The sequence below is a fragment of the Scyliorhinus canicula genome, unplaced genomic scaffold (genome assembly GCF_902713615.1).
Source record: "Scyliorhinus canicula unplaced genomic scaffold, sScyCan1.1, whole genome shotgun sequence".
Taxonomy (NCBI): Eukaryota; Metazoa; Chordata; class Chondrichthyes; order Carcharhiniformes; family Scyliorhinidae; genus Scyliorhinus; species Scyliorhinus canicula.
This window is the reverse complement of record NW_024055744.1, coordinates 3,078,573-3,147,199: the sequence shown is the minus strand read 5'-3', so window position 1 is coordinate 3,147,199 and position 68,627 is coordinate 3,078,573. Positions and strand designations below refer to the sequence as shown.

Genomic DNA, 68,627 nt, shown 5'->3' with positions numbered 1-68,627 from the left:
TTTTTGGACACAGGTGCAATTTAGCAGAGGCAATCCACCAGACCTGCTCAACTTTGGATGGTGTAAAACAAACTGGAGCACCTGGAAGGAACCTACACAGACAGGGAGAGAATGTTCAAACTTCACACAGTCACCCAAGTCGCAGTGCTGTGATGCAGCTGTGCTAACCACTGTGCCACATCTGTGGCGAAAGAAACAGAGTTAACGTTTGTAGTTCCTTGTTGTAACAGTTCTGTAGAAGGGTGAATGGACTCTTAAAAACGTCCATGGAAGTGAAAAGAAAGTGTTTGACTCAGAGGTTTGACTCAGGAAGAAGTTTCCGTCTGTGTGAAGCTCAATCTTCATTCACACAAAGCTCGCAGTCTTGGCTGGGGGACCAGATTCCATCCCGTCCTTCAAATCCTCTCATTGGTCAACACCTCTCAGACAGGAAAGAGGTTGTGGTAGCACTGCTGACTCACAGCACCGAGGTCCCAGGTTTGATCCCGGCACTGGGTCACTGTTCGTGTGGAGTTTGCATGTTCTCCCCGTGATTGTGTGGGTTTCGCCCCCACAACCCAAAGATGTGCAGGGTTGGTGGATTGGCCACTCTAAATTGCCCCTTAATTGGAAAAAATGAATTGGGTACTCTAAATTTATTTTTAAAAAGGAGAGAGGTTGTGGAACCCGTGGCCACATGGCCAATGGAAAGAACTTTAAATGGTACAGTCTCAGCCAATGATGGAGATCTGGGCTCAGCCCTGCCCCTAATTAACTCCGATTGGTTGGAGGACCAGCTGCTCCCACTCGGTCCTCCAGTCCCGCCCCCTCTTCCTATTGGACTGGAACTGCCGTCAATCACTCCCCGGGCATTGTGATGTGGAGCATGCGCAGTGCGGCTCATGTCCAGGGACATAAGGTTGTTTGTCTCATCTTCAGGCAGGAAGGAGGCGGCGTTAGGGGCAGTGGGTGGGAGGGGAGGCTTCACACACACCCAGTGGAGGCCTCAAAGTTAAAACAAGAAATTACCGCTCCCAAGTTTGGACCGAGCAGGAAGGTTTTCCTGCAGAGCCTTTCCCCAGTTAACCTCCCCCCCCCCCGCCCCCATCCTCATAGGGGGCTGTGTGCAGCAGGGCGCATGCATGGTGAGCCCTGTCCACTCAGCAGGACTGACAGTGATGGATTCTGGAAACTCCTTTTACAGGGGGTTACAAGGGGAGGATTTACACACAGCAAAGTGAAATCAAACAAGAAATTCAAACCTGAGAGTCACTTAATTAATCAGAACCTGGATATTATTGGTCTTTAATTGTAAGCATTGAGTTCCAGGTCTGTACCACTCTCCATGGGGGTTGACTGTACCAGCAATCACAGACACAGGCTCTAGACTAAGACATAGGAGCAGAATTAGGCCACTCAGCCCATCGAGTCTGCCCCGCCATTCAATCGTGGCTGCTATTTTCTCATCCCCATTCTCCTGCCTTCTCCCCAGAACCCCTGATCCCCTTATTAATCAAGAACCTACCTCACTGTCTTGAAGACACTCTGTGATTTGGCCTCCACAGCCTTCTGTGGCAAAAACTTCCACAGATTCACTACCCTCTAGCTGAAGAAAGTCATCCTTATCTCTTTTAAAGAATCGCCCCTTTAGTCTGAGATGGTGTCCTCTGCTTCTAGTTTTTCCCACAAGTGGAAACATCCTCTCCATGTCCACTCTATCCAGGCTTTGCAATATCCTGTAAGTTTCAATAAGATCCCCCCTCATCCTTCTAAACTCCACGAGTACAGACCCAGAGTCCTCCACCGTTCCTCATACAACAAGTTCTTCATTCCAGGGTCAGTCTTGTGAACCGCCTCTGGACCCTTTCCAAGGCCAGCACAACCTTCCTTAGATACGGGGTCCAAAACAGCTCACAATACTCCAAATGGGGTCTGACCAGAGCCTAAGACAGCCACAGAAGTGCATCCCTGGGGACAGCACGGTGGCATAGTGGTTAGCACTGATGCCTCACAGCGCCGAGGTCCCAGGTTCAATCCCGGCTCTGGGTTACTGTCCGTGTGGAGTTTGCACATTCTCCCCGTGTTTGCGTGGGTTTTACCCCCACAACCCAAAGATGTGCAGGGTAGGTGGATTGGCCAAGCTAAATTACCCCTTAATTGGAAAAAATGAATTGGGTATTCTAAATTAATATATTTTTTAAAAGAAGTACATTCCTGGTCTTGTATTCTTGCCCCCTTGACATGAATGCTAACATTGCCTTTGCCTTCTTAACTGCTGACTGAACCTGTACATTAACCTTAAGAGAATCGTGAACAAGGACTCCCAAGTCCCTTTGTGCTTCTGATTTCCTAAGCATTTCCCCATTTAGAAAATAGTCTATGCCTAAATTCCTCCTTCCAAAGTGCATAACCTCACGCTTTTCCACATTGTATTTCATTTGCCACTTCATTGCCCACTCTCCTAGCTTGTCCAAGTCCTTCTGCAGCCCCCTGCTTCCTCAATACTACCTGTCCCTCTAAAGATCTTTGTATCATCTGCAAACTTAGCAACGGTGTCTTCAGTTCCTTCTTCCAAATCATTAATGGATATTGTGAAAAGTTGTGGTCCCAGCACAGACCCCTGAGGCACACCACTAGTCACTGGCTGCCATCCTGAAAAAGACCCCTTTATCCCTGCTCTCTGCCTTCTGCCAGTCAGCCAATCCTCTATCCATGCCAGGATCTTACCTTTAACACCATGGGCTTTTAACTTATTTAACAGTCTCCTCTGTGGCATCTTGTCAAAGGCCTTCTCAAAATCTAAATAAATCATGTCCACTGGTTCTCCTTTGTCTAACTTCCTTGTTACTTCCTTAAAGAACTCGAACAGATTTGTCAGACACAACCTCCCTTTGACAAAGCCGTGCTGACTCAGTCCTATTTTACCATGCTGTAGAATCTGGGATGGCCACTTGGAACAAGAAAATGGACACTTGCAAAGCGTAATGGGAAATATGGACAATATAAGATTCAGGCAGGAACGGAGCCTGAATGTATATTTGTGGACAAAGTATCCAGACAGCATCGAAACACCCAGCCGATTTACATGTTAATGTCCCATCTCTGAAAGACTCGGGTATCCGATACAGTTCCAGACATTTTGGCGCCACTCCCCTTACTAAGGAAACACAAACAAGCGAGGTCAATGACCGCCTAGGACACGCCCCGCCATCAAGGCACCTGCCCTTTATTGGCTCAGATCGAAGGCAGTGATCGAGAACTGCCCAATTAATTGGAACCAAGCTCAAGGACCGCCCAAACGCGTGCGAAGCCCCCAAGGATAAAGGGGAACACCACCATGTGTTCGGCCTCTCTTGGACCCGGCACTCAAAGATCGAGGCTTCCATTTGCAGCACTACAACCAGAAGCAAGGTCAAGTTCAACACTCGCTACCAGAAGGATGATCCTAGCTGTACCTCTGTTATCCCTCCTGACCCAATAGATCCAGATTCGAACAAAGGCCACTGTTATTCTGACCTCAGCCGGGTACCCAAAGTTAAGTACAGGTTGTGATAGCAATAGGAGTAATTTAGCTTGCAGTATTTATCTTGCATGAGTAAGTTAAACTTGTGTGTAAATAAAATATCATTGACTTTGAACTAACTGATTGTTTGGCTCTTTGATCGATATCCGGTTGAACCTTGTGGCGGTATCAATTGATACCTGGTGTCTCTGAAACCACATCATATAGATAATTATATTAAGAAAGGCAACCTTATTGACTGCCATATTCATAGCTAGTAAAAGATAGCAACAATGCACTTCCAAGTACTTCGCAATCTCATCTTTTAAAAAAAATAAATTTAGAGTACCCAATTCATTTTTTTCCAATTAAGGAGCAATTTAGCAGGTTCAATCCACTTACCTTGCACATCTTTGGGCTGTGGGGGCGAAACCCTCGCAAACACGGGGAGAATGTGTAAACTCCACACGGACAGTGGCCCAGAGCCGGGATCGAACCTGGGACCTCGGCGCCGTGAGGTAACAGGGCTAACCCACTACGCCACCGTGCTGCCCCGCAATCTCATCTTTAATAACAGAACCTAAAATCTTACCAATGACCGAAGTCAGGCTAACCGGTCTATAATTTCCCGTCTTCTGCCTCCCCCCCCTTCTTAAACAGTAGTGTTACATTAGCCACTTTCCAGTCCTCTGGGACCCTTCCTGCCTCCAGTGATTCCTGAAAGATCATCACCAATGCCTTCACAATTTCCTCAGCTATCTCTTTTAGAACCCTGGGATGTAGTCCAACCGGTCCAGGTGACTTATCCACCTTCAGATTTTCAGTTTCCCCAGAACATGCTCCTTAGTAATTAGTGTTCTTGGGACAAGGTTCAAATCCCATCATGGCATTTGATGGAGTGTAAATTCAATTAATAATCTGAAATTCAATGTTCATCTCAGTATTGGTGACTGTGAAATCATTGTGGTGAGTTTGTGGGAAGGGGAAGAATGTGTGGGTCTGGGATTTGCAGCTTTGGAAAACAAGAGAGCAATAATTATGCTCCAGGAACTAGAATTATCTGTTCTAAGTTTCTGTCCTGGGATAACCTGTGCAAATTGGTTTTATAGGGTTACAAGGAGTGGATTGACAGACAGGAAACTCAAATCAAACATCACATAAATATCTGCCAGTCACTCAATTCATCAGGACATGAATATCATTGGTTATTGAATGTGGATGGAGACATGTTTGTCTCTTGAAATGAAAATCGCTTATTGTCACGAGTAGGCTTCAATTGTTACTGTGAAAAGCCCCTAGTCGCCACATTCCGGCGCCTGTCCGGGGAGGCTGGTACGGGAATCGAACCGTGCTGCTGGCCTGCTTGGTCTGCTATAAAAGCCAGCGATTTAGCCCAGTGAGCTAAACCAGTCCCAGCTAAACCAGCCCCTCTTCAACCAGTCTCTTCTGTCTATGGGAAAGATTTCAAACATTGGTGTGCCTGGGAAAGCCTGACACACACACACACACACCTGAGTGAGAGTGATCCAGTAAACTGACTGCAGAAAGAGCTTTAACCAGTTACACAGCCTGAAAATCAATCACACCATTCACAGTGAGGAGAATCTGCAGACATGTTCTGTGTGTGGACGAGGTTTCAATCGATTGTCCAACCTGGAGAGACACAAGGACATCGGCACCATGGACAAACCGTGGAAATGAGGGGACTGTGGGAACAGATTCATATCCCCATCTGCGCTGGAAATTCATCGGCGCAGTCACACCGGGGAAAGACCATTCACCTGTTCCGAGTGTGGGAAGAGCTTCTCTTACCTAACCCACCTCACTACACACCAACTTGTTCACTCTGACACCAAACCTTTTAAATGTTCTGCCTGTGAGAAGAGCAAAAGTAAAGAAAATCTGCTGACACACCAGCGGGTTCACACCGGGGAGAGGCCGTACCCCTGCTCTGAGTGTTGGAAGGGATTTACTCAGTTATCCAGCTTTCTGTTACACCAGCGAGTTCACACTGGGGAGAAACCAGTTGCCTGCCCCAGGCTGAGTTATTCCAATTCCTATTTGATCGTGTAGCTTTTCTCTTTTATTCTAAGTGGGACATCCCATTAATGATCATTCTATCTTATTCCGGAGCCCGGGAGAAACTTAATTTCATTCAATATTCACATAATCTGTTGTGTTTGGGTCAGAGGCACAAGTCCACGTATTTCCAATCAGCTCGGAGTAGCTCCCACATTTCCCATTCCCAAGAATTTTATCTTGAAAGGTAACAGGTGGGATTTTCCGATCATGCCCCCCCCCCCCCCCCCCCCCCCAACCCGTCACTGGAAATTCCCGCCCACAGTCAATGGACCTTTAAAGTTTCTATCCAACCCGCATTGATTCCCATGGACTGAAATATGACCCCAACAAATGGGATGAAGCCAAATCTTTGAAAGTCAAAATCTTTCTTTCAAATTGTTGCAGTGCTGTCAGGGGAAAGGATTAACTTCTCTGCTTGTTTACAAAAGGGAAGAGGAAACATTCACAAAGCTTCCCACAGCTTGTGAACTCCGAAACATAACTTCAAGGCTGAAGTTTATCTTCAGAGATTGAAACGTTTTGGTGCCTTTTCCAATTGTCCCAGTAAATTGTGATTCACACTGAAAGGCTTACTTTCACTCAGTAATTAGAACATTTCACTTTCTCAGCACTCACACTTTAGATCAAATCCCAATTGTTCTCTTCTCTTGTAGCTGGTGTGTGAAGAAGATCATGTTGACTGTAGATCTGTCAGCACAGAAAAAGAGGAGATCATGAAGGTGGAACAGTCGATGGGACTTTCTGTGTGTGAGCAGTTCAGCTGGAATTTAATCCTTTCCATGTGTCTTTCTGCTTGCTCAGCAATCAATGGCCTTTTCCAGTTCAAATGATGAGGGTTCCTCGTCCAAGTCAACCATGACAGGAAGCTGCAGGAGAGTCAAACAGAGACTGGGAGATGCCCATCTCACAGGGGTACAGCTCACTGTTGTGTTCAATCGAGCGGGACATCTGTTTACTTCTGTCAGTAGGAACTTAACAATCTGATGATTTCAGGACACCAACTTTTGTGAAAGCAGAACCAAGTGTCCTATTAATCACATCATACACAAAACACAGAGATTTACAATGTCATAGGCAGTGTGGAATTTTTGATGCCGGCTGATCCCTTGTTCATTTACACTGTATTTGCCTGTCTTTTTCTAATTTCTTGGCTATTTTCTAGTGAGGCAGTGCTCTAGCTGTTGGGTCTATGTTGTACATTAGGTCGGCTTTGCTTTTTGCTTCAATGACAGGTTCATCTCTGCTGAGTGGCTCTCAAACCAGGCTGTGTTGTGGGTTCCACCTTTACCAAATGTTGCTGCTGCTGTGTCAGAAATAATTCAAGTCAGTGACTTCCATACTTCATACATATCAATGTTGATTGATGAAGCTTTATTGATGTCATAGATTATCATAGAATTTACAGTGCAGAAGGAGGCCATTCGGCCCATCAAGACTGCACCGGATCTTGGAAAGAGCACCCTACCCAAGGTCAACACCTCCACCCTATCTCCATATCCCAGCAACCCCACCCAACACTAAGGGCAATTTTGGACACTAAGGGCAATTTATCATGTCCAATCCACATAACCAGCACATCTTTGGACTGTGGGAGGAAACCAGAGCACCCGGAGGAAACCCACGCACACACGGGGAGGATGTGCAGACTCCGCACAGACAGTGACCCAAGCCGGAATCGAACCTGGGACCCTGGAGCTGTGAAGCAATTGTGCTATCCACAATGCTACCGTGCTGCCCTGTCTGTGAAATACTTTCCTGTTTTGTTCAATGTGCCGTGATAATATATTGGAGCTCCCAATGTGAAGAATATGTGAGTCAGAGAGAATTGTCAGCAAGGATTAATCAGCACGTTACAGTTGGCGATGTTCATCAGTGCAGCCTTTCAGACACTGAATTGTAGATTTTACATCAAAGAGCAATTTATGATTCAAGTAGAAGTTAATAATTTAATTGTAAAGTAGTTTCTGTTGAGAGTTCTTGAATGAAGGGGAAAGATCCCAGATGGTGTTTTAAACAGGGACATTACAGCCCGAAAATCAGGGTGATATCCAGAACATTACAGTTCCATGTTATTGTGTTGTTAATTTCACCAGAAACAAACCAATTATTATCAGACTAACAATGCTGGATGTGAGTAACAGCAACATTAACAACATAATCCACTCCCTGCAGTCACTTGTGAGCTCTCTGGTCTGTCCGCAGATTGGATGACCGAGTGAATCCCTTCCCATACACAGAGCAGATGAACAGCCTCTCCCCAGTGTGAACACGCTTGTGTACGTTGAGATCAGATGAAGATTTGAAACTCTTTCCACAGACCAAGCAGCTGAATGGCTTCTCCTCAGTGTGGACATGTTGGTGTGCAGTGAGGCAGAAGATTGCCTGAATCACTTTCCACAGTGAGTGCAGCTGAACGGCCTCTCCTCAGTGTGAATTCGCTGGTGTAACATGAGGCTGGCTGACTGCATGAATCCCTTCCCACACACAGAGCAGGTGAAAGGTCTCTCTCCAGTGTGAGTGCGTTGGTGTGCAGTGAGTGCAGATAACTGCCCGAAGCTTTTCCCACAGGTGGTCTTAGTGACAGTACAGACATGAGTCTAAAGATGGGCAGATCAGGTGGACTGGCCACGCTAAATTGCCTTAGTGTCCAAAAAGGTTAGGTAGGGATACGGGGATAGGGTGGGGGTGTGGGCTTAGGTAGGGTGCTCTTTCCAAGGGCCAGTGCAGTTCGAAGGGCCGAATGGCCTCCTTCTGCACTGTAAATTCTATGAGGTCAGAAGCTCATATTGGGATCAAATGTGAAACCAAGTTTACAAAGAGACTTGCGAAGTCTCAGACTGTTGCCAGGGAGAGGGATAGAGTCGGTATGTCAGGAATGGAGATTGGAGCACGGACCGAACAGTGGATTCAGTCTTCTCCATATTTGATTGAAGTTATTTATTAAACAGGAAGAGAACCAGAATGGGCCCTGAGTCTGATATCCGGTATAACGTAGTTCAAGAGGGAGAGGAAGAACGAAGGAAACCCTGGAAGATTTGGAGAAACGACCTTTGCGATTGCTCATCAAATCTCCACACAGTCAGTTCTGGACACAAGGTTAACATCTGTTATTCTGTCTGCTCTGTCAGGGTGATTCAGATTAAAGTCTGTCACAAGTCATGAATGGAATGAAATGAAAATGAAAATTGCTTATTGTCACAAGTAGGCTTCAAATGAAGTTACTGTGAAAAGTCCCTAGTCGCCACATTCCAGCACCTGTTCGGGGAGGCTGTTACGGGAATGAAGTGACTTATAAAGCTTCTTAACTCTAATTATATAACTTTGGTAAAAAGGTACAAAAATAATGATCTAATACTTTATTTGGTTTTCAGCCCAGGCAGGAGGGAGAGTGTGTGGGACGGGGAGTTACAGCTTTGGCGAAAGAAGAGAGAAAAAATGTTCCCCAGAAACTGGAATTGTCTGTTCTGAATTTCTATCCTGTACTGATAGTGTGGCCTTTGTAAACTCCTTTTACAGGGCATTAGGAGAGCATTTTCAGACAGGAAACACAAACCAAATATCGCATTAAGATCCGACAGTGTCACTTAATTGATCAGGACCTGAATATCCTCAGACTATGAATGTGGAATGAAAAATGTTTGTTTTGTTTGTGGGAAAATATTTCAAACATCAGTGTGACTGGAAAAACCCCGAGACACACACGCACCCGAGTGAGTGTGTTCCAGTGAACTGACGTGGAAAGAGCTTTAACCAGTTACAGCCTGAAGAAACACCACACCATTCACTAAGTGAGGGAAACCATACACGTGTTCTGTGTGAGGATGAAGCTTCCCTTGATTGTCTAAAGAGGAAATGCACAAAGACACTGACTCCATGGAGACACCGTGGAAACATGTGGAAGTTGGATGTTCAACAGTATAATGAGAATCGAGACAAAGGAGCAAAGGATAAGTATCAGAGACAAGATGAGCTCTGAGAGAGCATGATGGGAGACAGCAGGAAGAGGGGAAAGATGTGAGTTCAGAATTTGGACAAAAAAGGACTTTCGAGGCAGTTTTACTGAGTGGTTTTGTGGAAGAGGAGCAGCAGAATCAGCTGATCGGATTGTTTCAATGGGTCGGGTTTTCCAGTCCTTCCTGTTGGCTGGCTCTTCCAATCCCACAGATCTCTCGGTCTGCTGTTCCGGTTCACTGGTTGTCTCATTGGGTCTCAAGTGGGGGGCCCGGTGGAGGCCCCGCTGCAGGGGAACCACCAGTTTGTCCCAGGGAACATGGAGGGCAGGTTCCTGGGGTGGCACAGGGCGGGCATTAGGAAGTTGGGAGACCTGTTTATTGACGGGAGGTTCGCAAGCCTTGGTGAACTGGAGGAGAAGTGTGAGCTCCCCCCGGGGAACATGTTCAGGTACCTTCAGGTCAAGGCGTTTGCTAGGCGACAGGTGGAGGGGTTCCCTTTGCTGCCCCCGCGGGAGGTAAGGGATAGGGTGCTTTCGGGGGTGTGGGTTGGGGATGGGAAAGTGTCTGACATCTCCCAGGTAATGCAGGAGGTGGGGGAGGCGTTGGTAGAGGAGCTGAAGGCTAAGTGGGAGGTGGAGCTGGGGGAGCAGATTGAGGAGGGGACATGGGCGGACGCCCTGGAGAGGGTGAACTCCTCCTCTTCATGTGCGAGGCTTAGTCTCATCCAGTTCAAGGTGCTGCACCGGGCCCACATGTCCGGATCTAGTATGAGTAGGTTCTTTGGGGACAAAGATAGGTGCGTCAGGTGTTTGGGGAGTCCAGCGATCCATGCCCATATGTTCTGGGCATGCCCGGCACTGGAGGAGTTCTGGAACGGGGTGGCGAGGACGGTGTCGAGGGTGGTGGGATCCAGGGTTAAGCCAGGCTGGGGACTCACGATATTTGGGGTTGGGGTGGAGCCGGGAGTGCAGGAGGCGAAAGAGGCCGATGTTTTGGCCTTTGTGTCCCTAGTAGCCCGGCGGAGGATCTTGCTGCAGTGGAAAGATGCGAGACCTCCGAGCGTGGAGACCTGGATCAATGACATGGCGGGATTCATTCAGCTGGAGAGGGTCAAATTCGCCCTGAGGGGGTAGGTACAAGGGTTCTTTAGGAGTTAATTTGCTTATTGTTAATTTATTTTGTTGTTTATTGGGTTTGGGGGGGATGGGGGGGTTTGTTATATGCGTTGTGACGGATGCCGGGGGGTGTTTATTATTATTATTATTGTTTTGTTGATATATATTTTTCAAAAAATTCCAATGAAAATTATTTTTTTTTAAAAGAGTATCATCTCGCATCATTGAATTTTTCTACATATGTGTTTGTGGAACCCACCTCTTCATTTACCTGTGGAAGGAGCTGCGCTCCGAAAGCTAGTGATTCGAAACAAACCTGTTGGAGTTTAACCTGGTGTTGGAAGACACGTTACCGTGCCCGCCCCAGTCCAACACCGGCATCGCCACATCATAAATGGGAAGCATTTAGGGTGGCATGTGGCACAGTGGTTAGCATTGCAGCCTACAGCGCTGAGGACCTGGGTTCGAATCCCGGCCCTGGGTCACTGTCAGTGTGGAGTTTGCACATTCTCCCCGTGTCTGTGTGGGTTTCACCCACACAACTCAAAGATGTGTGAGTTAGGTGGATTGGCCACGCTAAATTGACCCCCCCCCCCCCAGATTTTGAACAAAGTCAAATATAGTCAAATGGAAGAGAAATGAGAATTATGCCGCCGATATGTGACCCCTGTATTTTGGTGTGAAACATTCTGCAGCCTAAATACCGTTCATGTATAAGAAAGGAGGGGTGACAGCAAATCCGCACTGAGCCTGGATTTCCTCATCTCCCCGAGTGGCTTTTCCTGTTTCTCCATCATTAAGGCCGAATCTTTCAAAAAGGTGGTCCAGTTAAATCTCTGCTATTTCCTCCAATTCATTTCTGTCTATGTGAGTACACATTACCATTCAATATGCTTTGGCGGTGATTAAAATATTAATCTGCGTCTACAAAGCCATTAAATTCTTTTGTGAACTGGAGCAAACTGCCAAGACCCGCACTTTTTTTTCATGTATGGAACGGTCTAGACTGTATGCAGAACCATACATTTCACTGTACCTCGGTACACGTGACAATAAATCAAATCCAATCAAAGAGACAGTTTCTTACTAGTCTTCAGATTGAACAAAGAGCCACCTTAAAAAGTATTCATTCATGGGAGGTGGGGGCCACTGGCTGGACCAGCATTTACTGCTCATTCCAATTGCTCTTGAACTGTGTGTCTTGTGAGGCTATTTCAGGGGACACGTTCAAGTCAACCACAACATTGCTGTGGATCTGGAGTCACATGTAGGCCAGGCCACATCAGGAGAGCAGATTTCCGAAAGGAATTTGTGACCCAGACAGGTTTTTCCAACAATCATGAGACTTTTAATTTGAGACTTTTATTCAATTTCAGTATCTGTCGTAGCCAGATTCGATCCCAGATACCCAGAGCATTTACCTGGGTCTCTGGATTACTAGCCCAGTAACAATACCATTACACAACTGCCTAGCCAACATAGTCTTGGCAGAATATGATGTCTTGTAACTTCACGAAATGATAAACAAATTTATTTTTTCAAACAAATTCGGATAGCTCTGCAGTTTCAGGTTGATAATGTTTTTTTAAAAACAAAGATCTAGTGTTTCTAATATAATTACCGAATACACCAATTCACTAATGATAATCAAGGTACACTGCAGAATAATCATTATTTAATCGTTGTTTTTTGCTATGAAATCAATACATAGTTAATATAGAAAAGGTACAGAAGGTGAAATAGCTGCAGGAAGCCACATGTTTGAGGTATAAAAGGGCTTCCTTAACCTTGTTACTAATGACAGTGAATACACTATGAAAATAACAATTTTAAAACTAAATGTGATTATTCATGTGTACTTACAGCTTTCTACATTACAACAGTGAATATGTTTCAAAAGTACTCCATTGGCTTTAGAACACTTTAGAAGGTCAAGTGGGTGTGAGGTTTTATAAAAATGTACATTTGTTCTAATTGTTCGCAAATTAGGATATATTACACTCAGGGACCTCACCAGAATCATTGATAAAGTTTGGAGTCTTAATTTTGTGTAATAACCACGGTGTTAACACCATTTTTAATACTCTGTGAAACTACGACACACCATATGCAATTATTTGTTGTAAAACACAGCGAGTTCATAGAATTTACACTGCAGAAGGAGGCCATTCGGCCCATGAAGTCTGCACCAGCTCTTGGAAAGAGCATCCCTACCCAAGGTCAACACCTCCACCCTATCTCCATAACCCAGTAACCCCACCCAACACCAAGGGCAATTTTGGACACTAAGGGCAATTTAGCATGGCCAATCCACCTAACCCACACATCTTTGGACTGTGGAAGGAAACCTGAGCTCCCGGAGGAAACCCACGGACACACGGGGAGGATGTGCAGACTCCACACAGACAGTGACCCAAGCCAGAATCGAACCTGGGACCCTGGAGCTGTGAAGCAATTGTGCTATCCACAATGCTACTGTTGTTGTGATTTGGAATGCACTGTCTATAAATGGTCCTGGAATCTCATTGCACTGTAACTTCCAAAAGGGAATTTGATACATTGTGAAAAATAAAACAAAATAGTAGAACTCGGATTAAATGGGTCGCTGTACAAAGAGCTGGCACGGGGAAAATGGGCCAAATAGACTCCTCTGTGCTCTAGCAGCCTTGTGTACATTGAAAGCGAGTGGTAACGACCTGGAACCTACTGCCTATGAGAGTAGGAGATGCAGAGATGACGGAAGGATTTCAATAGGAAATTGGACGGGCACTGAGAGAAATAAACCCACAGGGATTCGGGGATAGAACAGAGCAATGGACAGACTGACTTCCTCCACAGGGAGCCGACATGGTCTCAAAGGGCTGAATGGCCCCATTCCCGACCCTCCAGATGCTGTGATCTCAGGAGAGAAATTCAGCTGCTCCAGTCACTCCAACTAACTGGAGTCCCTCATCTCTGGTGCCATTCTCGTAAATGTCCTCTACACCCTAACTTAGAATTTCACATATTTCCTAAAATGTGGGGCCCATATCTAGGGTTCCATTCTAAAGGGGTAGAATTGAAAAGCACGGAGGAAATTTTCAACTTGTTTAGAACCAGGGTTAGACTACACTGGGAGCACTGACAACATTGGTGATCTCCATTTAGAAAAAGAAAATAGAGGCACTGGATAAGGTCCAACAAAGATTCATAATATACAGAGCTGAGAGCATTTAAGTAGGATTAATTAGGTAGGATCAAGGAAAACCCAAAAGCTTTCTATAGGTATGTCAGGAATAAAAGAATGACTAGGGTAAGAGTAGGGCCAGTCAAGGACAGTGGTGGGAAGTTGTGTGTGGAGGCTGAGGAGATAAGCGAGATACTAAATGAATACTTTTCGTCAGTATTCACTCAAGAAAAAGATAATATTGAGGAGGAGAATGCTGAGACCCAGGCTATTAGAATAGATGGCATTGAGGTGTGTAGGGAAGAAGTGTTGGCAATTCTGGACAAGGTGAAAATAGATAAGTCCCCGGGGCCGGATGGGATTTATCCTAGGATTCTCTGGGAAGCCAGGGAAGAGATTGCTGAGCCTTTGGCTTTGATTTTTAGGTCATCATTGGCTACAGGAATAGTGCCAGAGGACTGGAGGATAGCAAATGTGGTCCCTTTGTTCAAGAAGGGGAGTAGAGATAACCCCGGTAACTATAGGCCGGTGAGCCTAACGTCTGTGGTGGGTAAAGTCTTGGAGAGGATTATAAAAGATACGATTTATAATCATCTAGATAGGAATAATATGATTAGGGATAGTCAGCATGGTTTTGTGAAGGGTAGGTCATGCCTCACAAACCTTATCGAGTTCTTTGAGAAGGTGACTGAACAGGTAGACGAGGGTAGAGCAGTTGATGTGGTGTATATGGATTTCAGTAAAGCGTTTGATAAGGTTCCCCACGGTCGGCTATTGCAGAAAATACGGAGGCTGGGGATTGAGGGTGATTTAGAGATGTGGATCAGAAATTGGCTAGTTGAAAGAAGACAGAGAGTGGTAGTTGATGGGAAATGTTCAGAATGGAGTTCAGTTACGAGTGGCGTACCACAAGGATCTGTTCTGGGGCCGTTGCTGTTTGTCATTTTTATAAATGACCTAGAGGAGGGCGCAGAAGGATGGGTGAGTAAATTTGCAGACGACACTAAAGTCGGTGGAGTTGTAGACAGTGCGGAAGGATGTTGCAGGTTACAGAGGGACATAGATAAGCTGCAGAGCTGGGCTGAGAGGTGGCAAATGGAGTTTAATGTGGAGAAGTGTGAGGTGATTCACTTTGGAAAGAATAACAGGAATGCGGAATATTTGGCTAATGGTAAAATTCTTGGTAGTGTGGATGAGCAGAGGGATCTCGGTGTCCATGTACATAGATCCCTGAAAGTTGCCACCCAGGTTGATAGGGTTGTGAAGAAGGCCTATGGTGTGTTGGCCTTTATTGGTAGAGGGATTGAGTTCGGAGCCATGAGGTCATGATGCAGCTGTACCAAACTCTGGTACGGCCGCATTTGGAGTATTGCGTACAGTTCTGGTCGCCTCATTATAGGAAGGACGTGGAAGCTTTGGAACGGGTGCAGAGGAGATTTACCAGGATGTTGCCTGGTATGGAGGGAAAATCTTATGAGGAAAGGCTGATGGACTTGAGGTTGTTTTCGTTAGAGAGAAGAAGGTTAAGAGGTGACTTAATAGAGGCATACAAAATGATCAGAGGGTTAGATAGGGTGGACAGCGAGAGCCTTCTCCCGCGGATGGAGGTGGCTAGCACGAGGGGACATAGCCTTAAATTGAGGGGTAATAGATATAGGACAGAGGTCAGAGGTGGGTTTTTTACGCAAAGAGTGGTGAGGCCGTGGAATGCCCTACCTGCAACAGTAGTGAACTCGCCAACATTGAGGGCATTTAAAAATTTATTGGATAAGCATATGGATGATAAGGGCATAGTGTAGGTTAGATGGCCTTTAGTTTTTTTTTTCCATGTCGGTGCAACATCGAGGGCCGAAGGGCCTGTACTGCGCTGTATCGTTCTATGTTCTATGTTAACACTCATGATGTGGAGATGCTGACCATCAGGAGCATCGAGACACAGAGAGACCTGGGCGTGCAGGTCCACAGATACTTAAAAGTGGCAGCACAGGTGGAAATGGTGGTGAAGAAAGCAGACAGCATGCTTGCCTTCATAGGACGGGGTATTGAGGATAAAAACTCAAAAATTATGTTACAATTACATAGAATGTTGGATAGGCCACATTTGGAATACTGTGTCCCAATTCTGGTCACTGCACTACCAGAAGGACGTGGAGGCTTTGGACAGAGTACAGAAAAGGTTTACCAGGATGTTGCCTGGTATGGAGGGGATTAGCTACGAGGAGAGATTGAATAAACAGAATTGTTTTCCCGAGAGAGATGGAGGCGGAGGGGTGACCTGATAAAAGTTTATAAAATTATTAGGGGTACAGAGTGAACAGTGCAGAAATGGCAATTACAAGGGGGCACAAATTCAAGGTGAGGGTGGAAAGGTTCAGTGGAGATGTGCGGGGAAGAGTATTTTACACAAGGGGTGGTGGTGGCCTGGAATGCACTGCCAAGTGAGGTGGTTGAGGCAGATACGTTAGCGACCTTTAAGACTTATCTGGATAGGCACATGAACACACGGGGTATAGAAGGATACAGGCGGTTGGTCCAGATAGAACACGTGATCGGCGCAGGTTTGGAGGGCCGAAGGGCCTGTTCCTGTGCTGTATTATTCTTTGTTCTATACAGGGCCTTGGCGAGGCCATAGCTGGAATATTGTGAGCAGTTTTGGTCTCCTTATCTGAGGAAGGATGTTCTTGCTCTAGAGGGAGTGCAGCGAAGGTTTACCAGACTGATTCCTGGGATGGTGGGACTGACGTATGAGAGATTGAATCAGTTAGGATTGTATTCACTGGAGTTCAGAAGAATGGGGCATCTTATAGAAACCTACAATATTCTAACAGGATTTGATTGGGTAGATGCAGGAAAGATTTTCCCGATGGTGGGAGTGTACAGAACCAGAGGTCACAGTCTGAGGATACGGGGTGGACCATTTAGACAGAGATGAGGAAACATTTCTTCACCCAGAGAGTGGTGAGTCTGTGGGATTTGTTACCACAGGAAATAGTTGAGGCCAATACCTTGCATATTTTCAAGAAGCAGTTAGATACAGCACTGAGGGCAAAGGGGATCAAAGGATATGGAGGGGAAATCGGGATTAGGCTGTGGAGTTGGATGATAAACTATGATCATAATGAATGGCAGAGCAGGTGCAAAGGGCCAAATTATCTCTTCCTGCTCCTATTTTCTATGTAATCCCTTCCCACACTAAGAGCAGGTGAATGGCTTTTCCCCAGTGTGAACTCGCTGGTGTGTCTGCAGACTGGATAACTGTGTGAATCCATTCCCACAGAGGGAGCAGGTGAATGGCTTCTCCCCAGTGTGAACTCGCTGATGTCTCTGCAGGATGGATGGATCAATAAATCCCTTCCCACACTGAGAGCAGGTGAACGGCCTCTCCTCGGTGTGAACTCGCTGATGTGTCTTCAGGTGAGACAACTGAGTGAATCCCTTCTCACACTGAGAGCAGGTGAACGGCCTCTCCCCATTGTGACTGCGTCGATGATACTCCAGCTTCGATGGGGTTCTGAATCCCTTCCCACAGTCAGCACATTCCATTGTTTCTCCATGTTTTGGGTCTCGCCGTGTCTCTCCAGATTGGACAGTCAGTGGAAGCCTTGTCTACACACAGAACATGTGCACTGTCTCTCCCAACAGAGAATGGTGTGATGTTTTTTCAGGCTGTGTAACTGGTTGAAGCTATTTCCAGTCAGTTCACTGGAACTCTCTCACTCGGGTGTGTGTTGTGTGGGTCTCGGTGCTTTTCCCGTCACACTGATGTTTGAAACCTTTAGAAGCCGACAGATCGGACAAACATTTCTCCTTCTCACAATAGTATTCAGATCAGAAGGAATTGAGTGTGTTTGTCACAACAAGATGTGCAGTTTGAGATTTCTGTCCATAATTCCTCCTCTTCCAATTTCCTTTAAAAACAATTTGCAAAAGTCATCATTGTTAGTACACGATGAAATTTCAGAACAGCCAATTCTAGTTCCTCTGGAACATTATTTCCTCTCTTGTTCTCCAAAAGCTGTAAATCTCCGTCCCACACAATCTCCCTCCATTCTCACTATGCTGTATCTAATATTCACCCTCCCAATTCTCCTGAAGGTGCTGGTTCATGTTGATCGACAGATGCAAGCTCAGCTCACTGCTTCCTGACCAGGACACAGAGATTAGAATGCGAGTAAGAGTAGGCCATTCAGCCCACTGAGTCTGCACAACCATTTAATGAGATCCTTGGCCGATCTACCTCAGCACCATTCTCCCACACGATCCCCATATCCTTCAATATCTAGAAACCTGTCAATATTTGTCTTGAACATACCTGATGACTGAGGCTGCACATTCCTCTGGGGTAGAGAATTCCAAAGCTTCACCACATGCTCGAGTGAAGAGATCCCTCCTCATCTCATCTTTATCTCTATTTTCCTACCTGTTCCCCATAACCCTTAACTCCATTGCTAATAAAACATCTGTCTAACTTGTGCTTCAATATATTCAATGACCCCCAGATACAACTGGTCCCTGTGGAAGAGAAGTCTAAAGACTATCAACCCTCTGAGGGAAGAGATGACTGGAAATCTATAATGTAGCTACAGTCTTATATTGCAAGGCGAGAAATAATAATAAATATAACTTATTACAGAACCGTAAATAATATATCTAATCTGTACCATGTAACATATCTCTGTCCATTATTCATTTAATTGCCCTGAAATGTCAGCCATCTCTTGGGGAACCTACACATTTAATTGTGAACATTAGGAAAGAGACCATCCTTTTCTCCAGACAAATAAATATGTCAAGCTGAGGGAGAGACCTGGACCACAAGGGAGAACAATAAATCAGAGGTCTCTCCGATGGCAAGGAAGGAAACCCTGGCAGGTGGGCGGGGAGGATTCACAAAAACCCGCTGGAGGTCCCAAACCCTCAATTAGGCCCATTGATTTTATTGTCAGTCTGCAGACAGGAACTGGAGAACTGAACCCAGGCAGAGGAGAGGGAGGGAGAAAACTGGGAGTAGAGGAAAGAAATGGTGCAGAAGGGCAGCATGGTGGCACAGTAGTTAGCACTATTGCCTCATGGCGCCGAGGTCCCAGGTTCCATCCCGGCTCTGGGTCACTGTCCGTGTGCAGTTTGCTCATTTTCCCCGTGTTTGCGAGGGTTTCTTCCCACAACCTAAAGATGTGCAGGGTAGGTGGATTGGCCACACTAAATTGCCCCTGAATTGGAAAAAATGAATTGGGTACTCTAAATTTTAAAAAAAAGAAACGGTAGATGGGTTTGGATTTCAGCCGAGGGAGGAGGGAGAGTGTGTGGGACGGGGATTTACAGCTTTGGGGAACAAGAGAGGAAAACATTTTCCAGAGAAACTGGAATTGCCTGTTCAGAATTTCTATCCTGGACTGACAGTGATGGCTTTTGTAAACTCCTTTTATAGGGGGTTAGAAGGGGAGGATTTACAGATGGAGACTCAAATCAAACTTCACATCAAGATTTAACAGAGTCACTCCATCCAACAGGACGCGAATATCATTGACCTGTGAATGTGGAAGAAGAAATGTTTGTCTGGTCTGTCCGTAGGGAAAGATTTTCCAAGATCAGTGTGACTGTAAGAAAACCCGATACACACACACTCGACTTGAATGAGTGTTCCAGTGAACTGACTGTGGAAAGAGCTTTAACCAGTTACGCAGTCTGAAAAACACCACTCCATTCAGAGCGGGGAGAGACCGTACACATGCTCTCTGTGGAGACAAGGTTGCCACGATAGCACAGTGGGTAACATTGTTGATTCTCAGCGCCAGGGAGTCGGGTTCGATTCCCGGTTTGGGTCACTGTCTGTGCGGAGTCTGCACGTTCTCCCCGTGTCTGTGTGGGTTTCCTCCGGGTGTTCCTGTTTCCTCCCACAAGTCCCAAAAATCGTGCTTGTTTGGTGATTTGGACATTCTGAATTCTCCCTCCAAGTACCCGAACAGGCGCCGGAGTGCAGTGACTAAGGGATTTTCTCAGTAACCATTGCAGTGTTAATGTAAGCCTTTTTGTGACACTAATAATGTTTATTATTTATTATTCAACTGATCGTCAAACGTGGAGAGGGACAAGGACACCAGCAGCATGCTGAAACCGTGTAAATAGGGGCTGGTTTAGCACAGGGCTAAATAACTGGCTTTTAAAGCAAGACCGTGGCCAATAACTGGCTTTTAAAGCAAGAACAAGGCCAGCAGCGCGGGTTCAATTCCGGTACCAGCCTCCCCGAACAGGTGCCAGTATGTGGCAACTAGGGGCTTTTCACAGTAACTTCATTTGAAGCCTGCTTGTGACAATAAACGATTTTCATTTCATTTTTCATGTGAGCTGGGGACTCGTCACACGGTGGAAATGGCTGATTCCGTGATGGGGGCTGGTACAGAGACCATTGATTCAACTGCTCACCTGGAACGCAAGGGGATTGGGTGGACCAGTGAAGGTCAAGGGTTGTCACTCACCTAAAGAATCTAAATGCTGGTGTAGTGTTCTTGCAGGAGATTCATTGTGGGTTAGAGATCAGACCAGACTGCGGAAGGATGAGCCAACTGTTTCATTCGGGCTTTGACATAGGGTTCGAGGTGCTGCAATTCTAATCAATAAACAGTCACTCTTTCAGTCTTCAGTCACCAGGATCATTGCGGACACTAATGGGAGATACGTGGTGGTCAGTGGGTCATTGGCAGGTGCATTAGTGGTGCTGGTGAATGGCTAAGTCCCTAACTGGGACAATATGGCATTTGTAAAAAAATATTGTTGGGATCCATCCCAGACCTGGATACACATCAATCAATGCTTGGCGGAGACTTCACTTGTGTACTGGATCTGGAAATGGACTGGTCCAAGCCCCTTCAACCGCTATAAATACACAATAACGGAGTGGAATCTGGACGGACCATCTGGCATGACCCAGGCACCGGAAACGACAACAGCAAACCCGGAAAAAAGATAAATCAATCTGTTCCCATCAGTAGATTGTAAAAGAATTATGGGACATACATTTAAGATTGTGAGTAAGATCTACAGGGAGGATATGAGGAAGAAATTTTACACAGTGAGTGATAATGATATGGAACTCAATGCTTACACACAAAGGTCGATAATCTCCAGGTCCTGATAATCCGAATGGTGCTGTCAGAATTTGATGTGAGGATTGGTTGTGAATTTCCTGCCTCCGAATCCCTTTCTAAGTGCCTGTGAAAGAAGTTTGCAAAGGCATCACTGTAAGTCCAGAAATAAACTTCAGGAAAGATAAATATTTCTCCAGGTTTGAATTTGCTGTGTGTAAATCCTCCCCTAATAACCCCCTGTAAAAGGAGTTTCCAAAATTAATCACTGTCAGTCCAGGATAGAAATTCACAACATTCTCCCCTCCTGCTCCCTGGTCCAGGATGACAGCTCTGCCCCCCCCCCCCCCCCCTCCCTTCCTCCGCTGCACACTGACCCTCTTGTCATCAGCAGTCCCCTAATTTGAGGGTGATGTTGACTCAGGGTTGTGAATTTCTACCCGGGGGTTTCATGTGGCTGAACAGAGTCACAGAGCTTTGTGGGGCAGGATGTCCAATGAGACAGTGAAATCCGGAGAGCTGGATTGGCTTCCTTTTCTTTCCATCTCTGCCACCGCTTTGCATTATCAATAAGACATTGGGACTCAAAGACTAATCCAGTTTGATGGACAAGTTGTCTCCAATCTGAACAATGGGGAACAAGCTCCTCCCACTCATTGAAACATCACCCCGACAAAGAGTACAACAGCAACTTATTTATCTTCCCCAATGTGATCGGTGTAATTAGTCTCAAATTTAACCTGGAATGGTCATTAAAAGTTTCCCAGTCACTCTGATATCTGAAATCTTTGTCCAGACAGAACAAACCATTTTACCTCCCAATGATATTCAGGTCCTGATGAATCGAGTAACTCAGTCAGAGGATGATGTGATGTTTGGTTTGAAGTTCCCGTCAGTGAATCCTCCTCTTTCTAAAGGAGTTTCCGAAAGAATTTCACTCTCAGTCCAGGACAGAAATTCAGGAGATTCTCTCTTCTGGCTTCCGGTTCCTGGATGATGCGCATGCGCCCTGCTGCACATTTCTGGTCAGAAAGATGACGGCCGCGCATGCGCCCTGCTGCCTATCGCCCCTCAACAGATGACAGTCGTTAACAGGGGCCGACCAGACAGAAAAACATCGATGCCGCCGCCCCATTCGGTACAAACACCGAACTGGATCAAAATTGCCGGAACCAATTTATCACACTGAGGAACTGAGTGGAATAATGGCGGATAAGGCTACCCGGAATGCCGGGCATGGCTGAATACGCCCTATCTCCAACACAGGAGTCAGAACGCGCTAGCGCTAGTATGCCCCGCCTCCGGAAGTCGCCTCTCTGTGCGGAGCAGGCGCGGTGCTGCTCCGGGCTCAGCGCAGCCGCAGTGAGAGTGTGTGCGGCTCCCAGAGGCTGAATGAGAGCCGCCGCGAGCGGGGACAATGGTGAGACCCAAACCCCCCAATAAGACCCATTGGTTTTATTGTCAGTTTGCAGACAGGAGCTGGAGAACTGAACCCAGGCAGAGGAGAGGGAGGGAGAAAACTGGGAGTGGAGAAAAGAGATGGTGAGATGGGTTTGGATTTCAGCCCAGGGAGAGGGAGAGTGTGTGGGACGGGGATTTACAACTTTGGGGGAACAAGAACATAGAACATAGAACAGTACAGCACAGAACAGGCCCTTCGGCCCTCAATGTTGTGCCGAGCCATGATCACCCTACTCAAACTCACGTATCCACCCTATACCCGTAACCCAACAACCCCCCCTTAACCTTACTTTTATTAGGACACTACGGGCAATTTAGCATGGCCAATCCTGCACATCTTTGGTCTGTGGGAGGAAACCGGAGCACCCGGAGGAAACCCACGCACACAGGGGGAGGACGTGCAGACTCCACACAGACAGTGACCCAGCCGGGAATCGAACCTGGGACCCTGGAGCTGTGAAGCATTTATGCTAACCACCATGCTACCCTGCTGCCCCTGAGAGAGGAAAAAATGTTCCAGAGAAACTAGAATTGTCTGTTCAGAACTTCTATCCTGGACTGACAGTGATGGCTTTTGTAAACTCCTTTTACAGGATATTAGAAGTGGAGGATTGGCCGACAGAAAACTCAAAACAAACAACACATCGAAATTTGACAGCCACTCTTTTCATTAGGAGCTGCATATGATCAGTCTTTGAATTTGGAAGGAGAAATGTTTGTCTCTTCCGTTTAAGGAAAAAAATTGCAAAGATCAGTGTGACTGGAAAAGCACCGAGACACACACACACACCCGAATGAGAGTGTTTCATTGCACTGACTGTGAAAAGAGCTTCAACTAGTTACACAGCCTGAAAGAAAATCACACCATTCACAGCCGGGAGAAACTATACTTCTGTTGCGTGTGTCGACAAGGCACAGGCAGGAGAGACATAAAGACCCCTCACCATGGAGAAACCGTGGAAATGGGTGGACTGTGGGAAGGGATTCAGTTACCATCACAACTGGAGGTTCATCGGCGCAGTCACACTGGGGAGAGACCGTTCATCTGCTCCATTTGTGGGAAGGGATTCACCCATTCACACAACCTTCGAACACACCTGCGAGTTCACACTTAGGAGAGACCATTCACCTGCCCGGTGTGTGGGAAGGGATTCACTTGGTCATACTGATAAGGGACCATTTACATGTCCTGACTGTGAAAAGAGTTTTAAATGTAAAAAGGATCTGCTGACACATCAATGTATTCACACTGGAAAGAGACCATTTACTTGCTCTGTGTGTGGGGAAGGATTCATTCAGTCATCCCACCTGCAGGCACATCAACTTGTTCACTCTGATAACAAAAATTTTAACTGTCCTGACTGTGAGAAGAGCTTTAAAAACAACAAGGATTTAGTAACACGCCAATATGATCACATTGGGGAGAGACCATTCACCTGCTCTGTGTGTGGGAAAGGATTCATTAATTCATCCAACCTTCTGACACTCCAGCAACTTCATACAGGGGACAGATCGTTCACCTGCTCTGAATGTGGGAAGTGATTCACACGTTCATACAACATTCTGACACATCAGTAGGTTCACAGTGAGGAGAGGCCATTCACTTGCTCAGTGTGTGGGAAGGGATTCAGTCAGTCATCCAACCTATTGAATCACCAGCGAGTTCACACTGGGGAGAGACCGTTCACTTGCTCCATATGTGGGAAGGAATTTTCTCATTTATCTTATCTTCTGAAACACCATCGAGTTCACACTGGGAGTGGCCATTCAACTGCAATGTCTGTGGAAAGGGGTTTACTCACTCATCCCACAAGCTAACACCAACAAGTTCACAAGCGACTACAAGGATTAGATTATGCCCTTATTGATTTTCATAGAATTTACAGTGCAGAAGGAGGCCATTCGGCCCATCAAGTCTGCATCGGCTCTTGGAAAGATGCTGTTAATCATGTCCAGGACTGAATAATGTTCACTCTGATTGTCTTAATCTGCTGATGAGGTTTATTATTCTGAATAAATGTGAAATAAATCAACTTTGTTTGCAATGCTGTTGCAGATTTTTGTCTTTCCCACCTGAGTGTTGAACATGACCTGTCTGGAGCTCAGGTAGGACAATCTGGGGGAGGATCACACGGCATGAACAGAACTTCAGCCTGGACACAATCCTTCAGGGTCACACTGAGAGGGACAAATGACACTTTGCTCTTTCTCATCTCTCTTCACTGACAGCAAAGTCCCCGTGTGGGTTAATCCTGAGGTGTGTAAGAAATATGTTCCAGCCGCTCTCTTCCACATCTCAGAACCCCGAGACACGGAACAGAAGTCTTCTTTACAACTGTGTTCAGAGTCGGGAAGAACAATGGTGAATGCTGGAAACGTAATAATAATAATTGCTTATACATGTAGGCTTCAATGAAGTTACTGTGAAAAGCCCCTAGTCGCCACATTCCGGCGCCTGTTCGGGGAGGCTGGTATGGGAATCCGCGCTGCTAGCTTTGATCTGCATTACAAGCCAGTGGTTTAGCCCACTGTGCTGTCAAATCAGCGATTGGTGTAAAACTGTGAGGTTCCTGATTGAATGTCAAGCAGCTGGTTTCAGTTTCCAGGCTGAAAATGCATCGGAATCTGTGTGACGGTGACAATGAATTCCTTGAATTGAAACCTACTTAAATAGATTGCTTGAAATTTGCATTAAAATAGCAGCAGGAGGGTATCACAGGAACCTGGTAACAGCAGGGAGAATTAGACAATAGTTTCATTACCAGTTAAAGAAGGAGCTGCAGCTTGTGTCCAAGAATTCCCACTTTTATTGATTTTATTGTGCTTCCCACATTCCATCCTTTTAAATAAACCTCACCCCTACCAGCCTTAAACAATCATAAACATAACAGGGAAAAGGCGGAGCTGTGCCTGCCTCTTTAACTGGGAGCTGAGCAGTGTCAGAGCCCCGGCTGTCCCTTTAAGAATGAGTGATGTGTTCAGCTGAAAATTCCTATTGGCTGTTTTCTGGGTGGTCTCCTTATTCTGATCATTCTCAGTGATCCTCGGGTATGTGAACCTGCTCTCCTGTCTCTCATTCAGATCTCTGTTCTCTCTCAGATTCTCACTTCACCTCTCTCCGCTCTCACTCACTCATTTCACAGACCTCCCACCTCTCTATCTTTCTTTCTGACACTCTCTCTGTTAACCTTTCTATTTCACAGAGCGCCTAAATTCACTAAACATTTCTCTCTCATTATCTCTTCTGAAGAAGCACAGAACACACTGAACCTCTCCGCATTCTGAGTGAACATCTAATTTATGGAGACTCAATCCTTTCTCTCTCTACCTCTCACTTTCTCTCTCTCTGATTGGTCCTGACTCACTTTTAATCTGTTTTCTAATAACCCTCTTTGAGGAAAATGTAAGTTTCTATAATGTCCCATCATTTCTCCCAGTGATATCCTCAGTCCATCTTCCAATTCAGTGAATATGTTAATAAATTAAATAACCTCATATTTTAATGTTTAAAATGAGAATGGATGTGAATGTAATGCTGAGGCCGGCAGCAATCTGTGTGGGTGTTCTTGATGCTGTCAGAGTGAGTTCACCCTCACAGGCAGGAAGACTGTTCACAGTGATAACATGAAACTGACACCTGCTGTTTCATTCTCAGGCAACACAACTTCCTGTTTCTCTGCTGCTGGTTCCAAACCACACATCTCACTTCTGAGCAGAAAATAAATGCAGGGACCACAATCTGGTGGGACCATCTGTCAGTGCGGCCTATATCTGCCCACAGAGTCAGGGCAGAGTCACACAGATCACATTGTGGTGATAGTTACAAATGAGCCGGTTATTTCTGTTCAGAGTCTCCATTCCTGGACAGAACCGGCTGTGTCTGTGAATCAGTCACTGAGTTCCCTCTGCTCTCTGTAGCTGGGAACTGATAACCTGCTCCCTTATATTGTACATCATTCTTTCTGTGTTACTTGTTTCCTCTATTTCTCAGCTTTTATCTCTCGCCACCTCGTCTTTCTTTTTTTAAAATCTCTCAGTCTCTCCTTTCCTCTGTATCTCTCTCAATCTCTGTCTGTTCCTAATCAATTGAGGTGTTCAAATCATACAGTGTTTGTGATAGATTGAAGAAGGAAAAAGAGGGAGAAAAACAGAAAATGTTGGAAAACTTCACTAGTTCTGGCAGCATCGGTACTGAGAGAAACAGAGTTAACGTTTCGAGTCCCTGTGACTCAGAGCAGGAGAAACCGGGATTGTCCCTCTGAGATCAGGGAAGGTGAAGGGGAGATTTAATAGAGGTGTTTAAAATGAGGAAGGATTTATGATAGTGTCAATGGGGAGAAACTATTTCCCAAGAGCAGGAAGGTTTGTAACCAGAGGACACAGAGATTTAAGAGATTTGACAACAGAATCCAAGGGGATGATGAGAATTATGTTTACACAGTGATGTGATGTGATCTGAAATTCACACTGACAGGCTGCTGGAAGCAGATTTACAGTAACTTTTAAAGTGAGTTACATTTGTAGAGGGTAAATTGGCAGTATTATGGTGAATCAGATGAATTCGACAGTTCGCTGATAGAATCTCTACAGTGCAAAAGGAGGCCGTTCGGCCCATTGCATTTGCACTATACCTAGGCCCAATCCCCCATCCTATCCCTGTAACCTCAGCTAACCAGCACATTTTTGCACACTAAGGGGAAGTTGATCATGGCTCATCCACCTAAGTTGCAAATCTTTGACTGGTGGTAGGAAACCCATGCAGACACTGGGAGAAAGTGCAAACTCCACACAGACAGTCACCCAAGGCTGGAATTGAACCAGGGTCCATGGTGCTGTGAGGTAGCAATGATGCCCTTTGCGACAATCTGAATTTTCCTCTTCTGATGATTTAACATTTGATCTTTTCAATCACAATGTGTCTCAAAGAGAAGATATATTTCCTGTATAAATCGAGAACCACTAGAATGATTTCAGTTCCTCTACGGATGCACCTCAGATACCAGAAATCTCTGGACTTCCCCATGTACTCATTGCTCTCACCTTGGGTAGAACAGCTCTGAATCAGGTGGAGTCAGTCACACGTGCCTCTGTCATGATGTTTCCATTCCTATTTTATCTCACATCTCCCAGTGACACTGACTATAACACAGAAACATCAAATTATCATTGCTACCTTGCATCTTGCCCTCCTATTATTGTCTAATGATAATAGTAACAGAGTAATACACACCAGCATTGGAATAACAGGCATTCCCGTCCCAGCCCCCCCCCCCCCCCCCCCCGAACAGGCGCCGGAATGTGGCGACTCGGAGCTTTTCACAGTAACTTCATTTGAAGCCTGCTTGTGACAATAAGCGATTTTCATTTCAGGCAGGTTATTGTCTAATAATAACAGTGACAGAATTATTATCTCGGACCCTGGATCTGGGAAGCAACAGTGTTACCCACTGTGCTACCATGCTGCCCTAGATTGGCCCAGATAGGGTGATATTTCATAGGGTCGGTGCAGATTCAATGGGCCGAATGGCCCCCTTCTGCACTGTAGGGACTCTTATCATAGATCATAGAATTTACAGTGCAGAAGGAGGCCATTCGGCCCATCGAGTCTGCACCGGCTCCTGGAAAGAGCACCCTACCCAAGGTTAACACCGCCACCCTATCCCCTTAACCCAGTAACCCCACCCAACACTAAGGGACACTAAGGGCAATTTATCATGGCCAATCCACCTAACCTGCACATCTGTGGACTGTGGGGGGAAACCGGAGCACCCAGAGGAAACCCACGCACACACGGGGAGGACGTGCAGACTCCGCACAGACAGTGACCCAAGCCGGAATCGAACCTGGGACCCTGGAGCCGTGAAGCGATTGTGCTATCCACAATGCTACCATGCTGCTACATGATTCTACATTCGATCTAATGATATGAAAATGAAAATGAAATTAAATGAAAATCACTTATTATCACGAGTAGGCTTCAATGAAGTTACTGTGAAAAGCCCCTAGTTGCCACATTCCGGCGCCTGTCCGGGGAGGCAGGTACAGAAATCGAACCGTGCTGCTGGCCTGCTTGAAAAGCCAGCGATTTAGCTGAGTAAGCTAAACCAGCCCCTGATATGTTCACTCACACACTACAGTCTGACTTATTACTGGAAAGATACTGTGTTTGTCACTCTCAAAGTGAGTGAATCCTTTGCTGTTTCTCCTCTGGGTCCCATCTCCACTATTATTGTCTGATTGTCCCACTGAGACTCTCACTGTTATTATTGGACAATCAGCCAGTCAGCCTGAGCCTGTGGCCGCTCTCACCTTCACAATGTCCGGGTGATTGACGGCAGCTCCGGACCAATAGGAAGAGGAGGGGCGGGACTGGAGGACCGACCGGGAGCGGCTTTCCACCAACCAATCGGAGTGAATGGGGGGCGGGGCCTGCTGTGGTTGAAGCATGCGCAGTGTGGGTAATGGCGGAGGAGAAAGTCTGTGTCTTCAGATCCGGAATTCGTAAGGGGCGTTTAGCAATATGGAGGGAGCGAGAGATCGCGGGGATGGGCGGAAACGTTGTGTTAAGTTATTGTAAGCTGTAAACCTCGGAAAAGTTACCGGACCCAGTTTGTACCGAGCGGAGCTGCAGCTCCTCATATTCGGCTCGGATTGACGGCCGCCATCTTTATTGGATGTGCTCAGGGCGCATGCGCGTTTCTCATCTTTGTCGAGGTGATGTTTCAATGAGTGGGAGGGGCTTGTTCCCCATTGTTCAGAATGGAGACAACTTGTCCATCAAACTGGATTAGTCTGAGCCCCAATGTCTTATTGATGATGCAAAGCGGTGGAAGAGATGGAAAGAAAAGGAAGCCAATCATAGTGAATGAAAGAGGGACAAGTGTATTGATTAGAATTACAACACCTCGAGCCCTTTGTCAAAGATCGAGTGAAACACTTGGCTCACCCTTCCGCAGTCTGGTCTGGAATCATAGAATTTACAGTGCAGAAGGAGGCCATTCAGCCCATCGGGTCTCCACCGGCTCTTGGAAAGAGCACCCTACCCAAGCCCACATTCCCACCCTATCCCCAAAACACAGTAACCCCACCCAACACTGAGGGCAATTTTGCACACTAAGCGCAATTTAGCTTGGCCTTAACCTCTTCACTGGTCCACCCAAACCCCTTACGTTCCAGGTGACCAGCCCCGAATCAGGGGTCTCCCGCCTCCCCTTCCCCATCACGGAATCAGCCTTAAGGAACTATCCAGTAATTCTTCAAAAAGTACGGGCCAAGGGTCCACAAAGGTGACAGCCACACACACCTATACCCTCAGAGTAAAACAAAAACAGTTTGATAGTCATCAGCTAGCAAACCCATCCAACCACCACCCCCCTCCCATTTCCCATCAGCGCCCGACCGAGGCACACAAATTGAATCCAAACCCAACCTTCCAGATTCCGACCGAGAAGCTCAGCTTGTCAAACCAGCCAAAACTGGTTCAACCGCTGCAGCTTCACCCCCTTCTCACTCCCATTCACCAGCCTATCTGGTGAAAATCGTTTCCTGTCGGCGGCATGGTGGTGCAGTGGTTAGCACTGCTGCCTCATGGCACCGAGGACCTAGGTTCGATCCCTGCCCAGGTCACTGTCCATGTGGAGTTTGCACATTCTCCCCGTGTCTGCGTGATCTCACCTCCACAACCCAAAGATGTGCAGGGTAAGTGGATTGGCCATGCTAAATTGCACATTAATTGGAAAAAAAAATTGCTTACTCTAAATTTATTTTAAAAAAGAATTGTCTCTTTCCTAATGTTCTCAATTAAAGGGGTGAGTTCCCCAGGGGATGGCTGACATTTCAAGGGACATTATAATAGACAGAGATATGTCTCGTGTTCCTATATGGAACAGATTTGATATATTATTTGCGGTTCTGTAATAAAGTAAACATATAATTACTTCTCGTCTTGTAATATCAGACTAGCTACATTATAGATTTCCAGTCATCTCTTCCCTCAGAGGGTTGTTAGTTTTTGGATTTCCCTTCCACAGGGACCAGTTGTATCTGGGGGTCATTGAATATATTGAAGCACAAGTTTGACAGATATTTTATTGTCAATGGAGTTAAGGGTTATGGGGAACAGATAGGAAAATAGAGTAAAAGCTGAGAATAAGCGGGATTTCTTCATTTGAGGATGTGGTGAAGCTTCTGAGTTCCCTACCCCAGAGGAATATGGAGCCTCAGTCACCAAGTATGTTCAAGACAAATATTGATAGGTTTCCAGATATTCAAGATATTGACAGATATGGGGATTGTGTGGGAAAATGGTGCTGAGGTAGATCGTCCAAGGGTCTTATTGTCTCGTTGAGCAGACTCGGCGGGCCGAATGGCCTACTTTTGCTCGTATTATAATCTCTGTGTCCTGTTCAGGAAGCAGTGAGCTGACCTTGAATGTGTCAATCAGCATGAATCAGCATCTTCAGGAGAATTGGGAGAGTGAACAGTACATACAGCAGAGTGAGAATGGAGGGAGATTGTGTGGGATGGAGATTTACAGCTTTTGGAGAATGAGAGAGGAAGTGGAGTTGTCTGTTCTGCATTACTATCCTGAACTAACAATGAAGACTTTTGTAAATTGTTTTTAAAGGATACTGGAAGAGGAGGAATTATAGACAGAAATCTCAAACATCACGTCTCGATGTGACAAACTCGCTCAATTCCTTCTCATCTGAAAACAACGGGCTCTGAATATCATTGGTGAGAAGGAGAAATGTTTGTCCGATCTGTCGGGTTCAAAAGATTTTAAACATGAGTGTGACTGGAAAAGCACCGAGACCACCACAACACACACCCGAGTGAGAGAGTTCCAGTGAACTGATTGTGGAAAGAGCTTCAACTGGTTACACAGCCTGAAAAACCATCACGCTATTCACAGTGAGGAGAGACAGTGCACATGTTCCGTGTACAGATAAGGCTTCCGCTGATTTTCCAATCTGGAGAGACACGAGGAGACCCAAGACATGGAGAAACCGTGGAAATGCGGGGACTGTGGAAAGAGATACAGAGTCCCATCTAAGCTGGAGATTCATCGACGCAGTCACACTGGGGAGAGGCCGTTCACCTGCTCTCAGTGTGGGAAGGGATTCACTCAGTTATCTCACCTGCAGACACACCAGCAAGTTCATACTGCGGAGAAACCATTCATCTGCTCTCAATGTGGGAAGGGATTCACTCAGTTATCTTACCTGCAGTCACACCAGCGGGTTCATACTGGGGAGAGGCCATTCACCTGCTCTCAATGTGGGAAGGGATTCCGTGCTCTATTCATCCTGCGGAGACATCAGCGGGTTCACACTGGGGAGAGGCCATTCACCTGCTCTCAGTGTGGGAAGGGATTCATTGATTCATCCAGCCTACGGAAACATCAGCGAATTCACACGGGGGTGAGGCCATTCAACTGCCCTCAGTGTGGGAAGGGATTTATTGATTCATCCACCCTGCAGTCACACCAGCGAGTTCACACTGGGGAGAAGCCATTCACCTGCTCTCAGTGTGGGCAGAAATTCCGTGCTTCATTCACCCTGCAGAAACATCAGCGAGTTCACACTCGGGAGAGGCCATTCACCTGTTCGCAATGTGGGAAAGGATTCATTGATTCATCCGCCCTGCGGAGACATCAGTGAGTTCACACTGGGGAGAGGCCATTCACCTGCGCACAGTGTGGGAAGGGATTCATTGATTCATCCATCCTGCGGAAACATCAACGAATTCACACTGGCGAGAGGCCATTCATCTGCTTTCAGTGTGGGAAGGGATTCAGCGATTCATCCACCCTGCAGAGACACCAACGACTTCACACTGGGGAAAGGCCATTCACCTGCTCTCAGTGTGGGAAGGGATTTATTGATGCATCCACCGTTTCATCCACCCTGCAGAGACACCAACGACTTCACACTGGGGAGAGGCCATTCACCTGCTCTCAATGTGGGAAGGGATTCACTCAGTTATCCACCCTGCAGACACACCAGCGAATTCACACTGGGGAGAAGCCATTCACCTGCCCTCAGTGTGGGAAGGGATTTATTGATTCATCCATCCTGCAGAGACATCAGCGAGTTCACACTGGGGAGAAGCCATTCACCTGCTCCCTCTGTGGGAATGGATTCACACAGTTATCCAGTCTGCAGACACACCAGCGAGTTCACACTGGGGAGAGACCATTCACCTGCTCTTAGTGTGGGAAGGATTACATAGAAAATAGGCGCAGGAAAAGGCCATTTGGCCCTTTGCGCCTGTTATGCCATTCATTATGATCATGGTTTATCATCCCACTCAATATCTAAATCCCGCTTTCCCCTCCATATCCTTAAATCCCCTTCGCCCTCAGCGCTATATCTAATTGCTTGTTGAAAACATACAATGTATTGGCCTCAACTATTTCCCGTGTTAAAAAATTCCACAGGGTCACCACTCTGACGGTGAAGAAATTTCTCCTCATCTGTGTCTAAATGGTCTCCCCGTATCCTCAGATTGCGACTTCTTATTCTGTACACACCCACCATCAGGAAAATCAAGTCCTGTTAGAATATTATGAGCGATCATAACATGATAATTCTTATCACGATGGAGAGTGAAGTTGTTGATTCGGAGACTTGGGTGCTGAATCTTAATAAAGGGAACTATGAAGATATGAGGCATGAGTTGGCCTTGATAGATTATGGAGAGTTACTTAAAGGGATGACAGTGGATAGGCAACGGCAAACATTCAAGGACCGTATGGGGGAACTACACCAACTGTTGATTCCTGTCTGGCACAAAAGCAAAATGGGTAAGAGGGCCAATCCATGGCTTACAAAGGAAATTAGAAATAGTATGCGATCCAAGGAAGAAGCATACAGATTGGCCAAGAAAAATAATAGGTCTGAGGATTGGGTGCAGTTTAGAATTCAGCAAAGTAGGACAACAGGATTGATTCAGAAGGGGAAAGTACAGTATGAAAGTAAGCTTGCAAGGAACATAAAGACTGACACTCAGAGTTTCTATATGTGAAGAGAAAGAGATTGGTAAAGAGAAATGTAGGCCCTCTACAGACAGAAACAGGGGAATGCAAAATAGGGGCAAAGAAATGGCTGAGCAATTGAATACATACTTTGGTTCTGTAGAGAGAAAGCAGGGAATTATGGACCAGTAAGCCTAACATCGGTAATGGGGAAAATTCTTGAATCCATTATCAAGGGCTTTATAGCGGAACATTTGGAAAGTAGTGGCAGGATCAGTCAGAGTCGGCATGGATTTATGAAGGGGACATCATGCTTGACAAATCTATTGGAATTCTGTGAAGATGTAACCAGTACAGTTGACAAGGGGGAGCCAGTCGATGTGGTATATTTGGACTTTCAGAAGGCGTTTGACAAAGTCCTGCCTAAGAGATTATTGTGCAAAATTAAAGCACATGGGATTGGGAGAAGTGTATTGAGGTGGATAGAAAACTGGTTGGCAGAGAGGAAACAAAGAGTAGTAATTCGTTGGTCCTTTTCAAATTGGCAGGCAGTAACTAGTGGGATACCACAGGGATTGGTGCTGGGACCCCAGCTATTCACAATATATATTAATAATTTGGATGAGGGAACAAAATGTAACATCTCAAAGTTTGCAGATGATACCAAGTTGGGTGGGACGGTGAACTGTGACGAGGATGCAGGGATCCTGCAGCATGATCTGGACAGGTTGGGCGAGTGGGCAAATCAATGGCAGATGCAGTATAATTTGGATAAGTGTGAGGTTATTCACTTTGGAAGCAAAAACAGGAAGGCAGATTACTACCTGGATGGTTGTAAATTGGGAGAGGGAAGTGTGCAGCGGGACCTGGGTGTCCTTGTGCACCAGTTGCTGAAGGTAAGCATGCAGGTGCAGCAGGCGGTCAACAAGGTTAATGGTATGTTTTGTTTAAGATAAATAGAGTACTCAATTATTTTTTTCTCCAATTACGGGGCAATTTAGCATGGCCAATCCACCTAACCTGCACATCTTTTGAGTTGTGGGACTGAAACCCAAGCAGACATGGGGAGAATGTGCAAACGCCACAGTGACCCAGGGCCGGGATTCAAACCTGGGTCCTTAGCGTCGCAGTCCCAGTGCTAACCACTGCGCTACATGCCGCCCCGGCTAATGGTATGTTGGCCTTCATTGCAAGAGGTTTCGAGTACAGAAGCAGGGATGTGTTGCTGCAATTGTACAGGGCCTTGATGAGGCCACACTGAGAATATTGTGTGCAGTTTTGGTCTCCTTCTCTGAGGAAGGGTGTTCTTGCTTTCGAGGGAGTGCAGCGAAGGTTTACCAGGCTGATTCCAGGGATGGTGGGACTGTCATATGAGGAGAGATCGATGAGGTTGGGATGGTTCTCGCTGGAGTTCAGAAGAATGAGGGGAGAATCTCATAGAGACTTTAAAATTCTAACAGGACTAGACAGGGGAGATGCAGGGAAGATGTTACCAATGATGGGTGTGTCCAGAACCAGGGGTTCTGAGGTTCATTTTTTCCAATTCAGGAGCCTGAGGATCCAGGGTAAACCATTTTGGACAGAGATGAGGAGACATTTCTTCACCCAAAGAGTGGTGAGCCTGTGGAATTCATTACCACAGGAAGTAGTTGATGCTAAAATATTGAATATATTCAAGAGGCGGCTGGATATAGCACTTGGGAAGAATGGGATCGAAGGCTTTGGGGAGAAAGCAGGATTAGGTTATTGAGTTGGATGATCAGCCATGATCATGATAAAAGCGGAGCAGGCTCAAAAGGCCTCATGTCTTCTATGTATCTATATGTATTATAGGTTTCTATGAGAGCCCCCCTCATTCTTCTGAAAGCCAGAGAATACAATCCTAACTGATTGAATTTCTCATACGTCAGTCCCACCATCCCAAGAATCAGTTTGGTAAACCTTCGCTGCACTCCCTCTAGAGCAAGAAGATCCTTCCTCAGATAAGGAAACCAAAACTGCTCACAATATTCCAGGTACAGCCTCGCGAAGGCCCTGCACGATTGCTGCATGATATCCCTGCTCCTGTCCTCTAATCCACTCACAATGAAGGCTAGCATAGCATTTGCCTTCTTTACCGCCTGCTGTAGCTACATGTTTACCTTCAGTGACTGGTGTACGAGGATACCCAGGTCCTGTTGCACATTCCCCTCTCCTAATTTATGGCCATTCTACGTGGCCTGGCCGACACGTGACTCCAGTTCCGCAGCAATATTGTGGTTGATTTGTAAGTGTCCCTTGAAATAGCCTCACAAGACACGCAGTTCAAGGGTAATTGGAATGAGCAGTAAATGCTGGCCCAGCCAGTGACCCCCACCTCCCATGAATGAATAATTTTTAAGAAGGCTCATTGTTCAATCTGAACATTAGTCAGAAACTGTCTCTTTGATTGGATTTGATTTATTGTCACGTGTACCGCGGTACAGTGAAAAGTATTGTTCTGCGTACAGTCCAGACAGATCATTCCATACGTGAAACAATCTAGGACAGCCGATAAATACACAATGTAAATACATGGACACAGACACCGTGTGAAGCATACTGAGTGTAGTACTACTCAGTCGATAACCTGTGTATGTATAAACCAAATGTATAAATTACATATTAATGTATTAATTAGCTACAAGTCTGTAACATGATTAAATAAGTAGTGATCCTTAATTGAGTTACAATTAATTAAACAATAATGAATCAGTAGTTCTAGTAAAAGTCTGAGTTTTATTTGTTGTAAAAATATAAAAGCTTAATCGCTGTGTATATAAAGAATGTGCGATGAGGATAAATGTACCGGCAAGGGAGACCTTCCAACTCTGATTAGCCTCAACATTTGAAACTGTTTGAATAAGCGGTTGTACAGAATCAGATAAAGGGATAGTATGAAACTGTTCAATTGTATTCCTGTCAAAGGTAATGAGAGAAGGTGGTGTCAGTAATTAAAGATCCAATTAAATTAAACTGGTGCCCAATTAACCAATGGTCATGTTACCACAGGCCCAACTCTGACATGAGGTAATGGTCACTTTGGGGGTAAAAGTCGAGGTTCCGAAGGTCTTCCTTGTTGGCCAAGTACTGAGACTCTCGAGGCCGAGTTCCAAGGAAATTAGTGTCAAAGAAGGAGCCAGGTAGGAATACTCTTCCACAGACTGGTCACCACCTTGAAGTAAACGTCAATGTCTTCAAGTCAGTCAGTAAAGCTTTTCTTTAAAAAAACTTTTTAAATTTACTGTCCAGAATTCTGCCTTTGATTTAATTGGTTAAAGTCTTGTCCGAACCAAAGCAAATTTATTAATTGGGGATGTCTGAAATCAATTAATATCAGAAAGCATCAATCTTCAATTTAAAACTTGCACTTCTGTAGCGCCTTTCACAATCACAGCATGTCCCAAAGAGCTTCTGAAGTGTCGTCACTGTTATAGGAAATGCAGCAGCCAATTTCCACAAAGCAACATGGCACAAACAGCAATGTGGCAATGTGCAGATGATCTGATTTTGGTGATGTTGATTTTAAAAAAAATACATTTTGTTACGGTTTTGTAATTTTATCATAATAAGTGACAACAGTAAACAATGCAAATCCACATAAAACATTGTGCATAAATCATCTCCATCCCTAACCAGTCCCTCCTACCCTCAACAGAGAATAGCCTAACTATCCCCCTTTAAGTTTTTGCCTCTGCTGACAGTTAATTTTCTCTAAAGAAGTCGACAAACGGCTGCCACCTCCTGATAACCCAAGCGTTGACCCTCTGAGGGTAAACTTGATTTTTCAAGTCTGAGAAATCCAGCCACGTCGCTAACCCAGATCTCTGATTCCGGGGGCTTCGAGTCCCTCCACGCTAGCAATATCCGTCTCCGGGCTACCAGGGAGGCAAAGGCCAAGACATCAGCCTCTCTCGCCCCCTGGACTGCCGACACTCCAAAATCCGGCACCTCTGGACTCGGCACCACCCATGTTTTTAGGGCCGTGGACATGACATCTGCAAAACCCTGCCAGAATCCCCCAAGCTTCAGGCATGCCCAGAACATATGGACATGACTTGCTGACCCCCCCCCCACCTATCCTCTACCCCAAAAAGCCTGCTCATCCGGGCCACCGGCATGTGTGCCCGGTGAACGGGGCAGCACGGTGGCACAGTGGTTAGAATCGCTGCCTCATGGCGCCAAAGTCCCAGGTTCGATCCCGGCTCTGGGTCACTGTCCGTGTGGAGTTTGCACATTCTGCCTGTGTTTGCATGGGTTTCGCCCTCACAACCCCAAGATGTGTAGACTAGGTGGATTGGCCACGCTAAATTGCCCTTTAATTGGAAAAAATAAATTGGGTACTCTAAATTTTTTTTAAAAATGTCTGCCCTGTGAACGACCATAAATTGTATCAGGCTGAGCCTGGCACATGATGAGGACGTATTGACTCTGCTCAAGGCATCCGCCCACAGACCTGCCTCTATCGCTCCCCAGAGCTCCTCTTCCCATTTGCCCTTTAGCTCCTCTATCTGAGTTTCCCCCGACTCCATGAGTTCTTTGTAGATATCGATACCTTTCCCTCTCCCACCTCTCATAACGTTTAAGAGCCTTCTGACATTGGCTGTAAGTTGCCTGCTCTTCACAAACCCCGTCTGGTCTTCCCTTATCACCTCAGGGACACAGCCCTCTAGCCTTGAGGCCAATATTCTGGCCAACAGTTTGGCATCCACGTTCAATAGGGAGATTGGCCTATATGACCCGCATAGCTCAGGGTCCATCACCCGCTTCAGGATCGAGGCCTGTGATATTGTTGGGGGAAGGGCACCCTGCTCCTTTGCCTCATTAAATACCCTCACCAGCAGCGGGCCCAGCATCTCCGAGAACTTCTTATAAAATTCCACTGGGTAGCTGTCCGGTCCCGGGGCCTTACCCAATGCCTGGCCTCCAGCCCTTCTACTATTTCTTCAATTCCAGTCGGGGCACCCGACCCCTCCACCAGTCCTTCCTTCGGACTTCAACTCACCCAGAAACTGCCTCATCCCCTCTACCCCAGCTGGGGTTCTGACTCATATAACTTGCTATAAAACTCCTTAAACACCCCAATCACCCCTGCTGGGTCCAAGACCGGGTTCCCACCTCTGTCCTTCACTCTTCCAAGCTCCCTGGCCGCCTCCCTTTTCCTCAGCTCGTGCGCTCGCATCGTACTGGCCTCACCATACTCGTATACCGCTCCCCCCTCGCCTTCCTCAGTTACTCCTCCGCCTTCCCTCCAGATAACAGCTCAAACTCCATTTGTAGCCCCTGCCACTCCTTCAATAAACCCACCTCCGTGGCCTCCGACTATGTCCTGTCCACCTGGAGTATTTCCCCAACTACCCTATCCCTCTCTGCTCGCTCCACCTTTTCCCTATGGGTCTGTATCGACATTAACTCCCCCCTAACCACTGCCTTCAGCGCTTCCCAAACCGTTGCTGCCGAGACATCCCCCGTGTCATTTATTTCCAAATAGTTCTGGATAGATTCCCTCACCCACCCGCACACCCCCTCATCCGCTAACATTCCCACACCCAACCTCCATTGCGGGCGCTGCCCTCTCTCCTTATTCGCCCGTAAATCCACCCAATGTGGGGCATGGTCCAACACAGCAATTGCCGAATATTCAGTATCAACCACCCCCGCCAGTAGAACCATGCTCAGAATAAAGAAGTCGATCCGGCAGTACGCTTTGTGCACATGGGAGAAAAAAAGAAAATTCCTTCACTCTTGGCCGTCTGAACCTCCACGGGTCTACCCTACCCACCCCCACAATTCACCTCCATTGGCCCGCCTTTGGGCATCCACTGTCCTCGACCTCCCCTTTTGTCTCTCAGCATTAGTTTCTCCTCTGTCAGCAGAGCAGCTCCCTCTTCCCCCCTCCGCCCCACTTTAGCAGCACAAGAATCCCAACCCCCCTGAACAAACTTACCACCTGCTCACCACCCCCTCCCCCACTGCACTTCCGTGATTTAGCCCACCTAGCCTGGTAACCCACCCATGGCGCCAGACATCCTATCCCACCCCCCCCCACCCCCCCGCTCGAACATACATATTCAAAACATCACAGTCCCCAATCAACACACAGTAGAAAAAATCCCTCCACCATCTACCTACTGAAATAAAGTTAACTTTACAAATCTAAGCAACGGCCTAAAAAACTGTTACACAGAGAGCACTGCATATACAGATCAAAACTAAGGAAACGTTAACAGAATCGATACCGCAATACCTTCCCTCAAGGTTCAATGCCCTCAAACTCCTGCCAGCCTTTTGTCTTTGATAAAGTCCATCGCTTCGTCCGGCGATTCAAGGTAAAGTTCTTGGCCCTCAAACGTGACCCACAGATGCATTGGGTATAACAACCCAAACTTCACCCCCTGCTCGAAGAGGGCCAATTTTACCCTATTGAATCCAGCTCGTCTTTTGGCCAGTTTCACGCCCAGGTCCTGGTAGATGCGCAGCTCACAGTTCTCCCACTTGCAGCTCAGTGTCTGCTTCGCCCACCGCAAAATCCGCTCCTTACCCAGGAAGCGATGCATTCGCACCCGGATCACCCTCAGAGGTTCATATCACTCGCGGCTTCCTCGCAAGCGCTCTATCTACTTCCAAGGGTCGAGAAAACGCTCCATCTCCCATCAGCTTTTCCAGCATATTTGTCACACATGCCCTTGCGTCCGACCCTTCACTGCCCTCCAGGAGGCCAACAATCCTCAGGTTCTGTCTCAGGGACCTGTTCTCCAGGTCCTCCTGCAACTTTTCCTGGTGGTCCCTCATCAGCCCCACCTCCACCTCCAAAGCGGTTAAATGGTCCTCGTGCTCAGCCACCTTCTGGATCGCCGGTCTATGGGCTTCCAGCCCGTTCCACCCAATCAATCCTTGCCTTAATTAGGTTGCCTTCATTTGCTTGGTGAAGCTCTCATGAATGAACTCCACCCGCAGTAACATTGACCACTGTGTCACCAAACCGGGATCCTGCGCCTCCGCCATGCTTTCCCGCGCTGCAGGTTCTACAGTCAGCTTCGCTGCTCAACTAATTCTTCTTTTACGACTGTTTCTGGTCCACGGCTCCACATACTAGTGGGGGATTTCTCCTCACTGTCTCACTCTCCACCGATGTTTCTAATAGAATTCCGAAAAAAATTGGGAGAATAGGTTCAAAATGTCCGTCACGAGCGGGAACTCCCAAATGCGCGACCTCCTACTCCATGGCCGCCACCAGAAGTCAAAAGGATGAAATTTAGCGACAGTTTGGTCCGGTGGGCTCGTGGAAGGGCGGGAAGCAGCAGAGGCAGCTGATCGGATTGACTCAATCTCAGTCACAAAGAAGCTCCACAAGCTCCTCACACTTCTTGTTGGAGGTGAGGATGGAAGAGACAGGGGAGAGCGAGAGAACTTCAAAAGGAACTAACTTGTGTCAGAGATATTAGAAAGTTTCAACACTGCGTATTTAACATAATTCTAATTTATTTAACTTTCAGCCAGAATATTAGCCCCTGTAAATGGGCCGGACTTTGTCATCAGCAGAAAGAGACCCAAATGAACATGGTTCAGTCCTGAATGTGAGTTCACAGCAAAATCCAATCACTGTGGTTACTTGTGGCCTCGTTGGTGTTTCAGCAGGTGGGATGAAGTGGTGAATCCCTTCCCACACTGGGAGCAGGTGAATGGCCTCTCCCCGGTGTGAATTCGTTGATGTGCAGTGAGGGAAGATGATTGTCTGAACCCAGTCCCGCAGTGAGAGCACCTGAATGGTCTCTCGTCAGTGTGAACACGTTGATGACTCATCAATTCCCCAGAACTTTTATAGCACTTCCCGCAGTCTGGACATTGAAACGGTCTCTAATCAGTGTGAACTCGCTGGTGACTCAGCAGGTTGGATGACTGAGTGAATCCCTTCCCACACGTGGAGCAGGTGAATGGTCTCTTCCCCAGTGTGAACTCGCTGGTGACTCAGCAGGTTGGATGACTGAGTGAATCCCTTCCCACACGTGGAGCAGGTGAATGGTCTCTCCCCAGTGTGAACACGCTGGTGACGCAACAGGTGGGATGACTGAGTGAATCCCTTCCCACACGTGGAGCAGGTGAATGGTCTCTCCCCAGTGTGAACACGCTGGTGACTCAGCAGTTTGGATGACTTAGCGAATCCCTTCCCACACGTGGAGCAGGTGAACGGTCTCTCCCCAGTGTGAACACGCTGGTGTTTCCACAGTGTGGATGATTCAGTGAATCCCTTCCCACACGTGGAGCAGGTGAATGGTCTCTCCCCTGTGTGAACTCGCTGGTGACTCAGCAGGTTGGATGACTGAGTGAATCGCTTCCCACACGTGGAGCAGGTGAACAGTCTCTCCCGAGTGTGAACTCGCTGGTGACTCAGCAGGTTGAATGACTCAGTGAATCCCTTCCCACACGTGGAGCAGGTGAACGGTCTCTCACCAGTGTGAACTCGCTGGTGTTTCCGCAGTGTGGATGACCGAGTGAATCCCTTCCCACACATGGAGCAGGTGAACGGTCTCTCCCCAGTGTGAACTCGCTGGTGACCCAGCAGGTTGGATGACTGAGTGAATCGCTTCCCACACGTGGAGCAGGTGAGCGGTCTCTCCCGAGTGTGAACTCGCTGGTGACTCAGCAGGTTGGATGACTCAGTGAATCCCTTCCCACACTTGATGCAGGTGAACGGTCTCTCCCCAGTGTGAACACGCTGGTGTTTCCGCAGGGTGGATGAATGAGTGAATCCCTTCCCACAGGTGGAGCAGGTGAATGGCCTCTCCCCAGTGTGAACTCGCTGGTGACTGAGCAGGGCGGACAACTGAGTGAATCCCTTCCCACACGTGGAGCAGGTGAATGGCCTCTCCCCTGTGTGAACTCGCTGGTGCCTCAGCAGTTTGGATGACTTAGCGAATCCCTTCCCACACGTGGAGCAGGTGAACAGTCTCTCCCCAGTGTGAACACGCTGGTGTTTCCGCAGTGTGGATGACTCAGTGAATCCCTTCCCACAGGTGGAGCAGGTGAACGGTCTCTCCCCTGTGTGAACTCGCTGGTGACTGAGTAGGGCGGATGCCCGAATGAATCCCTTCCCACACGTGGAGCAGGTGAATGGTCTCTCCCCTGTGTGAACTCGCTGGTGACTCAGCAGGTGGGATGACTGAGTGAATCCCTTCCCACACGTGGAGCAGGTGAATGGCCTCTCCCCTGTGTGAACTCGCTGGTGACTCAGCAGGTTGGATGACTTAGCGAATCCCTTCCCACACGTGGAGCAGGTGAATGGTCTCTCCCCAGTGTGAACACGTCGATGAGTTTCCAGCTTGGATGGGTAAGTGAATCCTTTCCCACAGTCCGCACATTTCCACGGTTTCTCCTCAGTGCGGCTGCATTTCTGTCTCATGGGGCCTGATGATGTGTACGGTTTCTCCCCACTGTGAACGATGCTTTTTCCTTCCATGTTCAAAATCCGGTGATATTCCGGATATGATAAATTGAGGACCCTGTCAGACCCTGATGTGATGCTTGGTTTGAGTTTCCGGACTTTGAAGCCTCCCCTTCGAACACCCTGTGAAATTGATTGAAAACAGAAAATAGGGAGTGAGTGAGAACCCACAGAAACACAAAGGCAGGTTGTGAAATTGAGCTGAATGATTCTGGTCATTTGTGGGGCCGGCTCTCGGACAAAGTGACCATGAAAACTGCTGGATTGTTATAAAAACCCAACTGGCCTCTTTGGGAGGAGAAAGAGGTGAAGAGGGATTTTGTACATCTACAAGTCATATTAAAGAGAATAGATGGCAAAGCAAATTCGATCTTGAGCTTCATAAACAATAACCGAAGAGATAATGCTGGAACATCTCAGCACGTCTGGCAGCATCTGTAGGGAGAGAAAAGATCTCATGTTGAGTCCAGATGGTCCTTTGTTAGCTCTTTTCTCTCCCTACAGATGCTGCCAGACCTGCTGAGATGTTCCAGCATTTTCTCTTTGGCTTCAGATTCCAGCATCCGCAGTAATTTGCTTTTATTCATAAACAGTAATATTGATCCCAAAACTATGCTTCTGGTGGCACGATTATTAGCACTGCTGCCTCACAGCGCTAGGGACCCGGGTTCAATTTCGGCCTTGGTGACTGTGTGTGTGGAGTTTGCACTTTCTCCCCATGTCTGCGTGGGTTTCCACCCGGTGCTCAGGTTTCCTCTAACAGTCCAAAGAAGGGAAAGTTAGGTGGATTGACCTTGATAAATTGTCCCTTAGTGTCCAGGGATGTGCGGGTCTGGTGGGGCTATGAGGTTACAGGGACAGGGTAGGGTGTGGGCCTAGACAGGGTGCCCTTTCCGAGAATCACTGCAGACTCGGTGGGCCGAATGGCCTCCTTCTGCACTGTAGGAATTCTATGGCTCCAATTCCGTTCTATGAATCTTTATAAAGCTCTGGTCACCACTCTTCAGGAAGAATGTGAAGGTTCTTGGAGAAGGTGCAGAGGAGATTTACCAGAATGGTTCCAGCAAAGGAGGCTGAGGGGAGATTTGATTCAGGGACACAAGATTATGGCTGATTTCCATCAGGTGGACAGAGAAACTCTGTTTCCATTCACTGATCGTACAAGCAGTCAGGACACAGATTTAAAGTTTTGGGTAAAACCTGCATTGAACGATACAAGATCCTGAGGGGTTTTGACAGGGTGGATGTGGAGAGGATGTTTCCTCTTGTGGGAGAATCTAGAACAAGGCGTCACTGGTGCAAAATAAGGGGTCACCCATTTCAGATGGAGATGAAGGTATTTTTTTCTCTTGAGGGTTGTAAGACAGGAGGTGGCACAGTGGTTAGCACTGCTGCCTCACAGCACCAGGGACCCAGGTTCAATTCCGGCCCTGGGTGACTGTGGAGTTTGCACGTTCTCCCTGTGTCTGTGTGAGTTTCCTCCGGGTGCTCCGGATTCCTCACAGAGTTCAAAGATGTGCAGGTTAGGTGGATTGGCCAGGTTAGGTGGATCGGCCAGGTTAGGTGGATCGGCCAGGTTAGGTGGATCGGCCAGGTTAGGTGGATTACCCAGGTTAGGTGGATTGGCCAGGTTAGGTGGATTGGCCAGGTTAGGTGGATTGGCCAGGGTAGGTGGATTGGCCGGGTTAGGTGGATTGGCCAGGTTAGGTGGATTGGCCAGGTTAGGTGGATTTGGCCTTTCTAAATTGCCACTTCATCTCCAAGGACGTGGATGTTGGGTGGGGTTATGAGGATGGAGTGGGAATGGATGGGGTGGGCCTGGGTGGGGTGCTCTTTCAGAGGGTTGGTGCAGACCTGATGGGCCGAATGGGCTCCTTCTGCACTGTCGGGATTCTATGACTTTGGAACTTCCGTCCTGAAAATGCAGTGGAAGCAGATTCCGTAAATATTTTTTAAAAAAAAGTTTTAAGTACCCAATTCATTTATTAACAATTAAGGGGCAATTTAGCGTCACCAACCCGCCTACTCTGTACATCTTTGGGTTGTGGGGGATGAAACCTGCACAACTACAGGGTTAATGTGCAAACTCCACACAGACAGAGACCCAGAGCCTTGATCGAACCTTGAACCTCGGCGCCGTGAGGCAGCAGTGCTAACCACTGCATCGCCGTGCTGCCCTGTCTTTGAATATTTTTAAGGCAGTGATGGATAGATTCTTGATAAGCAAGAGGGTGAAAGATTATCGGGGTCGGCAGGAATGTGGAGTTGAGGTTAAAATTTTTGAATGATGGAGCAGGCTCGAGGGACCGACTCCTAGTTTGTGCGTAAGGAGCAGGCTCGAGGGGCCGACTCCTAGTTTGTGTGTAAGGAGCAGGCTCGAGTGGCCGACTCCTAGTTTGTATGTAAGGGGCAGGCTCGAGTGGCCGACTCCTAGTTTGTATGTAAGGAGCAGGCTCGAGGGGCCGACTCCCAGTTTGTGTGTAAGGAGCAGGCTCGAGGGGCCGACTCCCAGTTTGTGTGCAAGGAGCAGGCTTGAGGGGCCGACTCCTAGTTTGTACGTAAGGAGCAGACTCGAGGGGCCGACGCCTAGTTTGTGTGTAAGGGGCAGGCTCGAGGGACCGACTCCTAGTTTGTATGTAAGGGGCAGGCTCGAGGGGCCGACTCCTAGTTTGTGTGTAGGAGCAGGCTTGAGGGGCCGACTCCTAGTTTGTACGTAAGGAGCAGACTCGAGGGGCCGACGCCTAGTTTGTGTGTAAGGATCAGGCTCGAGGGACCGACTCCTAGTTTGTAGGTAAGGGGCAGGCTCGAGGGGCCGACTCCTAGTTTGTATGTCAGGAGCAGGCTCGAGGGGCCGACTCCTAATTTGTGTGTAGGAGCAGGCTTGAGGGGCCAACTATTTTTTTCAGAGACCCAAAAATCTTTTTTACTGTTCTAATGATTTTAGAGACCCCGGCATGAATCTCACCAAGGCAGAAGGTAACATTTTAATTCATTGGAAGTCTACTGATGACCACGATGGCATGCGCTGCGAGCCTGGACCGGATGCCAACTCTCCCGGATTGACTGACTGGAGACTCCAGGGTGATATTTTATGATTTGTGGGAGTCACTGGCTGGGCCAACATTTATTGCCCATCCCTAATTTCCCTTAAACTGAGTGGCTTGGTCAGTTGATTGTTATAACGACCCATCTGGTTCACTCCTGTCCTTCAGTGAAGGAAATCTATCCTTACCTGGTCTGGCCTACATGTGACTCCAGATCCACAGTCAGCTGGTTGACCCTTAAAATGCTCTGACATGCCCTCAGTTCAAGGGCAATTAGGGCTGGGCAGTGAATGCTGGCCCAGCCAGCGACACCCACATCCCGTGAATGAACTGAAAAGAAAATCTGCCATCCTTGGCCGACATGAACATAGAGTGCAGAAGGAGGCCATTCGGCCTATCAAGTCTGCACCGACCCACTTAAGCCCTTATTTCTACCCTATCCACGTAACCCAATAACCCCATCTAACCTTTTTGGACAATAAGGGCAATTTTGCATGGCCAATCCACCTAACATGCACATCTTGGGACAGTAGGAGGAAACCGGAGCACCCGGAGGAAACCCAAGTAGACATGGGGAGAACGTGCAGACTCCGCACAGGCAGTGGCCCAGCGGGGAATCGAACCTCGGACTCTGGTGCTGTGAAGCCACAGTGCTATCAACGTGTGCTACCCAATCCATTCTTTTATCTCCACTCGACCCAACTATCCTAACGCACCCTCAGATGACCCCCCACATTCAACTCCCCTGTAATATTGAGTTAATCCAGTGGTTTACTGACCTATAAAATTTCCCGTTTAAGAAGCACCTTTTCCTCCAGGGTTGTGTCTCCCTATCTCTGTCATCTCATCCAGCCACTGAGATGTTTACTCTCATCTAATTCTGGACTCAGATTGAGATAGACAATTGCTAATCAGGAAGGGGATCAAGGGAATTATGGGGATAAAACGGGAAAGTGGAATTGAGGATATCATATCAGCCACCATTTCATGGAATGGCAGGGCAGACTCGATGGGCCGAATGGCCTACTTTGCTCTACGTCTTACATGTTATGGTCATGAGCATTCTCAATATTTTTTGCTTTTTTAAAAATAAATTCAGAGTACCCAATTCATTTTTTCCAATTAAAGGGCAATTTAGCGTGGCCAATCCACCAAAGATGGGTTGTGGGGGCGAAACCCGAGCAAACACGGGGAGAATGTGCAAGTTCTACACAGACAGTGACCCAGAGCCGGGATCGAACCTGGGACCTCGGCGCTGTGAGGCAACCCACTGCGCCACAATGCTGTACTTAGCATTTGCAATATTAATGACGATGACTGGTGCCTGTTTTTTCAGTTGCCTGAGAGCCAAGCTGTGGAAATTCTTCCTTAAACCTCTCCTGCTCACTCCTTCACTTTCCTATTTTCAGAATCTCCTTAAAACCTACTTTGTATACAAGCTTTTGTTAACCTACTCTGATATCTCCCTGTGGCTCAGTGACAAATGTTGCTGAGAATTGAGGGACACCTCGATGCCTCATTAAAAAAATGCATCAAATTGGGGCATGTTTCTCGCTTTCAAATCCACATGTTGTATATTTACTCTCGGTGGCTGAGGCTGCACCAGGATGTCCATCACCACCTGAACCAGTGTCGCCTCTGCGTCCACCTGAATCCAGCTCTAAGAACAGAAAGGTCCCAAAGGAAACTCTCCCCTGGTCACCGCAACCCTGAGGCCCCGCCCACACTATTGCGTCACATAACGGCGCATGCGCTTCACTCCCCACTGATCCAAGGTGGCGGCCGGTCACCTGGGCCTGTTCCTGGGGAAAAGCCTGGGTGTTACAAACCCGGGGCCTCCAGGTTCTTATTGAGGTTGTGAGACCTGCACTGGGTATTTATGAAGCATCAGCTCCCTCCCCACCCCGACTCCCGGCTCAATTCCTCCCTCCGGCCCACCGACTCTCACCAGTTCAGAAAAGCGTCTCCCGCACTCCCAGGGCCCCGAAAAAAGTGACACTGCGCATGCTCTACATTCAGCCCAGCATTGCGCCTGCGCGGTAGGCTCCTGTGGCGTGAGTAGGGCACTTGCACATACGCAGGGAATACTGGGTAATTACAGCGCCATTGAACCATGAAACTGCAGAGAAAATAAATTTGTTACCCAATTAGGATGAATTGCTTTTCAAAAAAAAATAACACCCATTTTTGTGAATAGGTGCTTGCTTATATATATATATACATTTTTCCAATTAAAGGGCAATTTAACGTGGCCAATCCACTTACCCTACATATAGTCTTGGGATGTGGGGATACGACCCATGCAGACACTGGAAGAATGAGACCCGGGGCTGGGATTGAACCCAGGATCTCAGAACCATGAGGCAGCAGTACTAACTACCACACCACCATTCCGTCGCAGTGCTCTCTTATATTTCATTTCTGGGAATAAGGTGAGGTTTTTAAACGTTTCCAACCTTGCTTTAGAACAGTACAGCACAGAACAGGCCCCTCGGCCCTCGATGTTGTGCCGAGCAATGATCACCCCACTCAAACCCACGTATCCACCCTATACCCGTAACCCAACAACTCCCCCCCCCTTAACTTTACTATTAGGACACTACGGGCAATTTATCATGGCCAATCCACCTAACCCACACATCTTTGGTCTGTGGGAGGAAACCGGAGCACCCGGAGGAAACCCATGCACACACGGGGAGGACGTGCAGACTCCACACAGACAGTGACCCAGCTGGGAATCGAACCTGGGACCCTGGAGTTGTGAAGCATTTATGCTAACCACCATGCTACCGTGCTTTCATCTCCCCGGATTCTATTTGGACTGGTCCCTGTCCCAGAATCATTGCTATCCCTCTCTTTTTCTCTCTATTCCCTGATATTGACTGTTCATTCCATTATAGATGGAAATCATGCAGCTCATTATCCCTGTGCTGGCTCTTTGGACATTCAATCCAATTACACACGCCAGGCGGCACTGTCACAACAATATTGATCTGATATATCAGAATTGGAGATGCCAGCGTTGGACTGGGGTGGGCACAGTAAGAAGTCTTACAACACCAGGTTAAAGTCCAACAGGTTTAGTTGGAGTCACTAGCTTTCAGAGCGCAGCTCCTTCATCAGGGCAAAAGGTGAATGGAGAAGGTCTTCCAACATATCAGATCTAAGATCTGCAGTCCTACGACATCGAATCTTGAATTGTGGTGCAATTAAAGAACTCACCGGAGGAGGAGGCTCCACAAATATCCCCATCCTCAATATTGGAGGAACCCAGCACATTTCTGCAAAAGACAAGGCTGAAACATTCACAATAATCTTCAGCCAAAAGTGCCGAGTGGGTGATCCGGCTTGGTCTCCTCCAGAGGTCCCCAAGATCACAGATGCCACTCTTCAGCCAATTTGTTTCACCTCATGTAATGTCAAGAAATGGCTGAAGGCAGTGGATACCGCAGAGACATCATTCTGGCAATAAACTGAAGACTTATGCCATACCCCTAAGCAAGCTGTTCTAATAAAGCTAGAACACTGGCATCTACCCGGCAACTGGAGGGTAGCACTGTTGCTTTACAGCACCAGGGTCTCAGGTTCGATTCCTGGCTTGGGTCACTGTCTGTGCAGAGTCTGCATGTTCTCCCCGTCGCTGCGTGGGTTTATTCCGGGTGCTCCGGTTTCCTTGCTTAAGTTCCAAAAGATGTGCTGTTAGGTCATTTGGACATTCTGAATTCTCCCTCTGTGTACCTGAATAGGCGCCGGAGTGTGGCGACTGGTGGCTTTTCACAGTAACTTCATTGCAGTGTTAATGTCAGACTACTTATTATTATGGGTGGAAAATTGCCCAGGCGTGTCCTGTGCACAAAAAGGACAAATCCAACCCAGCCAATTGCCACCAAATCAGTCTAGTCTTAATCTCATCAGTAAAGTGATGGAAGGGGTCATCAACAGCGTTATGAAGCGGCACCTACTTAGCAATAACCTGCTCTCTGCTGGTTGGAGTCATACCTGGCACAAAGGAAGATGGTGTGATGGTTGGAGGTCAGTCATCTCAGTCTCGGGACATCACTGCAGGAGTTCCTCAGGACAGTGCCCTAGGCCCAACCCTCTTCAGCTGCTTCATCAATGATCTGCCTTCATCATAAGGTCAGAAGTGGGAATGTTTGTGGGTGACTGCACAATATTCAGCACATTCCCCACTCCTCAGACACTGAAGCAAACCTTGTCCAAATGCAGCAAGACCTGGACAATATACAAGCTTGGGCTGACAAATGGCAAACAACATTCGCACCACAGAAATGCCGGGCAATGATCATCGGCCATAAGTAAGAATCAAACAATTGCCCCTTGACTTTCAATGGCATTACTATCACTGAATCCACCACAATCAACATCCTGGGGGTTACCATTGATCACAAACTGAACTGGACTAGCCATATAAATACTGTGGCTACAAAAACAAGCCAGAGGCTAGGAATCCTGCGGTGAGTAACTCACCTCCTGACTCCCCAAAGCCTGCCCACCATCTACAAGGCACAAGTCATGAGTGTGATGGAATACTCATTACTTCCCTGGATGAGTGCAGCTCCAACTACACTCAAGAAACTCGCCGCCATCCAGGACAAAGCAGCCATTTGATTGGCACCCCCCCACAAATATTCACTTCCTCCACCACTGACGCAGAGTGGCAGCAGTGTGTACCATCTACAAGATGCTCTGCAGGAACTCATCAAGGCTCCTTCGACAGCACTTTCCAAACCCATGACTGCTGTGATCGAGAAGGGCAAGGGCAGCATATACCTGACAAACAGAGGTCATAGCCAAGCTGAATCTAGAACAATGCCAAGGACTTCCACCTTCTTCTGTCAGGAAAAAGATACTAAAGTTTGAGGTAGTCTCTCCTTCCTGCCCTATGTACGGCATGCATTGTTTGTACAGCATGTAAGAAACAATACTTTTCACTGTATACTAATACATGTGACAATAATAAATCAAATCAAAGACAAATAGAGGTCATAGCCAAGGAGAATCTAGAACCATGCCAGGGACAAACAGAGGTTATAGCCAAGGAGTATCTAGAGCAATGCTCTGGAAAAACAGAGGTTATTGCCAAGGAGAATCTTGAACAATGCCTGGGAAAAACAGAGGTCATAGACAAGGAGAATCAAGAGCATTTCTTTTTTCAATTTAGAGTACCCAATTCGATTTTTTTTTCCAATTCAGGGGCAATTTAGCCTGGCCAATCCACCTATCCTGCACATCTTTGGGTTGTGGGGGCGAAACCCATGCAAACACGGGAAGAATGTGCGAACTCCAATGGACAGTGACCCAGAGCCGGGATCAAACCTGGGACCTCGGCGCCGTGAGACAGCAGGGCTAGCCCACTGCGCCACTGTGCTGCCCGAAAATCGAGCGCAATGCCAGGGACAAACAGAGGTCACAGCCAAGGTGAATCTAGAGAAATGTCAGGAACAAACAGAGGTCACAGCAAAGGCGAATCTAGCGTTCGACAGGGTGGATGCAGGAAGGACGTTTCTCCTGGCTGGGGGTTCGCTGGTGCATCAGCAGGTCCTTTGTAGTTTTAAAGCTCTTCACACGGTCAGAACATTTATCATAGAATCCCTACAGTGCAGAAGGAGGCCATTCGGTGAGGCAGTGGCCAGTGGAATTGTTCCTGGATTCATAATGCAGGGGCCCCATGGTAATGTTCTGGGGACCGGTGTTCAAAACCCACTAAGGCATTTGGTGAAATTTGAATTCAATAAAATCTGTTACTAAAAGTTTAAGAATGACCCTGGAATGATTGTCGTACTGGTTCACTAATCCCCTTTAAAGAAGGAAATCTGCCACCCTCACTTGATCTGGCCTACATGTGACTCCAGATCCACAGCAATGTGATGTCCTCAGGGATACCCTATCAGCAATGGAAACATCCCATGAGTAATTTTTAAAATGTACTTAAATCATATAATTGCCGGAAAATGGGATTAGTATACTTAGATGGTTATTTTTGACCAACGCAGATGTGAAGGGTGGAAGGGACTTTTCTGTGCTATAGACCTCTATGACTCTATTATCAGGCAGGCTGCACAACGGGGCTCACACTCTTAGCTACTGCATTTCGTTTTACTCTCACCTGGAACTTGGTACTGTGGTTAGTTTGTTCCTCCATCATGCTGCTGTCCACAAAACTTTCAAGAAGTTTGAACTTGTTGGACAATTGCAAACTCCTCCAGTGCTACCTTCTAGATACACATTCCTGCTTCACTAGTAATCACAACCCACAATGATACGGTTACCCAGCATTCACCAAGAAGGTGAATATGCCTTATCATTACTACAAATGTCGTTGTACAGGCGCAGTGCCTCTCTTACTGGAGTATGCCTAGTGCGGTCACATGGTGGCACAGTGGTTAGCATAGCTGCCTCACACTGCCAGGCACCCGGGTTCGATTCTGAACTCAGGTGCCTGTCTGTGTGGAGTTTACACTTTCTCCCCATGTCTGCATGGTACTTTTGGTTTCCTCTCACAATCCAAAGATAATAATTATAATAATAATAACTTATTCTCACAAGTCCGCTTCAGTGAAGTTACTATGAAAAGCACCTAGTCGCCACATTCTGGCACCTGTTCGGGGAGGCCGGTACAGGAATTGAACCCATGCTGCTGCCTTGTCCTGCATTACAAACCAGCTGTTTAGCCCACTATGCTAAATCAGTCCCAGATTTGCATGTTATGTGAATTGGCTATGCTAAATTGGCCCTAGGTGGGATTACGGGGATAGTGTGGGATTTGGGCAGAGGTGTCATTCTCTTTCAGAGCGGCAGTGCAGACTCAATGGGCCAAATAGCCTCCTGTAGGATTCTATGATCCTCCTAACCCTGACTAGACACTAAATCATAAATTATGTAATTTAAGACTTTCTGGATAAAATTATCCAGGAAACTTTCTGCTTCCCCAATGCAGTTTAATTTCTATAGTTCAGGCTACAGCTCAACTCTGAGCTAACATTCCTGGTGCTGCATTTACTGCAGATGCCATTGCTGTGAATCATATTAATGCCCACCAGTTTCTACATGCTAAAGCTGTGACACATCACTTCAATTCAAGTTTTGACCTGGAAGTTGCACAAATTCTGAAGTATTTGCATCATTTTCTATTTGTATTTCATATTTATTGTATCCGCAGTATTTTGCTTTTGTTTAACCATGGAACTTCATATATGCAAATAGATTTATTCCATTTCTCTACCTGTTAACACTTGAGCTTTGAAAGTGCAAAGCAATTAATATACAGTCACTGCTTATGAGTGCGAAGGCGACGATTTAATATTCTCTTTGTGAGAAAAGAGACATCTGTTCACATTATCTGCTAAGGTTCAAATGAGTTGGCATCTGACATTTGTTTTTTACTGCTTTTAATCAAATCCAGGCTAGAACTATGGAGCGGATCCCATTCACTGGGATGCTGTATCAGCTTACTTAATTTTTTTTATATCTATCTCTGAAATCCTAATCGGTGACGGATGATTTTATATTGGACAATGCGGCTTGCCCATGGAGATGCAGTTACCCAGCATTTACCGAGAGTAAATTATGCCCCATCTTCAGTACAGAAGTATTTGCGCAGGCGCAGTGTCTCTCTCACTGGAGCATGCGCAGTGCGGGTGTTGGAAGTGATCGGGCGGGATCTGTTGGAGCTGCAGGCAGAGCAAAAAATAATTGGAGATAGCGGGTGAGTGAGGTTAAATGGAGCCGCTGTGTGAGGAGGGAGGCTTCATAAACACCCGGTGCAGGAATGGAAAGTTTCATAAACACTGGACGAAGGCCTCAACCGCAAATAAGAACATCGAGGCCCTTTGTTGGGACCGATGTTGTAGCCGCCATCTTTCCACAACAATGAGCAGCGCGGCCGCCATCTTTATAGGGGGCAATAGGCAGCAGGGCCCATGTGCTGCGCCATCTTTATTTGGGGCAGTTGGCATGCATTCCAGAAGTTAGTACCTGGCTTCCAATGTTTGGCTCTTTTTCGTTAAGTCGTAGAATCATTGAATGATTACATTACAGAAGGAGACTGTTTAGCCTTCTTGTTAGTGCCAGTTCTCTGCCAGAGCAAAGCAGCTCGTCCCACTCCCCTGTGCTTTCACTAACAAGACCAGCAGCAAATATTCCCTATTCCCAGTTACCTGTGCAGAAGTTGATATCTGACCTCCTTGAACCGCTGCAGAAGTTACTCCCACAATGCTGTTCGATAGGTAGTTACAGGTTAATCATGCAACAATGTTGAAGGAACAGCGATATTTGTCTCATACAATAACAATGTGTGTTTATATCATACCATTATTGCAATGGAACATTCCAAGGTGTTTCGTAGGAGTTTTATAAAGCAACATTTGCTGCAGAAGTATGTAGGGACACATGAGGACAGATTGTCAAAGGTTTGGCCCAGGATATAGAATTTACGGAATATTTTAAAGTAGGAAAGGAAGATAGCGGGAGAGGATTAAGGAGGACATTCCAGAGTTTATAGGCTTGGAAGCTGGGGAATGGACACCAAGGATGGAGTGATTTCTTAATCGCCTTTGTAGGGGTGCAACACGACTTGGTGTGACTAAGCACATGGGCAGCAGAGATTTTGATGCCCTCCAGAATACAGGAGGTTGAATGTGGGAGTGCTTTAGGATTATTAAATTTCGAGGTAACAAAAGAATGTGTGATGGTTTCAGCAGCAGAGTGGAGTTGAGTGATTTAACTGAGGCAGAAATAGGCGGTCTTGGTGATGATGTGAATAGACCAAAGCCATCTATGATCGTATTAATTAACAGAGCAGACCCGATGGGCCAAATGGTCTACCGCTGCTCCTATTTCTTATGATCCAGTAGAGGTCAGAGTTTTGTGTGGGCCCAGACTGGGTGGCAGGTTCCCTTCCCTGAAGGACATTAATGAACCAGTTGTGGTTTTTACAACAATCCAGCAGTTTTCATGGTCATTTTTTCCCAGTGCCGGCCCCACAAATGACCAGATTGATTCAACTCAACTCAACCTGCCTTTGAGTTTTTGTGGGCTCTCTCTCACTTCCTTTTTCTGTTTTAAATCAATTTCACAGGGCATTAAAAGAAGAAGATTTGTGGGTGGAAAACTTAAACCAAACATCACGTCAGGATCTGAATATCATCAGATGTTTTGAGAAATGGTGGAAACGTGGGGACTGTGAGGAGGAATTCGGATCTCTCTGCTGGAAATTCATCGGTGCAGTAACAGAAGGGAGAGACCACTTCCCGAGCTGAGTGTGGGAAGGGATTTACTCGGTCATTCACCCTGCAGAGACACCAGCGAGTTCACACCGGAGAGAGACTTTTCAGATGCCCCAACTGCAAATCCTGTAGAAAGAGGTTAAATTCATCACCTGATCTCATTGCACACCAGCAGGTTCACACAGCGGAGAAACCATTCATCTGCGTCAAAAGTTCCTGGGAATTGATGCCCCATCAACAAATTCACACTGGCAAGAGACCATTCAGGTGCTCTCACTGTGGGACTGGGTTCAGGCGATCGTCTGACCTCACTGTACATCAGCGAATTCACACTGGAGAGAGACCGTTCAATTGCTCACAGTGTGGGAAGAGATTCACTCGGTTATCCAGCCTGCAGACACACCAGCGAGTTCACACTGGGGAGAGGCCTTTCCCCTGCTCAGAGTGTGGGAAGGGATTCACTGAATCATCAGGACTGCTGCGACACCAGCGAGTTCACACAGGGGGGAGGCCATTCGCCTGCTCTGAATGTGGGAAGGGATTTACTCGATCTCAGCACCTACAGAGACACCAGCAGGTTCACACAGACGCAAAACCGTTCAAATGCCCAGACTGTGAGAAGTGTTATAAAGGTTCCCTGGAGCTAATATGCCATCAGCGTGTTCACACTGGAGAGAGGCCGTTCCCATGTCCAGACTGCCGGAAGTGCTTTAAAAGTTCCTGGGAATTGATATCCCATCAACGTGTTCACACCGATGAGAGACCGTTCAGGTGCTCTGACTGTGGGACTGGGTTCAGGCGATCTTCTGAACTCATTGCACACCAGCGCGTTCACACTGGGGAGAAGCCGTTCACCTGCTCAGTGTGTGGGAAGAAATTCAAACACTCATTCATGCTGCTGACACACCAACGAGTTCACACTGGCGAGAGACCTTTTAAATGTCCAGATTGCGGCAAATGCTATAAAAGTGCTGGGAACCTGATGCTCCATCAGCGTGCTCACACCGACGAGAGGCCGTTCAGGTGCTCTGACTGTGGGACTGGGTTCAGACGAGCTTCTCAACTTACTGTTCACCAGCGGATTCACACTGGGGAGAGGCCATTCACCTGCACTGTGTGTGGGAAGGGATTTATTGATTCATCCACCCTGCACAAACATAGGCGAGTCCACACTGGGGAGAGGCTATTCTCCTGTTCCCAGTGTGGGAAGAAATTCACCCAGCCGTCCACCCTGCTGAGTCACCAGCGTATTCACAAGTAGCCACAATGACTGGATTTTGTTGTTAATCACATCCAGGATTGAACCATGTTCATTGAGTCTGTTTCTGCTAATGTTAATAAAGGCCAACCCGATTAGAATGATTGATTTTCTGTATAACGGGGCAGCACTGTGGCGCAGCGGTTAGCACTACTGCCTCAGGGCACCAAGGTCCCAGGTTAGATCCTGGCTTTGGGTCACTGTCCGTGAGGAGTTTGCACATTCTCCCCGTGTCTGTGTGGGTCTCCTCTCCCCTCCCCCCACCCCCACCCCAACCCAAAGCTGTGCAGGGTAGGTGAATTGGTCATGCTAAATTGCCTCTTGGAAAAAATAATAGGGTACTCTAAATTTATATTTTAAAATATTTCTCTTTGAAGAATAAATCCGCTTTATTTTCAATACACAACGTGCTGAATATTTCAATAACTCTCATACAAGTTTGTTCCTTTTATAGCGGATGCTTCCACTTGTGGGGCATTCTAGAATGAGAAGTCAGAGTCTTAGGATAAGAGGTAGCAAATTTAAAACAGATTTGAAGGGAAACTACTTCTAAAGGGTTGTGAAATCCAATCGCTACCTCAGAGTGCGGTGGATGCTGGGACAGTGAGTAAACTTAAGGAGGAGTTAGACAGATTTTCAATTGGTGATGGGTTATAGAGAATGGGCAGCACGGTGGAGTTACGGCCAGGATAAGATCGGCCATGATCGAATGGCGGAGCAGACCCAGTGGGCCAAATGGCTTAATTCTGCTCCTATATCTTATGAACTTATGAAATAGGTGCTCTCCCTCTGCCCTGTCTCTTCCATCCTCGCCTCCAACAAGAAGGAGCTTGTGGAGCTTCTTTGTCACTGAGATTAAGAAAATCTGATCGGCTGCCTCTGCTACTTCCCTCCCTGCCATGGGATCAAACGGCCTCCTTAAAGTTCTGGCTTGTGCAAGCCCCGAACTCGCATCGTCATCCAGTTTCTCTCCTATCTTTTAGCTCCTTCAGTATCTTCTCCATGAGACCTGCCTTCTCCCTCAATCCCACTCTGACTAAACTGCTGACCGCCTACTTTCCCCATGTTAGCTGAAACACTCTGGGATGTTTTATTACATTAATTGTGTTATATAATACAAGTTGTTAATGTTTCACCACAGTCAGTTTGTGCAAACTAAGATTTTGCAAACAGCAAGCAGACCAGTGACTGATTAATCCAATGTTTTAAAAAAACAAACATTTTGAGCACCCAATTAATTTTTTTTCCAATTTAGGAGCAATTTAGCATGACCGATCCACCTAGACTGCACACTTTGGGTTGTGGGGGCGAAACCCACGCAAACTTGGGGAGAATGTGCAAACTCCAGAAGGACAGTGACCCAGAGCCGAGATCGAACCTGGGACCTCGGCGCCATGAGGCAGCTGTGCTAACCACTGAACCACCGTGCTGCCCCTTAATCCAGTGTTTTTTGGGTGTTAGTTGAAACACAAATGTTGGTCACACTGCATCAGGAGAACTCCCCTGTGGATATAGGTGAAGGTGAAAGTTCCTGTATTTATTTAGCAGCTTTCACACCCTCAGAACATTCCAAAGTGATTCACAGTCAGTGACACTGGCCATGATGTGGAGATGCCGGCGTTGGACTGGGGTGAGCACAGTAAGAAGTCTTACAACACCAGGTTAATTTCCAACAGGTTTGGCCTCACCTCAGGAAGGAGCAGTGCTCCAAAAGCTAGTGTTTGAAACAAACCTTTTGAACTTTAACCTGGTGTAAGACTTCTTACAGCGGCAGTATCAGACAGTCAGCATGGATTTATGAATGGGAATTCATCCTTGAGAAATCTACTGGAATTCTTTGAGGATGCAACTAGTAGAGTTGATTCGGGGAAGCCAGTAGATGTGGTTTTTTTGGACTTTCAGAAGGCTTTCAACAAAGTCCATATAAGAGATTAGCATGTAAGATTAAAACGCATGGGATTGGGTAGTGTATTGAGATGGATAGAAAACTGGTTGACAGTCAGGAAACAAAGAGTAGGAATAAATAGGTATTTTATCGAGTGGCAGGCAGTGACCAGTGGGGTACCGCAGGCATCGGTGCTAGGACCCCATCTATTCACAATATACATTAATGATTTAGATGAGGGAACAAAATGTAATATCTCCAAATTTGCAGATGGCACCAAGTTGCGTGGGAGGATGAGCTGTGAGGAGGATGCAGAGATCCTTCAGTTTGATTTGGACAAGTTGAGTGAGTGGGCAAATGAATGGCAGATTCGTATAGTTTGGATAATTGGGAGGTTTGGTAGGCAAAACGGGAAGGTAGAATATAATCTGTGTGGCTAAAAATTAAGAGAGGAGAATCTGGAACGAGACCTGGGTGTCCTCGTACACCAGTCACTGATGGTAAGCATTGCAGATACAGCAGGCAGTAAAGAAGCAATAGTCTGTTGGACTTCTTAGTGAGAGGATTTATGTACAGGGGCGGGATGTCTTGCCGCAATTTTACAGGGCCTTGCTCGGCCCAAGACAGCAAGAAATGTCAGAGAGTCGTGAAGACAGCCCAGTCCATCACACAAACCTGCTTCCCATTCATTGACTCTATCTACACCTCCCGTTGCCTGGGGAAAGCGGGAAGCATAATTAAAGATCCCTCCCACCCAGCTTACTCACTCTTCCAACTATTCCATCTGGCAGGAGTTACAAAAGTCTGAGAACACGCACGAACAGACTCAAAAACAGCTTCTTCCCCGCTGTTACCAGACTCATAAATTACCCTCTTATGGACTGACCTGATTAGTACTACATGCCTGTATGCTTCACTTGATGCCGGGACTTATGTATTTACATTGTGTACCTTGTGTTGCCCTATTATATATTTTCTTTTTTTTCTCTTTTTTTCATATACTTAATGATCTGTTGAGCTGCTCGTAGAAAAATACTTTTCTCTGTACCTCGGTACACGTGACAATAAACAAATCCAATCCACAGACTGACCGTGTGCTGTGTCATACCTGATATCTGCACAATCAGACGCCACTTCTCCTGGAACAACATGAAGAGTCTGCTGCTTTCCAGGTCGCTGCCTTTCCCCTCACTATTATCCTCAGATAGTTCACAAATTCCTTGTGTGTCTCCAACACACCTCTGGCCTCCATTTTAAATATTTACATTGGTCTTGCCAACAGCAATGGGTGAATATACAAACATAGGAGCAGAAGTAGGTCATTCAGCCCCTCAACTCTGCCCTGCCATTTAATAAGATCATGGCTGATCTGATAGTAACCTCAAATTTTCACTTCAAGAAGGCAGCCCCCATCACCTCAAGGACAATTTGGGGTGGCCAATGAATGCTGGTCTAGCCAGTAATGTGCACATCCCATGAACAAATGTAAAACCCCATTAAAACTGATTCCTCATATCCCCCTCCAGACGAACTACAAGAGATTGTCTTTAAGATCAGTTCCTTATTTATCACCTGTGCTTTTCTGAATGATGATTTGATTTATTATTGTCACATGTATTAGTGTACAGTGAAAAGTATTAATTCTTGCATGCTATACAGAATTAGTATTAACGGTATTGAATTTCTTCCTCTGTTCGGACGAAGGTTCCATGTCTCGAAACATTAACTCTGTTTCTCTCGTGGTAGATGCTGGCAGAGCACCTGAGTTTTTCCCACTTCCTTTGGTCTTGTTAACCTTCCTCACCTGTCCTAACCTTTCTGCCGGATAATTTATTGAAACCAGAGATAATTTATTGAAACCAGGGACTATCCCTGTTCTAATCATAGATTATCATAGAATTTACAGTGCAGAAGGAGGCCATTTGGCCCATCGAGTCTGCACCGGCTCTTGAAAAGAGCACCCTACCCAAGGTCAACACCTCCACCCTATCCCCATAACCCAGTATCCCCACCCAACACTAAGGGCAATTTTGGACACTAAGGGCAATTTATCATGGTCAATCCACCTAACCTGCACATCTTTGGACTGTGGGAGGAAACCGGAGCACCCGGAGGAAACCCATGCACACACGGGGAGAACGTGCAGACTCCGTACAGACAGTGACCCAAGCCGGAATCACACCTGGGACCCTGGAGCTGTGAAGCAATTGTGCTATCCACAATGCTACTGTGCTGCCCTAATGGTGACATGTGCTTTCTACCCAGTTAACTCTTTTACCTCAGCCCTTAAATTGCTTGTGAATTATTCCATCCTGCTGCCACATTTCAGTAACAAATGTTGAAATGAAAATCGCTTATTGTCACGAGTAGGCTTCAATGAAGTCACTTTGAAAAGCCCCTAGTTGCCACATTCCGGTGCCTGTCCGGGGAGGCTGGTACGGGAATCGAACCATGCTGCTGGCCTGCTTGGTCTGCTTTAAAAGCCAGCGATTTAGCCCAGTGAGCTAAACCACACCCTACCTGTTTGCTCCACACCCACAGGGTTTCATCTGTTTAAAGCCACAAACAGAAAGGTCCCGTTTTCTCCTGGTGTTTGAGACAAATCTGCTTTCAAAATAATGCAGAGTTTCAGCCAATGAGGGAGATCCGGGCTCAGCCCCGCCCCTCATTCACTGATTGGTTGGAGGACCAGCCACTCCCACTCGGTCCTCCAGCCCCACCCCCTTTTCCTATTGGGCCGGAGATGCTGTCAATCAGTCGGGAATTGTAATGCAGAGCATGCGCAGAGCGGCTACTTAGTTAGACACCATGTTGCCCTTTATGGAACATCCTATTGGGATTCAGATGTGAAGTGTGCAGATGTGATATGTTACATGTAGTGTCAGTAATTTGTGGAAACACATGGTGACCATGCACTGGAGAATAGGTCCCAGACATGTTCAGCTAAACAATGAGAGAACAACATTGAGAGATTAACGCAGAATGAGAGAGCAGAAGAGGCATGGTGGCACAGTGGTTAGCACCGTTGCCTCAATGAGCAGCACAGTGGTTAGCACTGCTGTCTCATGGCGCCGAGGACCCGGGTTCAATCCTGGCCCCTGTCCATGTGGAGTTTGCACATTCTCCCCCTTTTCTGCATGGGTCTCACCATCACAACCCAAAGATGTGCAGGGAAAGTGTATTGGCCACACTAAATTGCCCCTTAATTGGGAAAAAAGAATTGGGGACTCTAAATTTATTTTAAAAAATGAGATAGCATGTTAAGTTATCAAGACATTGACATATCTTGCACAGAGAATCTGACTAAAACAATCAGGACAGAATTAAACTCACTGGAATCTATCAGAGGGAGTGAAATTAAAGTGGAGAGAGATATCTAATCTCCACAAGGTCGATGCAGGTGAACAGGGAGCTGGAGAATCTTTGGAGTTTGTGCATGAACTTTTGTTTGAACCGGATGTGTTTCTGATGCCAAGAATTTAGAATTGTGAGAGATGGAGTGCAGGTGGGGAAAATAAAACTCAGTCAATAATGATCACATTTTACTGGAAAAGATTTTACATTTATTCTTGGTGGCAGCTGAAGGGTTTGTGTTGCTGATTCTGATCATTCCAGTAGCTTTAGAATATTATCTATGGAATGTAACCAAGACATTAGGAATATAAGCTTGTAGTTTAGCTGGGTGTTGGCAGTGTGCATGTGAAACTAACACAGTGCTTTTGGATGATGTCACCTAGTGACAGCGTGTAGATGGGAAATAGGAGGGGCCGAGGACAGATCCTTTTTTAAGATGGGTGATGTCGGTGGATTTAAAGGTGAGACGGGCAGTACCAGAAGAGAGAGACCTGTTGACATTATCAGTGAACACGGGGAAGTTGGGTGATCAGTAGTTCAGTGAGAATACGGTCAAAGCAGCAGAAGGTGGGTCTAATGGACAAGATGAGCACTGAGAGGGCACGAGAGAAGACGGCAGAGAAACTGGAGAAAGGAGTGAGTTCAGGGCTCAGAAACAAAAGTCTGCCCCCGGTGGGTTAGTGGGAGAGAGAGAGGCAGCTGATCGGATTGTCTCAATCTCAGTGACAAAGAATCTCCATCAGCTCCTCACACTTGTTGGAGGTGAGGATTTTGGAGATGGGACAGGGAGAACACTTCAAAAGGAACTAATTCATGTTTGGGATATGAAAAAGACTCGACACACTGCTTAACACACAGTTGGTTTATTTGGCTTTATGCAGATATAAACCCTATAACTGGACCCCAAAAAACATGGTTCAGTCTGGGATGTAATTAACAACAAAATCCCATCACTGTAGTTTCTTGTGACCTCGCTGGTGTCTCAGTAGATTGGATGACTGACTGAATCCCTTCCCACACTCTGAGCAGGTGAATGGCCGCTCCCCAGTGTGAGTGCGTTGGTGCAGAACAAGCTCAAATAATCGCCTGAATCCCGTTCCACAGTGAGAGCATCTGAATGGTCTCTCATCAGTGTGACCACGTTGATGGTGCATCAGAACCCCAGAACTTTTATAGCACTTCCCACAATCTGGGCATTTAAATGGTCTCTCCACAGTGTGAACTCGCTGGTGTGTCACCAGGCTGGGTGAATCTATAAATCCCTTGCCACACTCAGAGCAGATGAATGGCCTTTCATTGGCATGGAACCGCTGATGTGTTCTCAGTGAAGAAGACTGATTAAATCCTTTCCCACAGTCGGAGCAGGTGAACGGCCTCTCTCCAGTGTGGGTGCGCTGGTGTATAGTGAGTGCAGCTGATCTCTTGAACCCAGTCCCACAGTGAGAGCACCTGAATGGTCTCTCGTCAGTGTGAACACGCTGGTGGTATACCAGTTCCTGGAAATTTACATAGCCATTTCCGCAGTCTGGGCATTTAAAATGTCTCTCATCAGTGTGAACTCGCTGATGATGTGCCAGGAGGTTGGATGATTGAGTGAATCCCTTCCCACACACAGAGCAGGTGAACGGTCTCTCCCCACTGTGAACTCGCTGGTGTCTCAGCAGGTCAGATGACTGAGTGAATCCCTTCCCACATGTGGAGCAGGTAAATGGCTTCTCCCCAGTGTGAGTCCGTCGATGAGTTTCCAGTGTAGACGGGTAAATGAATCCCTTCCCACAGTCTCCACATCTCCATGGTTTCTCCTCACTGTGAACTGTGCTTTTTATTTCCATCTTCAAAATACGATGATATTCAGGTTCTGAAAAATTGAGCGACTGTCAGGACCTGATGTGATGTTTGGTTTCTGATTCCTGGCTGCAAATGCTCTCCTAATACCCTGAGAAATTAATTTAAAACAGAAAAAGGCGTGAGAGAAGAGAACCTGCCAGTGGTCTGGGCCGATGCAAGACAACTCGCCTCTATCGGGGAAGAGAGGTGGGAGCAGCATGGGGGAGTGGATTGTATATATCTAAACTCAGCCAGAACTTTGACAGAATCTCCCAAACCATCAACCTCCACCACCTGGAAAGACCAGGGTGGCAGGCGTATATGAACAGCATCATCTTCCAGTTACAATCCAAGTCACACCATCCTGACTTGTCTGACATCCAGTACCGGATGAACAGAAATTTCCTCCATTTAAATATGGAAAGATCTCAGTCCCCATCTTCAGTCCCCACGACAAACTCCACTCCCGACCCACTGACTCCCATCAACTCTCCATGAAAACAGTGCGAGGCTGACCCAGGCTGTTCATAACCATGGGAAAATACTTCACTCAAATAAAAACAAAATACAGTCATAGAATTTACAGTGCAGAAGGAGGCCATTCAGCCCATCGAGTCTGCACCAGCCCGTGGAAAGAGCACCCGGACACAAGGGCAATTTTGCACGGTCAATCCACCTAACCTGCACATCTTTGGACTGTGGGAGGAAACCTGAGCAGACACAGTGAGAAAGTCCAAACTTCAGACAGACAGTGACCCAAGCCGAGAATCGAACCGGGGACCCTGGAGCTGTGAAGCAACTGTGCTCACAACTGTGCTACCAGATTCATGCCTTTATCGGGGAAGAAAGAGAGGTGGGAGAAGCATGGTGGAGTGGATTGTATGTATCGAAAACTCAGCCAGAACTTTGACAGAATCTCCCAAACCGTCAATCTCCACCACCTCGAAAGACCAGGGTGGCAGGCGTATGTGAACAGCATCATATTCCATATATGAATAGAAAATGCTGAATAAGAATAGAAAATGCTGAATAAACTCAATAGGTTTGGCAGTATCTGTGCAGAAAGAAACAGAGTTAACGTTTCAGTGCATTTGACATCTTCAGAGCTGGCAGCTGAGTTTCAGACCACAATCTCTACCAACTCCTCAAATGAGTTTCCGTCTCATTCACATCACTGGACTTGATTCTGTCTCAGATTTGTGAAACTCTCATCGATTCCTTTATTAGCTCGAGACTTCACTATTCCTGCACACTCATGGCCAGCCTCCGACATTCAACCTGTGATAAGCTTGAGTTTATCCCAATCTCTGCTGCCTCTGTCCTCTACACTAATTTCCATTCACTCACTCATCACCCTGTCCTCATTGATCAACACAGGCTCCTGGTCAAACAGCAACTCAATTTATAATTCTCGCCTTTCTTTTCAAATCTGGGGCTGGTTTTGCACAGGTCTAAATAGCTGGCTTGTAAAGCAGACCAAGGCAGGTGGGTTCAATTCCAGTACCAGCCTCCCCGAACAGGCACCGGAATGTGGTGACTAGGGATTTTTCACAGTAACTTCACTTGAATCCTATTTGTGACAATAAGCGATTTTCATTTCACTTGTTCTTTCCATGACATTGCTCATCACCATTTCCCGTCACACAGATGTTTGAATATTTTTTTCCACAGGCAGACTGACATTTCGGTTCTGATGAATCGAGTGACTGTCACATTTTGATCTGATGTTTGGTTTGTGTTTGCTGTCTTCAAATTCTGCTCTTCCAACGTCCTGTAAACAGAAGTCATCACACTGTAAGTCCAAGATTAAACATTGAGAAGAGACAAACATTTCTCTTGGTTTGAGTTTTCTCTGTGTAAATCCAGCCATGCCAACCCCCTGTAAAAGGAGTTTGCAGAATCCATCCCTGTCAGTTCAGTAGTTAATGCACAACATTCTCTCCTCCTGCTGACAGGACGGGAGCATCGCGCATGCGCCCTGCGGCAAACGATTAAATTTGGTGGAAATGGTTTTGGGCCTTTCGGCAGCTGCTGCGAATGCGGGACCGATCAGTTCTTATTATGGTTTTGAGTCCTGCACTGGGTGTTTATGAAGCCTCAGCACCCACTCCGCCCCCTCCATTACCCGGCCACAATCGGCTGTTTCTGTCTAATCGCGGAATCCAAATGATCTCCTCCATGCGGCTGGCGATACCCACACAGCGCATGCGTATGTCAGAGCCCACACTGCGCATGCGGCTGTCGATATCTCCACTGGGCATGGAACAATCGAAGTTGCACTGCGCATGACCAATAGCGGTGGACAGGAAGAGTGGAGAATTGATTCACATTCGGCTCTGAGGCCGCACTCGGGATTTGTAAACCCCCCCCCTCCCGATAATGACCTCTCACCTGACACCTCACAATGCCCGGGCAATGATTGACGGCAGCACCGGACCATTGGAAGGAGACGGGGCAGGGCGACACAGGAGTTGGGAGCAGGAGGCGGCCATTCAGCCCCTCGAGCCTGCTGCAACATTCAATACCATCATGGCTGATCTGATTGGAATCTAATTCCACATTGCCGCTGACCACCTATAAAAAAATATCTACCTCTGGCTGAAAAATATTCAGTGACTGCATCCACCACCCAAGATTTCCAAAGACTTATGAACCTCAGAGAGAAAAATAATTCTCCTCATCTCAATCCTAACTGGGTGATCCCTTATTGTTAAATAGTGGCCCCTAGTTCTAGATTCTCTGACAAGAGGAAACATCCTCCACAGATCCAGTTTTGTCAAGACCCTTCAGAGTTTATATGATTCAATGAAGTCACTCTTCTAAACTGGAGATGATACAATCATAGCCTATCCAGCCTTTCCTCACAAGTGAACTCATCAATTCCAGTTATTAATCTTGTAAACATTCTCTGAATGACCTCCAACACACTTACACTTACTTTTCATTGTTCATTTCCCTGACGAGCTTTCTGGAGAATTAACACTCACTTGAATTATTTACGTACACGAATGTCTATAGAAACTCTGTCTTTATATTTCTAGCCAGCTTTCTCTGGTACTCTAATTTTTATCTCCTTATTAATATTTTTGTGTTTATATTCTATTCTTTACCACTTCCCTGGTGGTTGTAATTTTCTTTCCATTCCTTCCTGATTTATGGATATTTCTAGGATGTCATTGGATTCCTCCATACTTGATCAATTCATTTGCCAAAAACTTACTTTTCATTGTTCATTTCCCAGACGAGCTTTCTGGAGAATCAACACTCACTTGAATTATTTACTTACACAAATGTCTATAGAAACTCTGTCTTTATATTTCTAGCCAGCTTTCTCTGGTACTCTAATAATAATAATCGCTTATTGTCACAAGTAGGCTTCAATGAATTATTGTGAAAAGCCTGTAGTCGCCACATTCCGGCGCCTGTTCGGGGAGGCTGGTACGGAAATTGAACCCGCGCTGCTGGCCTTGTTCTGAATTACAAGCCAGCTGTTTAGCCCAATTATTCCCTCCTTATTAATATTTTTGTGTTTATATTCTATTCTTTATAATCTGCCCAATGTTCTGTCCTGAAATCTGCCTTTGTGCTCAATCTTCTTCCCCTCAAACTGCATGTCAAATTCAATCATATTATGATCACTGTTACCCGGGGATGCCTTCACCATGAGATTATCAATGAGTCCTTGTTGCACAATACCAAGTCTGGTATAACCTGCTCTCTGGTTGGCTCCAAAATGTGCTGATTGTAGAAACTATCACAAAAAACGTTCTGTGAACTCCTCACCTATCCTACCTTCAACCACCTGATTTTTCCAGTTTATAAGTAGACTAAAATCCCCCTTGATTATCGCTGTACCTTTTCTGACAATCTCCCATTATCTATTACTTTACACTCTGTCCTACTGTGTCATTACAATTAACAATAATAATAATAAATTAATAATAATAATTTTTATTGTCACAAGTAGGCTTAACTGCAATGAAGTTACTGTGAAAAGCCCCTAGTCGCCACATTCCGGTGCCTGCCTGTTCGGGTACGCTGAGGGTGAATTCAGAATGTCCAAATTACCTAATACTGAGTGCAGCTTTGAATTCCAGATTATCCATTGAATTTAAATTCTACCACCTGCATTAACAAATCCATCTGTGTGAGTGCAGGATAGAAATTGCCCCCATTCTCTCCTCCTGCTCCAGGATCAGTAAAGTGAGTTGAAGATAATTTCTCCTGAACAAATCCATTGCTGCATTTCCTTCCTGAAGCCACATTTGTTCACTGGGGCCCGGCACCGAGAGAAAGCGGCAGCTGCCGTTGTGTTGGGTATTGAGGCGGTGCCGCGAGTTTGTTATTGGGGGTGTTGAGGCCCCCACTGGGTGTGTGTGAAGCCTCCCCTCCCACCCACTGCCCCTAACGCTGCCTCCGTTTATCCGCCTCCCTCCCGCCTGAAGATGAGACAAACAAGCATCTGTCCTCGAACATGAGCCACACTGCGCATGCTCCACATCACAATGCCCTGGGAGTGATTGAAGGCAGCTCAGGTCCAATAGAAAGAAGGGGCGGGACTGGAGGACCGAGCGGAAGCGGCTGGTCCTCCAACCAATCGGAGTGAGTGAGGGTGGGTGGGACTTCGACTGAAGCATGCGCAGTGCAGGCAATGGCGATGGAGAGAAGCTTTAATATCGGATCTGCAAAGGGTAAGAGGAATATTGTGGAACGCGGGAGTGATGGATCTGGCTGGTGGGTGGAAAAGTTTTTAAAACATGTTGTGCAAGCCCATACCCGGAAAAATCACTTTCTATTTCTCCCGTTTTACGGAGCGGGGTCGCGAGGGTCCAATGATCGGTTCGGGGTAACGACCGCCATCTTTACTCGGGCCAATGAGCAGCAGAGCGCATGTGCGGCCGCCATGTTTGTTGGGGGCAACATTTTCAATGACTGGGAGAAGCTTATTCCACATTGCTCAGAATGGGGACAAGCGGGCCAGCAAACTGCATTACCCTTTGTCCTGGGTAACTTGCCCTTCCATTACCCCGGTTTTCGCAGACCCAGATACCTATGATCAGAGTAGCAACAGAAGTAAAGAAACTGAAGCAAATCCTGATCCCTGAAATGAAAATTGCTTATTGTCACGAGTAGGCTTCAATGAAGTTACTGTGAAAAGCCCCTAGTCGCCACATTCCGGCGCCTGTCCGGGGAGGCTGATACGGGAATCGAACCGTGCTGCTGGCCTGCTTTAAAA

The 68,627-nt window shown here is 46.8% G+C and overlaps 2 protein-coding genes, 1 long non-coding RNA gene and 1 pseudogene across 4 annotated transcripts; 1 reads left to right on the top strand and 3 right to left on the bottom strand.

Moving 5' to 3' along the window:
• Positions 1–7,905: 7,905 nt before the first annotated feature.
• On the bottom strand, positions 7,906–42,736 carry LOC119960841 (zinc finger protein 850-like). Its single transcript, XM_038788429.1, has 4 exons — positions 41,322–42,736; positions 40,949–41,152; positions 16,992–17,275; positions 7,906–8,132 (listed from the first exon to the last, which is right to left on the bottom strand). The coding sequence occupies exons 1-4, from the start codon at positions 42,734–42,736 to the stop codon at positions 7,951–7,953; spliced, it is 2,085 nt and encodes a 694-aa protein (XP_038644357.1). The 3' UTR covers positions 7,906–7,950.
• On the bottom strand, positions 17,579–21,874 carry LOC119960853. 2 transcript variants are annotated; one of them, XR_005459531.1, is made up of 3 exons: positions 21,695–21,874; positions 20,900–21,006; positions 17,579–17,705 (listed from the first exon to the last, which is right to left on the bottom strand). It is a non-coding gene; the product is annotated as an uncharacterized LOC119960853 (long non-coding RNA). The 2 variants fall into 2 exon arrangements; XR_005459532.1 differs by lacking the exon at positions 17,579–17,705 and adding an exon at positions 20,192–20,404.
• Positions 28,794–33,245, top strand: LOC119960843 (annotated as a pseudogene).
• A 19,675-nt stretch (positions 42,737–62,411) lies between the features above and the next one.
• On the bottom strand, positions 62,412–65,500 carry LOC119960846 (zinc finger protein 2 homolog). The gene is made up of 2 exons (XM_038788435.1): positions 65,073–65,500; positions 62,412–63,500 (listed from the first exon to the last, which is right to left on the bottom strand). Exon 2 carries the CDS (start codon positions 63,394–63,396, stop codon positions 62,515–62,517), a length of 882 nt encoding a protein of 293 aa, XP_038644363.1. The 5' UTR covers positions 63,397–63,500; positions 65,073–65,500; the 3' UTR covers positions 62,412–62,514.
• Positions 65,501–68,627: the final 3,127 nt, after the last annotated feature.

Excerpts from the sequence above, each read along its gene's own strand:
- LOC119960841 (XM_038788429.1), bottom strand. The coding sequence starts at position 42,736 with ATGAGACAGAAATGCAGCCGCACTGAGGAGAAACCGTGGAAATGTGCG. Across the intron at positions 41,153-41,321 it reads TGTGGGAAGGGATTCACTCA|TTCTGGGGAATTGATGAGTC; the intron begins GTCATCCAACCT and ends GTGCTATAAAAG. Across the intron at positions 17,276-40,948 it reads AAACACCAACGAGGCCACAA|TCACAATGGGGAGAGGCCGT; the intron begins GTAACCACAGTG and ends TCATCGACGCAG.
- LOC119960846 (XM_038788435.1), bottom strand. The coding sequence starts at position 63,396 with ATGGAAATAAAAAGCACAGTTCACAGTGAGGAGAAACCATGGAGATGT.